The sequence below is a fragment of the Salmo salar genome, chromosome 05, assembly GCF_965601325.2.
Source record: "Salmo salar chromosome 05, fSalSal1, whole genome shotgun sequence".
NCBI classification, from domain to species: Eukaryota; Metazoa; Chordata; class Actinopteri; order Salmoniformes; family Salmonidae; genus Salmo; species Salmo salar.
Genome location: NC_138295.1, coordinates 60007444 through 60068391, shown reverse-complemented (window position 1 = coordinate 60068391; position 60948 = coordinate 60007444). Strand labels below are relative to the sequence as shown.

At 41.8% G+C, this 60948-nt stretch overlaps 3 protein-coding genes and 1 long non-coding RNA gene across 7 annotated transcripts; 1 reads left to right on the top strand and 3 right to left on the bottom strand.

Moving 5' to 3' along the window:
- Window positions 1–2758: 2758 nt before the first annotated feature.
- Window positions 2759–26266, bottom strand: rpz4 (rapunzel 4). Of its 3 annotated transcripts, XM_014200782.3 has the most exons (4): window positions 26047–26108; window positions 12781–12849; window positions 7821–7910; window positions 2759–7211 (listed from the first exon to the last, which is right to left on the bottom strand). In XM_014200782.3, exon 4 carries the CDS (start codon window positions 7159–7161, stop codon window positions 5986–5988), a length of 1176 nt encoding a protein of 391 aa, XP_014056257.3. In that variant the 5' UTR covers window positions 7162–7211; window positions 7821–7910; window positions 12781–12849; window positions 26047–26108; the 3' UTR covers window positions 2759–5985. The 3 variants fall into 3 exon arrangements, with proteins under 3 accessions (XP_014056257.3, XP_082831452.1, XP_082831453.1); XM_082975326.1 differs by lacking the exon at window positions 12781–12849 and having other exon boundaries at window positions 26047–26266; XM_082975327.1 differs by lacking the exons at window positions 7821–7910; window positions 12781–12849 and having other exon boundaries at window positions 26047–26159.
- LOC106605305 (uncharacterized) lies at window positions 10315–14154 on the top strand. Its single transcript, XR_001328823.3, has 6 exons — window positions 10315–10394; window positions 11254–11318; window positions 11544–11641; window positions 11754–12014; window positions 12260–12299; window positions 12471–14154. It is a non-coding gene; the product is annotated as an uncharacterized LOC106605305 (long non-coding RNA).
- Window positions 26267–26549: 283 nt separating the features above from the next.
- On the bottom strand, window positions 26550–30987 carry rpz5 (rapunzel 5). Of its 2 annotated transcripts, XM_045718427.2 has the most exons (3): window positions 30835–30918; window positions 30253–30290; window positions 26550–28527 (listed from the first exon to the last, which is right to left on the bottom strand). In XM_045718427.2, exon 3 carries the CDS (start codon window positions 28456–28458, stop codon window positions 27274–27276), a length of 1185 nt encoding a protein of 394 aa, XP_045574383.1. In that variant the 5' UTR covers window positions 28459–28527; window positions 30253–30290; window positions 30835–30918; the 3' UTR covers window positions 26550–27273. The 2 variants fall into 2 exon arrangements, with proteins under 2 accessions (XP_045574383.1, XP_014056254.1); XM_014200779.3 differs by lacking the exon at window positions 30253–30290 and having other exon boundaries at window positions 30835–30987.
- A 17335-nt stretch (window positions 30988–48322) lies between these two features.
- On the bottom strand, window positions 48323–52406 carry LOC106605300 (protein rapunzel). The gene is made up of 3 exons (XM_082975325.1): window positions 52205–52406; window positions 50125–50621; window positions 48323–49933 (listed from the first exon to the last, which is right to left on the bottom strand). Exons 2-3 carry the CDS (start codon window positions 50616–50618, stop codon window positions 49861–49863), a joined length of 567 nt encoding a protein of 188 aa, XP_082831451.1. The 5' UTR covers window positions 50619–50621; window positions 52205–52406; the 3' UTR covers window positions 48323–49860.
- Between the last annotated feature and the right edge of the window lie 8542 nt (window positions 52407–60948).

Sequence of the window (60948 nt, the reverse complement as noted above, 5' to 3'; positions counted from 1 at the left end):
TGTGGGCGTCATGCCTGGGACAATTTCTGGTCCCAGTCCGTCTCTGTGTGTAATCCAACATGACATAATCCAGAGCAATTTAATATCATGATGGAAATTCTGGAGCACCTCAGGCTTCTGTTGAAGGCCCAACTCTTTTCCCCTCTGAATCCTGGTTAATTTCTCTTTTACCTGTTAGACAGTAATTTGGACTCTTCTCTACTGATCTTGACTTTTTCACTTTTTGTCCTAACCGTTTTGTGTCTACCTAGACTCATTGTTCATTTCTCTTTCTCATGAACAATCTAAAATCAAGAACAGTGTTGATTAGATTGACTTAATGTCTGCCTTTTGATTTCAGTAACATATTGTGACACCATTTCTTCAACAACGTTTTGAAAAATCTGAATGGAATTGTGACACAATATTCTTAAATGCTTTAAGGTCTGGGGAGTTTCCTGGCCATGGACCCAAAAAATTTATGTTTTTTTTCCCCGAGCCACTTAGTTATCACTTTTGCCTTATGGCAAGGTGCTCCATCATGCTGGAAAAGGCATTGTTCGTCACCAAACTGTTCCTGGATGATTGGGAGAAGTTGCTCTCGGAGGATGTGTTGGTACCATTCTTTATTCATGGCTGTGTTCTTAGGCAACATTGTGAGTGAGCCCACTCCCTTGGCTGAGAAGCAACCCCACACATGAATGGTCTCAGGATGCTTTAGTGTTGGCATGACACAGGACTGATGGTAGCGCTCACCTTGTCTTCTCCGGACAAGCTTTTTTCCAGATGCCCCAAACAATCGGAAAGGGGATTCATCAGAGAAAATGACTTTACCCCAGTCCTCAGCAGTCCAATCCCTGTACCTTTTGCAGAATATCAGTCTGTCCCTGATGTTTTTCCTGGAGGGAAGTGGCTTCTTTGCTGCCCTTCTTGACACCAGGCCATCCTCCAAAAGTCTTCCCCTCACTGTGCGTGCAGATGCACTCACACCTGCCTGCTGCCATTCCTGAGCAAGCTCTGTAATGGTGGTGCCCCGATCCCGCAGCTGAATCAACTTTAGGAGATGGTCCTGGTGCTTGCTGGACTTTCTTGAGCGCCCTGAAGCCTTCTTCACAACAATTGAACCGCTCTCCTTGAAGTTCTTGATGATCCGAATGGTTGATTTAGGTGCAATCTTACTGGCAGCAATATCCTTGCCTGTGAAGTCCTTTTTGTGCAAAGCAATGATGACGGCACATGTTTCCTTGCAGGTAACCATGGCTGACAGAGGAAGAACAATGATTCCAAGCACCACCCTCCTTTTGAAGCTTCCAGTCTGTTATTCGAACTCAATCAGCATGACAGAGCGACCTCCAGCCTTGTCCTCGTCAACACTCACACCTGTGTTAAGAAAATAATCACTGACATGATGTCAGCTGGTCCTTTTGTGGCAGGGCTGAAATGCAGTGGAAATGTTTTTTTTTTAGGATTCAGTTCATTTGTACGGCAAAGAGGGACTTTGCAATTAATTGCAATTCATCTGATCACGCTTCATAACATTCTGGAGTATATGCAAATTGCCATCATACAAACTGAGGCAGCAGACTTTGTGAAAATTTGTGTCATTCTCAAAACTTTTGGCCATGACTGTAGGCCTATAGCTTCTGTTTTTTGGGGATGTCAGTTCTTGCTACTGGGGGTCAGTAATTCATAAGGTGAGTAATACATAGGTTTGATTATGTTTAAATTATAAATCAATCTTAATATGACGTGGATTTAAAATGATAATCGTCGGTGTCCCACTCAGATTCAGACATCTCTGCCTCGCTGTTCAAAGCTATTGCTAGCTCTGGTTGATGTTGGTCATGGATATTATCTTGCCTGTTCTGTAATAGCTTAATAGAATTGACTATGTTCGTCCCGTTGTCAGTTACTACGAGTAGGATTTTCTCTTCTGGTATGTCCCATGTGTCCAATGTGCGGTCAATTACCTCTCCGGTGTGTGGATGCTAAATCTGATAGAGGTTGAGCAATGCATACTGTGCCTTGTTGGAAGAGGGGTGATAGAAGTAGGCTAATATGCCCATAAACCAACCAGTCAGTCCTTTCTTGCTCCATCCGTCTACACACAGGGTTATGCCTCTTTCAGAATCTCCTTAACTTTCTATGTTACTGTATCCATTTGCAAAGCAAACTCTAGCAACGCCAGGAGTTTTACATTTGGGATCAAGTGTTTGGTTGAATTTTCTGAAGGCTAGTTCATCGCACAGTATCGTGGACTTGCCAGACTGGATGAATAAATTAACCGGTGCTGCTTCTCTCTTTTTTTTTAACTCATTTGAATTTGGTTACCATGTTTCTGCTCTTTTCATGCAACCCGTTAAAGTTGGTTGTCCAGCGATGCCCTTGACGTGCAGCTACTAATAGCTGGTGTCTATCTCACCTTGTCTTTATCCTGACATTTGTTTTATGATTCCTTGTGGGCGCTGTTCAGATGAACTTTGAGGTTGGTTGGATTTTCCCATTTATCTCTGTTCCACACATGCTGCTGACACTACAACACATTTGCTTTTGTATTTTCCAGCAATGTACTCAAAACAATCCCATACAGGGCTTTATCTTTTGCTGCCGCCATTGTTCACACTCACCGTCAGCGATCACCCTCTGATTTCTTCCCTGTTAGCTAGATAGCTAGTGATAGTGATGCACAAGCTAGTGTTACTGGCAGCAACATACTATACTGTGGTGACCAAAGGCAAACAGCAAACCAAATAAATCAAGATAAAATAAATGAACATAGTAATATCCATCCTTAATTTTATTTGATACAGTAATTGTGTGATACAAGTAAGGCATATTGATAGAGATACTAGAATAAAATAATAATTCCTTTGAGGTGACGTATTGCTATTATAAACTGGTTACCAACGTAATTAGATCAGTAAAAATAAAATGTTTTGTCATACAGGTGGTATACTGTCTGAGAAACCAAGCTGTCAGTCAATCAGCATTCAGGGCTCAAACCAGCCAGTTTATAATGTTGAATACGGAGTCCTTATTACTTAGTTTAAGAGGGTGCAATGACTTGTGTTCTTAATGCGTTTGAGACAATCAGTTGTGTTGTAACAAGGTAGGCGTGGTATACAGAAGATAGCCCTATTTGGTAAAAGACCAAGTGCATTATGGCAAGAACAGCTCAAATAAGCAAAGAGAAACGGCAGTCCATCATTACTTTAAGACATGAAGATCAATCAAACTGGACAATTTCAAGAACTTTGAAAGTTTCAAGTGCAGACGCAAAAACCATCAAGCGCTACAGTATGATGAAACTGGCTGTCATGAGGAACCCCACAGGAAAGGATGCCCCAGAGCTACCTCTGCTGCAGAGGATAAGGGCTAAGCTGTCACCAAGGCAAAGGGTGGCTACTTTGAAGAATCTAAAATCTAAACTATATTTTGATTTGTTTAACACTTTTTTGGTTACTACATGATTCCATATGTGTTATTTCATAGTTTTGATGTCTTTACGATTATTCTACTATGTAGAAAATAGTAAAAAATTTGTAAAAACCCTTGAATGAGTAGGTGTTCTAAAACTTTGACTGGTAGTGTATATAGCACCTTTCCAGATGTCATCTACCACCAACGTGAAGCACCCACTTCAGATCAAAATGTTTTGTAAAAGAAAATATATAAAACTAGTAAAATTCCTCAGAAAATAAAGGTGCAAAATAGAATGAATGCATGGAAAGTGGAATGGGTTAAACATTATGATACTAAATGTAAGTACTTCATAGGGTTGTGGAACTATGGACTGAGTCGGGATGACCTGTGATACCACAATTTCTGTTGCACATCACAACAGGTAAAGATGTGACGAGCATATTTATGCTAGGCATTCATGAGTAAAGAAGCAGATCTTCCTCCACCTTCACAGCAATAATATGTCTTAGCATGACTGTGTAGTGGGTTGGTTGATCAAATCACATGGAATGGGAGCAGGTTCAGTGAAGCAGTGTGTGCTAAAATAACAGTGTGTGCTAAAATAACAGAGACAGGAATGATAAAATGTCAGTTGAGTTGTCATCATATCACAGGAGGTTGGTGGCACCTTAATTGGGGAGGAAGGGGCACATGGGAACGGCTAGAAAGGAATGAGTAGAATAGTGTCAAATACATAGTTTGATACCATTCCTTTTGCTCCGTTACAGCCCTTATTATGAGCCGTCCTCCCTCAGCAGCCTCCACTGTGCCATATGAATGTAAATTGCAGCAGTTGAAATTGAATTTGCAAGTGAAAGTTCACTCTAAGGTGCTGTTTTATACAGTTGAAGTCGGAAGTTTACATACACCTTAGCCAAATACATTTGGGTGAATTTTGGCCCATTCCTCCTGACATAGCTGGTGTAACTTAGTCAGGCTTGTAGGCCTCCTTGCTCGCACAAGCTTTTTCAGTTCTGACCACAAATGTTCTATGGGATTGAGGTCAGGGCTTTGTGATGGTCACTCCAATACCTCGACTTTGTTGCCACAACTTTAGAAGTATGCTTGGGGTCATTGTCCATTTGGAAGACCCATTTGCAACCAAGCTTTAACTTCCTGACTGATGTCTTGAGATGTTGCTTCAATATATCCACATAATTTTCCTATCTCATGATGTCATCTATTTTGTGAAGTGCACCAGTCCCTCCTGCAGCAAAGCACCCCCACAACATGATGCCGCCACCCCCGTGCTTCACGGTTGGGATGGTGTTCTTCAGCTTGCAAGCCTCCCCCTTTTTCCTCCAAACATAATGATGGTCATTATGGCCAAACAGTTCTATTTTTGTTTCATCAGACGAGAGGACATTTTTCCAAAAAGTACAGTATTTGTCCCCATGTGCAGTTGCAAACCGTGGTCTGGCTTTTTATGGCGGTTTTGGACCAGGGGCTTCTTCCTTGCTGAGCGGCCTTTCAATTTATGTCGATACAGGACTCGTTTTACTGTGGATATAGATACTTTTGTACCTGTTTCCTCCAGCATCTTCACAAGGTCCTTTGCTGTTGTTCTGGGATTGATTTGCACTTTTCGTACCAAAGTACGTTCATCTCTATGAGACAGAACGTGTATTCTTCCTGAGCGGTGTGACGGCTGCTTGGTCAGGCGTTTGGAAATTGCTCCCAAGGATGAACCAGACTTGTGGAGGCTGATTTCTTTTGATTTTCCTATGATGTCAAGCAAAGAGGCATTGAGTTTGAAGGTAGGCCTTGAAATACATCCACAGGTACACCTCCAATTGACTCAAATGATGTCAATTAGCCTATCAGAAGCTTCTAAAGTCATGACATAATTTTCTGGAACTTTCTAAGCTGTTTAAAGGCACAGTCAACTTAGTGTATGTAGACTTCTGACCCACTGGAAATATGATACAGTGAATTATGTGAAAGTGAAATAATCTGTCTGTAAACAATTGTTGGAAAAATTACTTGTGTCATGCACAAAGTAGATATCCTAACTGACTTGCCAAAACAATATTATTTTAACAAGAAATTTGTGGAGTGGTTGAAAAACAAGTTTTTATGACTCCAACCTAAGTGTATGTAAACTTCCGACTTCAACTGTATATAAAGAGGGAAAATGCAGTTCTAGTTATGCAAAATGTTGAGGGATTTCTTACAGACAATACAAACATTAGGCTTTTATATTTACACACTTCATAAAAAATCTATGATTTGATCAATTTAGCATATGTATCAAGACCCAAAGTTTAATTGACATTATCAGAGGCAACACAGAGTAGGGGGGATACATAAAAGAAAAACATTACAAAGAATAGATTAACAGGTAAAACAGTCTTTGGTAAGTATCATGCTTTATAATAAGTGTTACCCTGTGTTCCTTCTCATTAGTATGGCTGGGGATCAGAACTCAACGGAGAAAGAGAGAAAGTACTTGGGAATGTCAGTCTTAGTGCAAAGACCAAATTGGAATGAATATAATGTTGGTATCTATGGCTAATTATTAATTCATTTTTAAGTGAGAAAACGTCAATTATAGTGAACGCAAACATAGAAGTTCTTGTGCTCCTCCCAGTAGTGTAGCTCTTCGGCAAAGCTCCAGGCACAGGCCAGATCTTTGCAAGTCTTTACCGTGTGGACTGCACATGCACCTGGCAACTGCTCAAACAGGAGCTCAGCTGTACCCACTACGGTGAGTTTCTTCTGACTCTGGATCAGCTGCTGGATGTGGGCCTTGTTCAGAGGCTCGGGCGAGGCACTGTAGGACACCATGACGTTCAGCTTCTCGTCTGTTGCTGGCACCTGAAAGCGACTTTTTCCTGTGGGGCACTGGATGTCTTTTTTGTTCGAGAACAGGCCTGAAGGGGAGCTGAATATACGGACAGACCAGCACACCCAGTCATACTTTTTTTTCAGCTTCTCCAAAATGGAGTCAGCCAGCTGCTGGTTGCTCAGGTCAGAATGGTCCCTAACCAACCTCCGGGAATCCAGTTCAGCCTGCTTGGAGAAGCTGGTGATGCAGTCCTCGATGACAGCATTCATTTTCACCTGTACCTCCTTCATCTTTTCACCCCAGTCTTGAAGAAGCTTCTCTTCGTCATCGCAGTCCTTTAGTGCGGTGTAACCCATCAGAGCGATGAGGCCTATGCAAAAGAGTTTCTTCAACCTGGCACAGAAGTCTTCCATGGCGCGTCGACTTTTCTCCTCATAGTTAAGAGTAATCTCCAACACTGACTCTCCAGAGAAGTTGTCTCCTGTCACGGCACTGTAGAGGGTATGAAGGTTTTTGTCGCCACCTGTTTTGACAAAATGCTCCATGAAAAGCTTCTTTTTGACCTCACGAAACTTGGGTTTGGCATTGAGGATGTCCATGTACTTGCGGAACTGGTTGGATATGTTCTCCTCTACAGAAAAGTAGGCAGCGTCCGCGCCGCTCTTCTTGATTTCCTCGTTAATCCGCTGCATCTCCTCTGAAACCACCTCCAGGTGTTCACGAACCTTCTGGAACTGCTCCTTCATAAACGCAGCTTCCTTACTCTCCACATTGTCCAGTGCCAATTTCAAGATGGGAGCAGCGATGGCAAAAACAGGGAAGAGGTCACCTGCGATACTGGCCACCACCTCAGCTCCCTGTTCAAACACTTCCATTATAGTCTCTACCATGTTCTTCTTCTCTGATACAAACTTCTGTAGCTGGCTGGCCATCTTTGCTGGTATTGTTATTATTCAGTGCACAACAAATACCAGTATAACATCTGAAAAAAGAGCATAAGGGCATGGTCAGAAGGATGATTGGAACTGTTATACATTTTTTTTACCCCTTTTTCTCCCCTAATTTCGTGATATCCAATTGGTAGTTACAGTCTTGTCCCATCGCTGCAACTCCCATATGGACTCGGGAGAAGCGAAGGTCAAGAGCCATGCGTCCCCTGAAACACGACCCCGCCAAGCCGTACTGCTTCTTAACACAATGCTCGTTTAACCCGGAAGCCAGCTGCACCAATGTGTCAGAGGAAACATCGTCCACCTGGTGACTGTGTCAGCGTGCATTGCGCCCAGCTATTACAGCGATGCAGTACCTTAGACTGCTGCGCCACTCGTGAGGCCGAAAGTGTTTATTTACATTGGACATGATAAAGTCTATGGTCTATAGAAGGGTTTCCCAAAGTCGGACCTGCCCCCAACTTTGAATATCCATTTAAAACATTTAAAATATAGACAACAAATCATCCCCCAGTTCAAGGCCTTAGTTGAAATGAAGGAAACGTTCAACAGCAATACCAAAGTCTAAAAAGCTAGGCCCATATAGTTGATTGCCTCCGTCCCTCCCTCCCTCCGTACAGTATATTATTTTCTGAACTTACGTAGAGCTGTTCTGCTATTGTTGGACTGTAGCCTGCTTCCTTGCTCAAACTCTTAACTAGAGTGAATCCCTGCTGGCCTCACAGTGAGAACTGATAAAGAAAGAGAGAGAGGGATCAGTGTAAATTTCAGTAACCAAGCCTGCTGGGATTACAGCTGGACACACCCAGTGAGCAATAAGGCAACAATGCAAAGAGAATTCACCAGTGAAGGATGACACATAGGGGTAGATACTCTATGGAGTTTCAAATGTGTATTTCAAGGTAGTGTTTTAATGGTTTTATGTTATAGAAATGTTTTAAGTATTTACCATTTATTGTCTGCATTACACACTCAATTCAAGTGTGTTGTATAACACATCAACAAAGTGCCAAATGGGGAAAAAACAACCAACCAATGAAGATCTGAAATACAGTATGAAGTATGCACAGCAAGCAGAAAGCCAATTAGTAACTTCAAACACTATGATGTACTAGTGTAGACTGTGACTGAAGGGGTGGTGCTAAGTGCATTGTAACAGTGTACATTTGAGAAAATCACATACAGTATCTACCATTGGAATAACATAATACAAGCAGGAATTAAGACTAATTTCAGCCTGGAGGCCATTTTAGATTTAATACTATCCTTATATGTTACAGAAGAAGTTACAGAACATTTATTATACAGTTTAACGTATACACCGCTGCTGAAATAAATCATGGTAAATTATACTTGACAATTGGCATGAAATTACTTCCAGGTCAAAGTACAATGTTATAAGCTCACAGTTTATTAATAAAAACCTAATCCATTCTCCTTTGGCCCTTCAACTACCACCACCATCCCCACCACGCTCGCTCAGCCAGTCCAGTCAATGCCACAGAGGGTGTGGGAGTGATAAACTGTCTGTTGGAGATTAAACTTGCTGAGCAGGAGTGCATTTTCCACAGTAATGCCAGTAACCACAGCAACAAGACAATGGAAACTATTCTGTCAGCGTCTCAGTCTGCCTTTGTCTGCTGCTGAGGTCTGTCCCAAGGGGGTTTACACTGCAGAAGATCAGTGAAGATGTCACCCTCATTTCTCAACCTGATCTATCACCTACAGCTGTCAGGGGAGGCACAGTCTTTATGCCCATAGAGAACAGAGACTACTGAAAGAGAATTGTCTAAGAAAATCCAAGAACTCTAGAACAATCTCAATACAGCCAAACTCAATACAGCCACTAGGCTACCTGGGGCGGCAGGTAGCCTAGTGATTAGAGTGTTGGTCCAGTAAGCGAAAGGTTGCTAGATCGAATCCCCGACCTGACAAGGTAAAACATCTGTCGTTCTGCCCCTGAATAAGGCAGTTAACCCACTGTTCCTAGGCTGTCATTGTAAATAAGAATTAGTTCTTAACTGACTTGCCTAGTTAAATAAAAAAAAAAGATTTTAACTCTGTATTAAATCATCATCAATGATTCAAAGCTGACAACGCCTTGGATGTGAGACACACGCATTTGACAATTTTCTCACGCCACACCTCATATGGCAAACATTAGATGAATATAAAATGTTAATAATATAAAATAAATGTAAAAAATAAAACAGCCTCAGCAACAATTATTTTAATAATTAAATGGATGTTTTGTGCAAAGGTCCCTTCAGTCGAATAGAGCAGTTCATAGACTTTCCCAGAGGGTCTGTGCTATTCGGGCTCCTTGGGATGTCCACACCTCTATCAAGTATACATGTACATTTGTTAAGTTTAGTGTTAGTTTAGGGTAAGGACGTCCCAAGGAATCTGGATTGCAGTGACCGTTCATAGAGTGAGAGACTGGCACGGTATTTGAGAGCTCGGCGGCGACACAGACATTATTATTTTTATTTTTTTTACAAGCGGCAGAAGTGATTTGAGTGGCTGTCTAACTTGCACCGTTATGCAATTATTAGGAGACTGGATACGCTGCTGCTATATTGAACTCCCCTCCATTTGTTTTGTACACTGCTGCTACTCGCTGTTTATTATCTATGCATAGTCACTTCACCCCTACCTACATGTACAAATGACCTCAACTAACCTGTACCCCCACACATTGACTCAGTACCGGTACCCCTGTATATAGCCTCGTTATTATGTTATTGTTTTACTTTTTATTATTTGTTATTTTATGTTTAACTTGAGTTTATTTGGTAAATATTTTCATAAACTCTTCTTGAACTGCACTGTAGGTTAAGGGCTTGTAAGTAAGCATTTCAAGGTAAGGTCTACACTTGTTGTAGTCGGCGCATGTGACAAAGTTTGATTTGATTTGAAATAGCTAATCCTGGCTACCAATGTTCTAGTATTAATTTATTGAGGCAAGCAGATCAGAGATGTCAAGGTGATACTCAAGCATATGCCATGTGTATGTGACACACATATGTATGGTCATATTTTTTATGTTTTATTTTGTTTATTTTGCCTCCCAGGTATTTGCATTTAATGTATGTATATAATTACTGCCGCTAGGGGAGCTGTGACGTCAATGAAGTGAGTGAGTGAGATATTTAACATTTCTTCTTCATTATGTAGAATGACTAGTTCTGAAAACGAACGTTTCTCCGTCTCCGGTATGTAATGTGCAAAAATGCAATAATGACTCAAAATTTTGAGGTAACATGGTTAATTACATATTCCTTGAGTTTGGTGATATTTGAAGGCAGTTTTTGGTGATGTTTGAAGGCAGAAAAACTGGTTGGTATTGTCCCCATTGTAAGTTAATGGAGTTAGGCAAGGTTGCTAATGGTTTACATGAACGAGAAGGGATTCACTTGGCGTCCAAAGTACAGAAAGTTTTTTTTCAACGTTTTAAATCCAATTTGTTTTATTTTCTATGAATAAAAGCTCCGTTTACTTTAGGTAATATATGTAAATATGTGATGGCATGATAAAATGTGTTAGTGTTAATATTTGTACGAAAATAGCATTTAACAGTTCGCTAGCTTGATGCTAACCAAATTTTGCTTGGCTAAGCGCTATAGTAGTTAGCTCTCGTCTAGTTGGTTTTAGTCAATGTCAGTTTAATGTAATGTTTGTAGTGTAATGGTGTAATTAAGTTGTTAAATTCCTGCATAAAATGGGTATTATGCCACCTCCTGGTGGATTAGTGTGTTTACATTGTCTAATACACTCAGTGATAAAGGTATGGGATTCTGGGTAATCCACAGCAGATCTATGGAGAATTGCTGTGGATGAGTTGAAAATTGAATGGTCCCGGGATAGAAATGTGTAAAGTTGACATTACATCATAAAATCCACCTTTTACATCGTACATTAGCAATTTATGTTATTAGTAACTAATGCTGTTGGTTTGGCGTCAAATAAGCCAATCTTTATATGTTTGCCGAATCTCAGTTTTCCATGTGGGTTTTATGCTAGCTAAAGTTCCCTCTGAAGTTGGTAGCTAACTTTAAAATGCATATTTTTTAGGAGTGCTATTTATATCCGGTCACTACTCATCATTCATCCATACTGTGTGTCCCCCATGATTGCAGGTAATTTGACACATTTATAAAGTATGTTTTATACATTTATGAGCACCAGCTAGCAGCGTATTAGCCTGGTTTTGTTAGTTTAGGAAAATATGTGGTACATTCTAGGTGTATTCAATTTCTTCGCCACAATGCAATTGTATATAACATTATTGCATATACAGTAGTATATATTTTTTGACTGACTTAGTGTTTTTCTTTTGCTGTTTTCGTATAACGTACTTTGAGGTCACTGATACTCGCACCTGATGTGGAAGTTGTCGAACCAGATTAGAACGCCTTCGAAGAAAGACCACCTTCAGGCACGGACTGAGGTTTTTGACCAGGTAAAAATTATTGTCCGCTGTTAATTTATTTTCTGGACTTCCAAGAGCTATATAAGAGATGTATTTGTAATAATATGAAATATAATTGCATTTATTTCTATTCTCAATCAAGGTGAGACTGAACATGGACAGGGCGCATGAGAAGGAGAGCCACCTGAGAAGGAGAGCCACCTGAGAAGGAGAGCCACCTGAGAAGGAGAGCCACCTGAGAAGGAGAGCCACCTGAGAAGGAGAGCCACCTGAGAAGAATCAAGGCGATCAAGTGCTTCGACATCTGGGTGAATGACTTGGCTTGGAAGAAGCACGAAAGGAAGGCGAGACCTGGGAAAGCTTGGTGCTCTTTCGCTCCTAGCTGGGGTCAACATCCGTTAAGGTGAATATAAAAATCTGAGATGATAACTATTTGCATTTGCTGCCTTGTGGTGGGTGACATCGTCATGCTGTCAGCTGTACCAACACTGGCCCAGGGGTTTCTCCAAATAGTCAATCTCAAGGTTAACCACTGGGTCACGTTAAGTAACCTCCACTTCCACAAAGGTAGTGTTAAGGTGTATGACTCCAGTGGTCATGACACCATCCTGGAGTTTCTCTCACAACTCATCTCTCTATCTTTTCTAGGGACCATCCCTTATAACCCCACTGACATCAAATTAGACAGGTATCCTTTCTTTTCTGTCTGCCATTAACATTATTGCATGTCTAATCAAACATTTAAATTAAATCATTCAATAACTGTATTTTTACATACCTGACAATAATTTAACCTGTCTGTTTGCTTGTTTACGTCTGTCTCCTACCCTGTTCCCTTTACTCTGCTCCTGTTCTCCAGGAGCTACGGATTCTGCCTAGAACACCCAGACATGGATCCACCTGATGTTCTCCATTATCAACCACCCTCCAACTTTTCATTACATCAGCTACTGTTATTGTCAAGTTGTCATTATCTGCTAATAAATAGCAAGAACACTAAAGTACTAGACACATAATGTGAGATGCACAGATTAGCTAAAAACACTAGCACTGCAAATACTCAGAACAAAGAGGGCAGCAGCGCCTGGACTTTGCAGTTTCCCTCTTCGAGTCCACTACCTGTTGAAAAACAAGTGACAGGCAGAACCTTCCATCCACACAATACCCACCTCCTCTCTAGTCCACAAACCAGAATTCTGTATTTCAGTCTGATTGCCATGTGAGTATACGAAACAGATCTGAAAGTAAATTGTCAAACATGTACCAAAAAATATCAATAGTTATATATCTAAATCTAAAATATTGCTAGATATTTTACAGCAGCTTCATAACGTGTTCGGTACTGTAAATTGTAACGTATCTCTTGATGGTATTTGTTAGTTCAACATTATTAATTGGCTCATAAGACATACAATATATATTCAACCACAAGGGTGTACTAATTTTTTTGTTTTCGTAATTGAAGACTGAAATTATTTCAGTGTAGATCAGGGAATGCCTGATTAAAATGAAAACATACCAGCCAGACAACCCAGTGTATGAATCAAATGTATTTGCATATGTATGGAGTGGAAATTAGCTCACTTTGTGATCTGTAAGGTAAGTATCATTAATTAATGTGTGCGTGTGGGGGGCATTGCAATGACATGTTTACCCTGATGCCTGTTCATTCATAAAAAGCAGAAGATGGTAAATAACATTAATCACAATGGTTAGCCTATGCAAATTAATAGGAATACTTATATCCTAATTCGTAATACATTTGTCTTGGGGGAAATTCGGGATCCTAGTCAGGTTTTTGTTTGTCAATTCCAGATTAAATATAGGTGTTCATGTGTATCAAAGCTGTAGGCAATTCTGGGCTAAATCAATGACAAACAGACTAAATGTTCAGGCTTCATCATGATCTGTGATCAAAACAGGCTGGGGTGTTTTCGGTTCCGTTTTGTCTAAGGATATGCGTAAGAATGCAACTGCACTGAAATGAATAGCCTGATTCAATAGGATTCTCCTGAATAATTCATGTTATCTGTTAAGCTCTTTGGTCAATGCATAGACCCATACCGATTCTAACATTTTGGTATTTTGCATTAGGCATAGCTCACATTGCAGAGCATTTAATAAGCCAACCACATTTTCCTGTGATGTTTAGGCTGCGCAAGACCTTCGATAGGCTAGTAGACTGCAGAAATAATCGTGGAGTTTATCATTGTTATAGCCTAGATCGCTTTATAAAATCTGGACCGTCATTGCTTTTCCTATGGCTAAGCAAACAAGTGGTAGCATATGCTTTTTGCACGTCTATAACAAGGCCTATATCCTCACATACCCCCTCAATTCAAACCCTGCTTTTAACCATTAAAACATCTCAACAGAAATGTATAGACGAAGGATTGCATGGTGACAGTGATTGTGTCTGTTAATCCGGTAAACTGGGAAGTGGGGGGGAACAAGGTCAAATCATGACATCAGTGATTTTCAGGTCAGAAAGATGTCCAGAGATTCCGAGTTCGATGACTGTTCAAAATAAAACAAAAATCCTAGTCAGCTTGTTTTTTCCCCAGAGTTCCCAGTTGTCTTGAACGCACTGAAGTCGGATGTCAGTGATTGCCGACTTCTGAGTTGTTTTGAATGTGCTACTAGAGACCTAGGCTACCTCCAACAAAGAAAATTAAAGTAGGATACCTAGTCAGTTGTACAACTGAATGCATTCAACTGAAATGTGTCTTCTGCATTTAACCCAACCGCTCTGAATCAGAGAGGTTAGGGAGGCTGCCTTAATCGAAATACACGTATTCAGTTGCCCGGGGTACAGTGGGTTAACTGCCTTGCTCGGGAAAAAAGTTAATCTTGTCAGTTTTGGGATTCGATCCAGCAACCTTTCGGTTACTGGCCCAAAACTGTAACCACTAGGCTACTTAGAAGCCATTGAGTTCGTATTGATGCAAGAAATGGGCATATCTACACAGTAATAGTGTCTGCGATATCAGCTAGCCTAATAATTTTTGCATTGAGGTGATAGGCCTATTTTAGCTAAATCGACAACTGAAGTTGAAGTAAACAGACACTTTAACACGTAACACGTAGACGTTAAGGTGTTCATGGTAAGATCATTATTAATAAACGTACACGCAAACTGACACGTTACGTGACGAACACTATGTTCGTCTACATGTCACGTGACGTGAATGCGTTGGCAGTTTGACGCCTTAGAAACAAACTTGTCTCCATTGACAGTCCATGTTAATTCATGGTGTTATTTTACGGCACGGCGCTAGGAAGACGTTAGGTGACTTGGTGAGAGGTATCATTAGCTTCACTACGCTTAATTCTGGCATGAATCACCCCCCATATAGGTGTGTTTTGCATCGGCTCAGTGTTGATTGCATTCGACAAGAGAACTGGCCTGCCTCCACGACGTGAGCCAGGTTCAACGGTTAAATTGGTTCAAAACAAAAGTGACATCATTATGCATGTGTAGTAATTAGTAGGATTGTGTGTTCCCGTGCAAAAGTGATTTACTTTTGATAAAAACGCGTTATCTGCCTTCCCAATGAAAAATAATTAGCATTTTCTAACATGGCTTTTATGGAAAAGAGATATGTATGTTTCTGGAAGATGCACCATGCTGCCTTGTTGACAAAATGACCGAGTGGCACATATTACTGTTCTATTTGAGAATTGCGCTCTTCCCTTCCTGCTTTCGGCCATTGACATGACGGGCCTTTGCCCGGTGCCCCGCGGCTCAGCATAATCGAATCCACCCATTGTCTTGCCACAGCACTGTGAACTGCGGCACATTGAAGCATATGATTGGTCTAGTTATATAAGGGTTCAAGGGGATTGGATTCGCGTTTTAAAGAAATTTCCCCTCAAGATTAGAGCGGAGTTCAATGGAGAGAGAGAGCGTTCTCCGCGGAGTTTATAAAAGTTTAAAAAGAGCAGCATGATAGCTCTGTTTTATGTACAACGTCCACAAAATGATGTTGCTGTTATTCCCGTCCCTATAGGGGGAAATAGTAATGCTGTCTTTTTTTAGGCACTAACTCCCCCATGGTTGGTCGGACAACGCCTATGGGAAAGATTAATGGCGTTTTTGTAGGGTTTTGGGATAAATGCCGAAAATAAGGTCTGTGGTAAACAAAGTTTGTTTGTTCTATGAGATAACATTCATCAGCCAACGTCACTTTTTGTGATGTTTTTAATCGTTTTGAATGAATTCATAAAGGTGATGTTAACTGACTGCTATTTTCTCATAGAACAAAACGTATAAGATCTCATAAGCCTGTGTTAACCTCAGACCTTATTTTGGGCGTTTATTCCAAAACTCTTTCACCATTCATTTTTTTTCCAATAGGGATGGCTGAACGAACCAGAGGTAACTCATTTCTATGTTTTAGGGCTACAAGCTGGCGAGCTCTATTGAGGAATGCAGCCTTTTGACAGCACGTACTAAAGTCGATTTAATCCACACTTGTTTTAGCAGGGAAGTTTAGTAGGGTGACCTGATTTGTAACTATGAAAATAATTTTGTCAAACAGATTGTGAACTCGTAAATATACAAATGATTTGGTAAGGGGCAGATTTATGTAATCTTGTCTTCAGGAGATTGTATTATCTATTTACTTTACTTTGTTCTGATCAGTGGAACAATTCTCATTCTTAATAATGGGGTAAAATATAGGGTAATTAGTGTGCTTGTCAGCAAGAAGACTGTTTTCCCCCATACTTATTTTATTATTCCACGTCTTCCAATTTTGCCAGTGTAATCACATATATGAAATCTGATATGCCTAGTTGTGTCTTTGAAAATGAATTGTATGAGACTATGTATTTTTGCAGCCATTCATGGACAGTTTGGAATAAGTCACACAGGCCTCAAATATAATTTAATTTTAGTATTATGCACATATTTTGTCTAGCTATAGTAAGATGATGGCAAGGATCTTCAACTAGTAGGCATGAACCACCCGAATATTGATATTCATTAGAAATGTATTGAAGGTTGGGTGATTGTGAAATTAATTGTTATAACAACATTTTCAAAAATCCAGCACTTAGGAAGCATAGATCAGGAGTGGCCTACCCTCCTGCAGAGCAAGCAGCATTTTCTTCCATCCCTAATTACAAAATACAAAATGTTTGTGTCCTTAACTTGAAAGCAGTCTATGGACAAGTACAGTTGAAGTCGGAAGTTTACATACACCTTAGCCAAATACATTTAAACTCAGTTTCACAATTCCTGACATCTAATTTTAAAGTAAAAATTACCTGTTTTAGGTCAGGATCACAACTTTATTTTAAGAATGTGAAATGTAAGAATAATAGTAGAGTGATTTATTTCAGCTTTTATTTATTTCATCACATTCCCAGTGGGTCAGAAGTTTACATACACTCAATTAGTATTTGGTAGCATTGCCTTTAACTTATTTAACTTGGGTCAAATGTTTCAGGTAGCCTTCCACAAGCTTCACACAATAAGTTGGGTGAATTTTGGCCCATTCCTCCTGACAGAGCTGGTGCAACTGAGTCAGGTTTGTAGGCCTCCTTGCTCGCACACGCTTTTCCAGTTCTGCCCACACATTTTCTATAGGATTGAGTTCAGGGCGTTGTGATTAGAGGTCGAACGATTATGATTTTTCAACGCCGATACCGATTATTGGATGACCCCAAAAAAAAGCCGATACCGATTAATCGGCCGATTATTTATTTATTTGTAATAATGACAATTACAAGAATACTGAATGAACACTTATTTTAACTTAATATAATACATCAATAAAATCAATTTAGCCTCAAATAAATAATGAAACATGTTCAATTTGGTTTAAATAATGCAAAAAGTGTTTGAGAAGAAAGTAAAAGTGCAATATGTGCCATGTAAGAAAGCTAATGTTTAAGTGCCTTGCTCAGAACATGGGAACATATGAAAGCTGGTGGTTCCTTCTAACATGAGTCTTCAATATTCTCAGGTAAGAAGTTTTAGGTTGTAGTTATTATAGGAATTATAGGACTATTTCTCTCTATACGATTTGTATTTCATATACCTTTGACTATTGGATGTTCTTATAGGCACTTTAGTATTGCCAGTGTAACAGTATAGCTTCCGTCCCTCTCCTCGCTCCTACCTGGGCTTGAACCAGGAACACATCGACAACAGCCACCCTTGAAGCAGTGTTACCCATGCAGAGCAAGGGAAACAACCACTCCAAGTCTCAGAGCGAGTGCCGTTTCAAACACTATTAGCGCACACCCCGCTAACTAGCTAGCCATTTCACATCGGTTACACCAGCCTAATCTTGGGGGTTGATAGGCTTGAAGGGGTGGGTATAATTTGTGGAACATTACAACATGAATCTGTTCCAAAAAACGTAAAGTAAAAGGTTGCCAACCAACAACGCATACAAAGTAGGAACGCATACAAACCTAGCTAACTAGCTGCCGAATTGGCATCAACTCACCACGTAGCTTATTCTTAATGTTTGTCAATAGGCAAACAGACATGTGAGGACAGACATTTTTCGGAATAAACGTGATGAGTGAAAAACGCAATGAAATAGACCACTCCCTAAATAGACCACTCCTTATTCTGCCGCTATACAACTTTGTATGCGTTGTTTTTTGGCAACCTTGTTATTTACGAAGTTTTTGGAATAGACTCCTGTTGGAACGTTCCACAAATTATACCCACCCGGCTTGAAGTCATAAACAGCGCAATGCTTGAAGCACAGCGAAGGGCTGTTTGAATGAATGCTTACGAGCCTGCTGCTGCCTACCACCGCTCAATCAGACTGCTCTATCAAATCATAGACTTAATTATAATATAATAAACACACAGAAATACGAGCCTTAGGTCATTAATATGGTCGAATCCGGAAACTATCATCTAGAAATGTCTCTGGACCTACTCACTGCCACAGTCATTCTCTGGACCTAGTTTTGTCCCATGGAATAAATGTTGTGGATCTTAATGTTTTTCCTCATAATCCTGGATTATCGGACCACCATTTTATTGCGTTTGCAACAAATAATCTGCTCAGACCCCAACCAAGAAGCATTAAAAGTCGTGCTATAAATTCTCAGACAACCCAAAGATTCCTTGATGCCCTTCCAGACTCCCTCTGCCTACCCAAGGACGTCAGAGGACAAAAATCAGTTAACCACCTAACCGAGGAACTCAATTTAACCTTGCGCAATACCCTAGATGCAGTTGCACCCCTAAAAACTAAAAACATCTGTCATAAGAAACTAGCTCCCTGGTATACAGAAAATACACGAGCTCTGAAGCAAGCTTCCAGAAAATTGGAACGGAAATGGCGCCACACCAAACTGGAAGTCTTCCGACAAGCTTGGAAAGACAGTACCGTGCAGTATCGAAGAGCCCTCACTGCTGCTCGATCATCCTATTTTTCCAACTTAATTGAGGAAAATAAGAACAATCCGAAATTTCTTTTGATACTGTCGCAAAGCTAACTAAAGAGCAGCATTCGCAAATGGAGGATGGCTTTCACTTCAGCTGTAATACATTTATGAACTTCTTTGAGGAAAAGATCATGATCATTAGAAAGCAAATTACGGACTCCTCTTTAAATCTGCGTATTCCTCCAAAGCTCCATTGTCCTGAGTCTGCACAACTCTGCCAGGACCTAGGATCAAGGGAGATACTAAAGTGTTTTAGTACTATATCTCTTGACACAATGATGAAAATAATCATGGCCTCTAAACCCTCAAGCTGCATACTGGACCCTATTCCAACTAAACTACTGAAAGAGCTGCTTCCTGTGCTTGGCCCTCCTATGTTGAACATAATAAACGGCTCTCTATCCACCGGATGTGTACCAAGCTCACTAAAAGTGGCAGTAATAAAGCCCCTCTTGAAAAAGCCGAATCTTGACCCAGAAATTATTTAAAAAAACTATCGGCCTATATCGAATCTTCCATTCCTCTCAAAAATTTTAGAAAAAGCTGTTGCGCAGCAACTCACTGCCTTCCTGAAGACAAACAATGTATACAAAACACTTCAGTCTGGTTTTAGACCCCATCATAGCACTGAGACTGCACTTGTGAAGGTCGTAAATGACCTTTTAATGACGTCAGACCGAGGCTCTGCATCTGTCCTCGTGCGCCTAGATCTTAGTGCTGCTTTTGATACCATCGATCACCACATTCTTTTGGAGAGATTGGATACCCAAATTGGTCTACATGGACAAGTTCTGGCCTGGCTTAGATCTTATCTGTCGGAAAGATATCAGTTTGTCTCTGTGAATGGTTTGTCCTCTGACAAATCAATTGTAAATTTCGGTGTTCCTCAAGGTTCCGTTTTAGGACCACTATTGTTTTCACTATATATTTTACCTCTTGGGGATGTCATTCGAAAACATAATGTTAAATTTCACTGCTATGCGGACGACACACAGCTGTACATTTCAATGAAACATGGTGAAGCCCCAAAATTGCCCTCGCTAGAAGCCTGTGTTTCAGACATAAAGAAGTGGATGGCTGCAAACTTTCTACTTTTAAACTCGGACAAAACAGAGATGCTTGTTCTAGGTCCCAAGAAACAAAGATATCTTCTGTTGAATCTGACAATTAATCTGGATGGTTGTACAGTCGTCTCAAATAAAACTGTGAAGGACCTCGGCGTTACTCTGGACCCTGATCTCTCTTTTGAAGAACATATCAAGACTGTTTCAAGGACAGCTTTTTTCCATCTACGTAACATTACAAAAATCAGAAACTTTCTGTCCAAAAATGATGCAGAAAAATTAATCCATGCTTTTGTTACTTCTAGGCTGGACTACTGCAATGCTCTACTTTCCGGCTACCTGGATAAAGCACTAAACAAACTTCAGTTAGTGCTAAATACGGCTGCTAGAATCCTGACTAGAACCAAAAAATTTGATCATATTACTCCAGTGCTAGCCTCCCTACACTGGCTTCCTGTTAAGGCAAGGGCTGATTTCAAGGTTTTACTGCTAACCTACAAAGCATTACATGGGCTTGCTCCTACCTATCTTTCTGATTTGGTCCTGCCGTACATACCTACACGTACGCTACGGTCACAAGACGCAGGCCTCCTAATTGTCCCTAGAATTTCTAAGCAAACGGCTGGAGGTAGGGCTTTCTCCTATAGAGCTCCATTTTTATGGAATGGTCTGCCTACCCATGTGAGAGATGCAGACTCGGTCTCAACCTTTAAGTCTTTACTGAAGACTTATCTCTTCAGTAGATCCTATGATTAAGTATAGTCTGGCCCAGGGGTGTGAAGGTGAACGGAAAGGCTGGAGCAACGAACCGCCCTTGCTGTCTCTGCCTTGCCGGTTCCCCTCTCTCCACTGGGATTCTCTGCCTCTAACCCTATTACAGGGGCTGAGTCACTGGCTTACTGGTGTTCTTCCATGCCGTCCATGGGAGGGGTGCGTCACTTGAGTGGGTTGAGTCACTGACGTGGTCTTCCTGTCTGGGTTGGCGCCCCCCCCTCCTTGGGTTGTGCCGTGGCGGAGATCTTTGTGGGCTATACTCGGCCTTGTCTTAGGATGGTAAGTTGGTGGTTGGAGACATCCCTCTAGTGGTGTGGGGGCTGTGCTTTGGCAAAGTGGGTGGGGTTATATCCTGCCTGTTTGGCCCTGTCTGGGGGTATCATCGGATGGGGCCACAGTGTCTTCTGATCCCTCCTGTCTCAGCCTCCAGTATTTATGCTGCAGTAGTTTATGTGTCGGGGGGCTAGGGTCAGTCTGTTACATCTGGAGTATTTCTCTTGTCTTATCCGGTGTCCTGTGTGAATTTAAATATGCTCTCTCTAATTCTCTCTTTCTTTCTCTCGGAGGACCTGAGCCCTAGGACCATGCCTCAGGACTACCTGGCATGATGACTCCTTGCTGTCCCCAGTCCACCTGGCCGTGCAGCTGCTCCAGTCTCAAATGTTCTGCCTGCGGCTATGGAACCCTGACCTGTTCACCGGACGTGCTTGTTGCACCCTCGACAACTACTATGATTATTATTATTTGACCATGCTGGTCATTTATTAACATTTTTACATCTTGACCATGTTCTGTTATAATATCCACCCGGCACAGCCAGAAGAGGACTGGCCACCCCTCATAGCCTGGTTCCTCTCTAGGTTTCTTCGTAGGTTTTTGGCCTTTCTAGGGAGTTTTTCCTAGGGAGTTTTTCCTAGCCACCGTGCTTCTTTCACATGCATTGCTTGCTGTTTGGGGTTTTAGGCTGGGTTTCTGTACAGCACTTTGAGATATCAGCTGATGTACGAAGGGCTATATAAATACATTTGATTTGATTTTAGAAAACAAACGTTTTTTTCTTTCAGTGACATACGGAACTGTTCCGTATTTTATCTAATGGGTGGCTAAGTCTAAATATTCCTGTTAGGCATTGATGTTTATGGTTAGGTACATTGGTGCAACGACAGTACATTTTTCGCAAATGCGCTTGTTAAATCAACACCCGTTTGTCGAAGTAGGCTGTGATTCAATGAAAATTAACAGGCACCGCATCGATTATATGCAACACAGGACACGTTAGATAAACTAGTAATATCATCAACCATGTGTATTTAACTAGTGATTATGTTAAGATTGATAGTTTTTTATAAGTCTAATGCTAGCTAGCAATTTACCTTTGCTTCTTGCTGCCCTCGCGTAACAGCAGCCTGTTAATCCTTGTGGAGTGCAATGTAAGGCAGGTGGTTAGAGCGTTGGACTGGTAACCGAAGGTTGCAAAAACGAATCCCCCCTGAACAAGGCAGTTAACCCCCGTTTCTAGGCCGTCATTGAAAATAAGAATGTGTTCTTAATCTGACTTGCCTAGTTAAAAAAAAAAAATAAATAAATAAATAGGCAAATTGGTGGCCAAAAATACCGATTACCGATTGTTATGAAAACTTGAAATCGGCCCTAATTAAATCGGCCATTCCGATTAATCGGTCGACCTCTAGTTGTGATGGCCACTCCAATACCTTGACTTTGTTGTCCTTAAGCTATTTTGCCACAACTTTGGGAGTATGCTTGGGGTCATTGTCCATTTGGAAGACCCATTTGCGACCAAGCTTTAACTTCCTGACTGATGTCTTGAGATGTTGCTTCAATATATCCACATAATTTTCCTACCTCATGATGCCATCTATTTTGTGAAGTGCACCAGTCCCTCCTGCAGCAAAGCACCTGCATAACATGATGCTGCCACCCCCGTGCTTCACGGTTGGAATGGTGTTCTTTCACTTGGAAGCCTCTCCCTTTTTCCTCCAAACATAACGATGGTCATTATGGCCAAACAGTTCTATTTTTGTTTCATCAGACCAGAGAACATTTCTCCAAAAACTACGATATTTGTCCCCATGTGCAGTTGCAAACTGTAGTCTGGCTTTTTTATGGCAGTTTTGGAGCAGTGGCTTCTTCCTTGCTGAGCGGCTTTTCAGGTTATGTTGATATAGGACTCGTTTTACTGTGGATATAGGTACTTTTGTACCTGTTTCCTCCAGCGTCTTTGCTGTTGTTCTGGGATTGATTTGCAATTTTCGTACCAAAGTACGTTCATCTCTAGGAGACAGAACGCGTCTCCTTCCTGAGCGGTATGACGGCTGTGTGGTCCCATGGTGTTTATACTTGTGCACTATTGTTTGTACAGATGAACGTGGTACCTTCAGGCATTTGGAAATTGCTCCCAAGGATGAACCAGACTTGTGGAGGTCTACAATTTATTTTCTGAGGTCTTGGCTGATTTCTTTTGATTTTCCCATGATGTCAAGCAAAGAGGCACTGAGTTTGAAGGTAGGCCTTGAAATACATCCACAGGTACACCTCAAATGTACTCTAATGATGTCAATTAGCCTATCAGAAGCTTCTAAAGCCATTACATCATTTTCGGGAATTTTCCAAGCTGTTTAAAGGCACAGTCAACTTAGTGTATGTAAACTTCTGACCCACTGGAATTGTGATAGAGTGAAATAATATGTCTGTAAACAATTGTTGGAAAAATTACTTGTGTAATGCACAAAGCAGATGTCCTAACTGACTTGCCAAAACTATAGTTCGTTTACAAGAAATTTGTGGAGTGGTTGAAAAATGAGTTTTAATTACTCCAACCTAAGTGTATGTAAACTTCCGACTTCAAATGTATACCGCAATCTATGATTTGGTTATCCACAGCCATCAACCATTAATATAAGTATTTCTTGTGCAGAGCATTTGAAAAGTGGTAACACTCCACGACACGTGTCACATACAACTTTCCACCTGAGAACAGGGATCAATCCCTGCTTCCAACCTTCCCACTGTTTCCCATGTGCCTGTCTTCCCATCTCATTTCACTACTGTCTGAATAAAGTGTCAAACCACCTAAAAAAATATGTTTACAATTTCAGCCCCCAAAAAGTGTTTTTTTGAGTGTTCATTTCATGTTCAAAGCATCCTGAATACACCTGACCTGTGGTTTTAATTTTGCACTCTGGTCATAGGCCTAACGACCCACAGACCCCTCATCTAGGGGTTGTGCCAGGGGAAAATAAAATTTGCATTGAAAATCTCACTCCAAGCTTTCTTCAAAAGTTGACAGCCCTGCCAATGTAATTGATTAGAATTTATAATCCAGCATACTAAATAAAAGCAGATGGTCTGATACTATTAGATCAGCAGCTATCATAAAAATGATGGTGCAAATGGCTTTGAAAAAGACACAGCTCTCATTGATACAACATCTGCATTAGAAGCTAGTTCAATGTTGGATGGAAGTGAAATGGCATGCATTAGGATAGAAAAACATCCATCTCATTTGATTTAGCCATCCACACTGCCATGCTAAAAAAAACATGAGACATTTCAGCTCTCCACTAAAACCCTAACTCCCAGGGGTTGTCTCATGGTCTGAGTGTATGTGAAGTATCTCTACCGCACTAAAGCAGACAAATTATCCAGGGTAAAGTGATGGTTATTGTACATTTTCAGATGTGAAAGAATTATGCCAACACACAGGTTGAATCAAAGTTGTTTCCACATCATTTCAATGAAACTACGTTGAATTTACATCTGTGCCCAGTGGGTAGAGTCAAAAGTGCTATAATCTGTAGCTCTACAAAGGAGGCATATCTCAGGCCCAACAATTCACCAAATAACAAGCAGGACAGTCAACCTTAAAATGTACATTAACTGATGTCCACTGAAGAGCAGTTAAGCCTACTGAAGTAATAATGTCAACATCATAACTGATCCATTTGTATATCAATATCTGGCCATCAAGATAGACATTTGGTAGTTTCTTCTTCTCATGGTTTGAGTCCTAAATTAAATAAAAATAATTTCAAGCTGCAAGAATAAATGGTAACATTTGAGTGGCCCAAACAAGTAGTAAGCTACAGTATCTATGTCGATTGAGGACTAGTTGAGGGAGGTGGCCAAATCATCCTGTGAAGTTTGCCCACATAAACACTGACCGGCCATGACTGGCTGCATTTAACAAATGGACATAGATCTTTGCAAGCTGAGAAGTGCAATCATATTACAGTTGTTGTTGTTAAAATCTGTTCACGTGGCCTCTTAATGGGAAATGTATCGATTAGCTCGTTCAACAAGGGCTCTAATTGCTTTATTTCAGTATCTTGTTTAACTCCCTATACAGCCAGCATACCTCGTGGATTAATATGATAAGGCCTTGCAACAATATGTCAATTGATTAAATTCAGCACTGTTGCCACTGCAGTACTTTAATCATGACAATATATAATTATGGCCACGAGAAACACTTCCTGGAAAAAGCCAGTACATTATGTCACCTATTCTAGGCTACCAACGCCCATCGACTGTATTGACAGAAGTTCACATTGTGCACATAGTTACGTTGTGTTTTGTTGTTAAAAGCTGTTCACGTGGCCTCTTAATGGGAAATGTATCGATTAGCTCGTTCAACAAGGGCTCTAATTGCTTTATTTCAGTATCTTGTTTAACTCCCTATACAGCCAGCATACCTCGTGGATTAATATGATAAGGCCTTGCAACAATATGTCAATTGATTAAATTCAGCACTGTTGCCACTGCAGTACTTTAATCATGACAATATATAATTATGGCCACGAGAAACACTTCCTGGAAAAAGCCAGTACATTATGTCACCTATTCTAGGCTACCAACGCCCATCGACTGTATTGACAGAAGTTCACATTGTGCACATAGTTACGTTGTGTTTTGCGCAACTTACAGTAAAACATTGGATATTATTTAAAAGCGCACATGACATTATAAAGTAACGTATTCAAAGATGTCGTAGGATCTCAAAAAGTCATGACCAAGTTTACCAGACGACTCGTTAAATAACTGCTTAACTAATGAAAACAGCTGCGATAACTTTTGGAAAACATCCCAATAACTGTATAAGCCTATTGAAGAAACATTGAAATGTTCATATGCAATAATGTTTGTCTAAAAACTCACCTTTTCATTCGCTGTAGTTTGAGGAAGAAAACCTAATAATTTGTCCGATCTGTTTTTATCTTCCTATTGGTCATATGGTTATCATATTACAGTTAAAGTGACACACCCATAGGGAGAGAGCTAAACTTGGGTGGTGGTTAAACAAGTTGTAGAACAAATGATAGCATATTTTCCTGGTCAACATGGAAACTATACTAACTTACTCTCCTTTGACAAATAACTGACAAAAGTATTTTACCATGGCTATTAAAACATTTGCTGATGGTAATTGTGTTTATATTGCTGGGGCTGATGATTGTTTAGGGAGTAATGTAAATAAACTGTCACAAATTATCACTATCGATGTTTATGACTAAGTGTACCTCTGCTTAAACGTTTTTACATAAAGTACCCTCTAAAATTATGTTATCATGCCAATTAGGCACATTTCCTCAGCTGCAGGTAGAGATAGAATATACAAGTCATAATTTACTATTGCACAATGATGACCAGTGATAACAATGTCCTTTAAATTGTGGTTTATTATGAATAAAGAAGACCATAAACATTTTATAGCTATATGAAGGATATCAAATGTGTGAATACAGACAGAGATGTAATGTGGTAAGGCTATAGATTTGGACCGTGTGGTGCGTCTATCAACAGCATTTTTCAAAGGAGCTTGAGTAAGTCCTCAGTACATTGATGAGGAGAAATAGTTGTTTGCGGTAAGCTTACATAACACATTATTACGCTGGCTGGTGTGCTAATTTACAGTATGATCATCATGAAATACTGGAATGCAGGTAGAATAAGGTATCTTACTATTCTCTTTGGTAAGAGGAAGTACTACATTCTCATGCGTTGTCACTGTTGTTGAGTAGATAGCCACAGCCTGACATAAAATGTCTCATATATGTCCATTAATACACATGTACAAATCCTGATAGTTTAAACCAGATGTGTGAAATAAATTTTGCCCAGAGGGCCGCATTCAGTCTTCAAAGAGATCGAGGCGCCGTACTGAAAATTGGTTATATTTCTTCGCCTTGAAATTTTGCATAAGACAGTTCACTATCCATTGTTTTTCCCCCCAAAATCTAAAGCATCAAACCTAGCTAAAGCATCAGCTAGGTTTGAGATATCAATAAAAACATCTCTAAACTCAGTTATAAACATTCATGAATTGTATTTGTAGTTTTCCCCATTATATCTACTCTATTTTCCATTGCACTGTTTTAAAAAAAGCTACTCAGGATGAATGCATAAGTACGCTTTTTTGTGTTTTCCATAGTAGTAACAATCCTCTTGGAAGTTGTTGGTCTCCACCACTTCCTTATAGTGGCTGACAGCATGCACCAAGCAGTTGGGGAGACTTCTGCTGAGGACCTGAGCCACATCCATCATGTTCCCCTTCAGTTTCTGCCCCTCAATTTCTTGCTGAATCTGACCCTTGTTGATAGGCTTAGGCTGAACACTGAAAGAGATCACCACTTTGATGTTGTTCTTGGTCAACACATCAAAGTAATTAGCTCCTCCTCCACTGCCATGGTACTTCTTTCCAGCTAGCCAGTTGAAAAAGACAATGCGCTCCTTGTCATTGAAGACCCTGATAGACCAGCTAACCCAGTCATATTTCTTAATAAGTGTGTCCAATAGGGATTTGGTGAAGTCAAGGTCAACACTGCCAGGTTTCTCCTGAAGCTGGTGTTCCATGTCCAATTTGGCTTGATCGGCGAAGTTTTCAGTGCAATCATCCACCGCTGCTTTCATGCGGTTCTCAACATCTTCCATACGCTCCTGCCACTTCTTCACCATCTCATCCCCCACAACCCCTTCCTTGAGGCTGGCATAACCCATGACAGCAATGATGCCCACCACAAAGAGCTTCTTAAGCCTGGCACAGAAATCTTCTACCGCCCTTCTACTCCTTTGTTCTGTGGAAACCACTGTCTCCAGCATGGGGTCACCTGAGGTATTGTCCCCGGTAACGGCATTATAGAGCGCGTCCAGGTTCAAGTCCGTGTCCGTGTTCTCATAATGGCTGAGGAACTTCTCCATCTTCTTCTCTTTGAACTTGGGCTTGGCGTTGACAAAGTCCTGGAACTTTTCGTATTGGCTGAGCATTTGTGCCTCACGGTCAAAGTTCTGCTTATTCAAGGAGGTCCTCTGCAGCTCCAGGGCGATTTGTTCAATCTCAGCCTGGATGCCTTCCAGTTTTTGGTTGACCATGCTGAACTGCTCAGTCAGGTAACGGGCATCCTGCCCTTCCGGGTTGCTGAGGATCTCAGAGGAGGCTACAAACACGGCCTCCAGGACGGGATGGAGCTGACCCACAGTGGCTGCCAGGACTGCGGAGGCCTGTCCCATGATCTCCACCCCCTTCTCGATCTTGCCCCTGTTCTGCACGAGCCATTCTGCCACACTGGTCATTTTGAGGGCTTTGTCACAAAGTAACAATGGCCAACTAGGTCTTCAAAGAATCTTTGACTATGTTGATGTCTGAAAGAGAAAGAGGAACAAACGATAAAACTCTTGTGAAGGTTTGTTGAGGTGAAATAATACATGTGTTAAGGCAGCAACATCAGATTTGGTCTTTTTTTATTTGTAAGGATTAGCTGGTTATTAGTTTGAAGAAGTTTGTGTTGGAGATGACTCGATCATCATCGTCTTCAGTGGTGTAAAGTACTTAAGTAAAAATACTTGAAAGTACTACTTAAGTAATTTTCTTGGATATTTGTACTTTACTATTTATATTTTTGACAACTTTTACTTTAACTTTTACTACATTCCTAAAGAAAATAATATACTTTTTACTCCATACATTTCCCCTGACACCCAAAAGTATTTGTTACATTTTGAATGCAGGGCAGGAAAATGGTCAGAGAACATCCCTGGTCATCCCTACTGCCTCTGATCTTGCGGACTCACTAAACACACATGCTTCGTTTGTAAATTATGTCTGAGTGTTGGAGTGTGTCTCTGGCTATCTGTAAATATAAAAAAAACAGATAATGGTGCCATCTGGATTGCTTAATATAAGGAATCTGAAATGATTTATACTTTTACTTTTGATACTTAAGTATATTTTACAAATTACATTTACTTTTGATACTTAAGTATTTTAAAAACCAAATAGTTGTATTTTACTGGGTGACTTTCACTTTTACTTGAGTCATTTTCTATTAAGATATCTTTACTTTAACTCAAGTATGACAATTTGATACTTTTTCCACCACTGATCGTATCTAGCACAGAAAACACGAACAGCATCTAACACAGACAGTTGGAGTCAAATAGAACAAGCTACTCTCAGCAATAAAACAAATGGAGAACATGTTGGGACATGCAAGAGTCTAGTTTCATGCCACACCCAGAGTCTCAGGTTTATGACAGGTTTATGACAGGACTCGATCACAGCTTCGGTGGCACTGACTCACTTCAAACCATGATTTAAAATTAACATACTGAATGTTTATGGGGACTCAGAGCAAATATCAAAAGCAGTGTGTGTACTCTCACTTTATGACGTGGAGAGTTGCGCAACACTGCAGTGCTGGCTTTTTGGAGTTGAATTGACAAGCCTAACAATAGCCAAGACCCAAATCAAACACAGATGTCCACAACCTGGGAAAAAAGGGTATTTACTTTGTGAACATATTATTTTCAATGTAAAATACACAGAAGAGATTAACTCAAACATATCTCATTCCCCTGAGACAATATCCACTACAGAAAAAAGGCACACCCAGATCCAAGGAAAAAAAATCCACCACTGCACTTGTTCTGTACTGAATTTTTTTTTCTTCTCCCACACACTAAAATGTCAGTTAATTGAAATGCAATTGGGTCATTGAATTCACAGCAACTCTATGTACAATGTAGCATCAGGCATTTACATTTACAGGAAAAACACAAAATACAGATTCATATGTACACCCATAGACCATGGGCTTACCAGGTATTGCTGCATGGCAAGATGAATGGTGTCATTTTACATGCTTTCCCAAGGACTACCACTGTACTAATTACGTTAGTCCTATTAAATAAGCTAACATCACCAGTTATTGCTATCCCATTTTTAAGTTATAACATGTTAAAAAAAAATGTTAAGAGTACATGAAATAATTTGAATTTTGAAATATTTTGTAGAATTCACTTGTGACTCATCACCACATTGAACTGAAGGCATTCTAATAAAAAATAATAGTGAAGGAAAATACTTACTGAGCAATTGTCCTGGTTTAGGATATGTCAAGTCTTCACTAGTGAAACAAAAATTGTTGACTGTGAGACTGGTAGTCCAAGGGTACAATTAAGAGGAAGAAAAAGGCGAGCCCCAAACTATTTTTGTAACCAACAGGAGGCATTTTGCCTTCTTTTCAATATCACTCAACTTCTCTCAAATTCTTTGAACATAGGAGTGCTGAGTAAAATTGTATTGCTACCCATTATTTTCCTTGCCACTTGGGAAAGAAACCAGCCTATAGAGCTCTTATGGAGACCACATCCTTGAGTCATGAGATCCCAGCAAGACCACATCCGTTAACAATGCTTTCCCAACATCTCAAATTGCACTTCAATTTCACCTGTTTGTCTTGTCAGTGCACAAAAAAGAATTGTCTTTCAAAACCAGTTCCTCACTTTTTCATATAGGTCTCAGAGGTACTCTATACTTCTCAAACAAGATCAGGTCATCAAAGAATAGAAAATCTGGGTAAACAAAACTTAACACCCTTGATGGAAATTCAAACTTCCCGGAGAGAGAGACAAAATGGAGGTTGATAAAGAAAAGAGGAAGAAACTCACCAATAAAGTATACAGAGGGGTGAAGTCCAGTTATCCAACAGTCCAGCTGTGCCTATGAACACCAGCCTCCTAGTGTTGGGATGTATATGTAGTCTCTCTCTCTCTCTCTCTCTCTCTCTCTCTCTCTCTCTCTCTCTCTCTCTCTCTCTCTCTCTCTCTCTCTCTCTCTCTCTCTCTCCCGTCACTCCCCCTTTGGAACTCCTCCATCCCCTCTCTGCATTCCAACGGGAACCCACTCAGAGGGATGAGGGGCAGGCACCGAGACAGATAACATCCTGTAAACATTGCCCATGCAAGGACACCACCCTGCCATTCACACAGGGTCTGGAGGACTATGTGTGTGCGTGTGCATGTGTGCGTCCAACCGTGCAAGTGCGCAGGAGAGCAGAAACAGGGAAAGCCAAGCAGTCCTTTGTCACAAATACAAAACACTGCTTGTTCTGTCTCCACTGAGGTTGCTATGGCCACTGCTTCTTGCCTCTTTTAACAGTGTGCCTGCTAAACAAGGCCACTGAGTTCTGTAAAGTAAGCAAGGATTTTTACCGATAAGCAATTGCAGTTCCCTAAACAGAGGCAGTTTTTGGTATTTTCAAAATAGCACACATAAGGGACATCAGAGCTAAATCGTGTGACATTTTGTTACTCTTTGAACCTTGGAAATGCATTGTCATTGAAGGCAAGTTATTGGACATTTGGATTGAGGCGTAGTAATGGAGTTGAAATACACCCTGGAGCTGCAGTGCTCTCAGAGTCACTCCGTCACAGTGAGCAGAACACTGAACAGAGCAGTGAAAGGACCTCTGTGTCTCTGTATCCACACCATGGGAGACAGCGCTCACCCACTGTCTTTGTGCTTCAGCTCTGACCGTCACACACTGCCTGATATGACCAATCAGTCCAGTTAACATTGAAGAGGAGGAGATAGAGGAAGAGGAGGGATATCTGTCGTGAAGTCAGGATGGTCAGTCATATTGAGGAGGAGTTGGCGAGCACGCCGGCTACCCCCAGTGTTTTTTTGGGTCTCCCTGTATTGTCCCGCTGTCAGATGTCACACTATGCTAAGTCATTACCATCGGAAAGGGGAGGATATGTTTCGCAGGGGCTCAACGGTAGGTGGCGTGATGGGTGGTATTGACAGACGCTGGGAGACACGCTGACTAGGAGGCATCAGTGTGATGAAGCAAAGCTTACTTCCTGAATCCTACTTCCCAAATATTCCACATTACGTAATTTGAGATGTCCCCTATCCTGTTAAAAATGTATTCACTATCCAGTGTGTGAAAATCCTAAATCATTCATTCATTACCCATTTGGCAACAGGTTTTGTAGTTCATTTTTGAAGTAAAGAGAACTGGAAACAACAGACTGGAAACTTCAGAAAGATTCCATCTCACATAAAGTGTTATCAATGGAAAATAGGGCCTCATTTAAAAATCATGGCCTTTGTAGGGGATTTAAGCAGACAAGGTGGAACAATGGTAAAGTCATTAAAATAATGACAACCAGGTGAACAAGGTGTGCCAGACAGGTCAGTGTATTTTTAGCTGATGTTTCGTCTGGTTTTACTCAGCTAATAGCCATATCAACTTAACCTTCCTGTTCAACAGCTTTAATGTTAATAAACAGGTGGAATAAACATTATTTCTCTCAGTACTTTATGTGCATAGTGAATCTGCAGACATTATGGTACACTTTGAACTTCTTTGTCTTCTCTTTGATGATCATTCTATGCTGGTTTAGTCTATATAACTAAAAGCTCAACAGAATCTCATGATTGACGGTGAGGCACAGAGGCACATGTCCAATGCTTTACCTGCTATCCCTAATAATTCCAGACTTGATTAGGATGTACAGTATATTTCCTCAAATGAAAGTGTAAGGGAAATGTTTATGTTTGTGCTATTCTTATAACACATTTCTGTGTTCTATTCATGTGCTGTTCTAAATAACGAATGTCTGTGTTCATGCAAGTGGCTGACTGTACAAATCCTCACTATCGGTAGCTGCAATTTGGCAGTACGCCCAGATCTTGTTTTGAGAACGAACGAAAGATATCTCAGTTTCAAGGTCTCAGCTTAGAGAGAATGAAGTCTCGTGAGGTATTGGTCTGTCACGTGTCATGAACCAGTATTGGTCGGTCACATGGATGAAACAAAACGGTAATGATTCATTCATTATGCTAAATCATACAAATATAACTTGTCTGTGTATAGCCATATATACGACAACTGCTGGGACTTCCCAGGCAGAGTTCCTGAATGACGTGTACTATGGTGCATTGAGTTGGTTGGAGCCTCTCCAGCACGCTGGCAATAAACAACGATTCATTAAGATTGACTTTGAGTGTCCCTGTGTAAGAATTTCCACAACAAAAGGTAATCAAAAACGGTTGTGTCTTATCATGTTGAATGGCTGTTGAAATAGAAGAGTACCTCAATACTATTGACCACACTTTCTGACCTTGGTCTCTAGCTATGGGGGGGGGGGGGGGGGGGGCTCTGTTTAGGCAATAAATATACATATTTGTGCATAATGGAGATAGACAGGATGTCCTTGGGCTATCATTTGTTAATGTTAAGAGAGGACTTAGCACCCGTCATTCCTGGATTTGAGCAACTCCCATGGGAAAACAAATGTGGGTTGGATTGACAGTTTACTAGAAACAGGGTTGAGCAAAAACAAAAAAAATGAAATTGCTTCTCAGGCATAGTGGGTGCTACATTATAAGACGTGAGATACAGCTGGAGGCTCCAAGGTTTGGTCACAGCCAGATACTTTAGGTGCATCAACATCATATGTCTGTATCATCAACATATGTGAGTGCTAACATGAGCATAAACTGTAATATCACAACATAATTTCATTTCATGGCATGGTATACTGCTTAGTTATTAGGTCACTTATGTCATGTACAGGTGTGGTATCTTAATTTGATCACTCTGTTGTCGCTGAGAATATTCCTTCACCGCATTCAAATGAGTCTCGGGATTTACATAAATTCACTGAAAACCCACAGTTTTCTTTCTCTCTCGCTCGATCAAACGCTAAAGCACCAGACAGAATAAATGTCCTACTACTGTAGATCCTACAACTGCTACATTCAAATGTACAAAAATGTATCCGAAACGCAGCCATACACATTAACAACCATTATTTTATATAACTTAATAAGACAAGATATATATTGGTCTCCACTACATACAAGTGAATCTGAAATGCATCCGTAGGCTACACCTAAACTATAGCCTACTGAAGCAGATCAAAACAAATTTCCAGTTAGAAATCATCCCTTTTGTTTTAAAATAATCAAATCCTCCTGCTGCAGGATTATTTTATTCTTGAGAAGGAACTGGTCAAATTAAGATCCTACACCCCACTAGGCACAACTTTGTTTCAAGGTCATTTGTCAAGGTATTGTGACATGGAAATTTCAACTACAGGATTATGTCATCATGGTAAGCAATTTCCAACATAGACAAATATGTTGAATATGTACCTTCAAAACAATGTTCAGATCTTCAACGTTACTGTATATCGACTATCAGAAAATAAAAACAATAGGCTGGGCAACACCTACTGGAGAAATGATCTACGTACATATATTAATTTGGTCTCCCATCCAAGATTATATCCAAGCCCTGCTTATATTTGTCACTGACTATTACCAATGTGCTATCGTGAGAATGATAATTAAATAGCTTCCCTGTTTAATGACAAAATAGATTCCCTGTTGCTATCAAAGTAATTTCAAAGGGTAGGTTTAACAGAGCAAATGAAATGTAACCGTACTTTCTAAGTCATATATCATCAATATTTAGGCCTATATAACATTTGTGAAGACATCAATAGCTATTGTTTCAATTCAACCCAGGGTTCAACTAAAAATAGACAATAGGCACAGCACGGCCTTGGCCCTCCAATATTGAGAGGTGTGTGGACTTGATTAGCATGTACATTATATTTCCTCAAATGAAAGGTTATCAAAAACGGTTGTGTCTTATCATGTTGAATGGCTGTTGAAATAGAAGATTAGCTCAATGCTATTGACCACACTTGATCTTTCTGACCTTGGTCTCTAGCTATAGTGTTTCCTCCTTACCACAAGATGTCACTTTAGTTCACTGGAAAGCCCCCCAGTGTCTCTTCTAAGACAGAAGGTGCCACTTTGCCAGAGAAGGGATAAAATGTATGCTTGTCGGTGTTTGGGCAATAAATAGACACAGTTTTGCATAATAGGGATAAACATGATGTACTTGTTCTATAAATAGTTGTCTTGAATATGGTTGGATGAGGGTAAACTGGAAGAGCCTTTCATGACATGAATTGTCTGGTTTGTGGATTATTGTTGCCCCTGACTTCACTGGTATTTAATTTGCAGGCAATTTAGAAAGATTGTACAGTTATTTACTATGACTAAGCAGCCTATAGTAACAACAAAACTGGCCTTTGAGAAACACATGAAAATACAGTTATAGGTCAAAATTGTTTGCTGTTTATATAAAAAGAAACCGTCCTTTATTCCACATGATCACAGTGTATTGTTGTGTTACTTGGAATGAGGGATTGCTATGCAAACAAAAAGTTGTTACTTTTAAGAGAGGATTTAGCACCCATCATCCCGGATTTGAGCAACTCCCATGGGAAAACAAATGTGGGTTGGAATGACAGTCCATTAGAAAAAGGGTTGATCAACAGCCATGAAAGTGCTTCTCAGGCATAGTGAGTGCTATGAGACGTGAGATAAAGCCGGAGGCTCCAAGGTTGGATCACAGCCAGATACTGTAGGTGCCTCAACATATGCCTGTGTCAACAACATACAGTGCCTTCAGAAAGTTTTCACACCTGTCACGTTCTGACCTGTAAAGGTGTGATTTGTTAGTGTTTAGTTTGGTCAGGACGTGGCAGGGGGTATTTGTTTTATGTGGTTCAGGGTGGTTGTGTGTATGTGTCCATGTAGAGAGGGGTATTTGATTTATTAGCCCAGGGTTTTGGTTATTGTTCTATGTTAGTTTATTTCTATGTTCTGTCTAGTCATTTGTATTTCTATGTTTAGTTAATTGGTGTTGGGGCCTTCAGTTGGAGGCAGCTGTCTATCGTTGCCTCTGATTGAAGGTCCTATAATTAGGGGTGTGTTTGTATTGTGGTTTGTGGGTAGTTGTATTCTGTTTTGTGTTCTTCACATGACAGCACTGTTAGTGTCGTTTTCGTAATTGTATACGGGTTTCATTTTGTTTCACCTTCTTCAATATTAAAAAGAAGATGAGTATACACTTCCCTGTTGTGTCTTGGTCCTCCACACACAACAAACGTTACAACACCCCTTGACGTTGTCCACATTTTGTTGTGTTACAGCCTGAATTTAAAATTGACTACATTTAGATTTTTTGTTACTGGCCTACACAAAATATCCCATAATGTCAAAGTGAAATTATGTTTTTAGAACTTTTTTACATATTAATAAAAAATGAAAAGCTGAAATGTCTTGAGTCAATCTGTCACACCCTGACCATAGAGAGCCTTTTTATTCTCTATTTTGGTTAGGTCGGGGTGTGACTAGGGTGGGTAATCTAGGTTGTTTATTTCTATGTTGGCCTGGTATGGTTCCCAATCAGAGGCAGCTGTTTTTCGTTGTCTCTGATTGGGGATCATATTTAGGCAGCCATTTCCCCGCTGTGTTTTGTGGGATCTTGTTTATGTGTAGCTGCCTGTGAGCACTTAATTTGTTTCACGTTTCGTTCGTTCTTTATTGTTTTTGTGCGTTTCATTCAATAAACATGTGGAACCCATATCACCCTGCGCTTTGGTCCGAATGTTATTACGACGATCGTGACACAATCAGTATTCAACTCCTCTGTTATGGCAAGCCTGGATAAGTTCAGGAGTAAAAATGTGCTTAACAAATCACATACTAACTTGCATGGACTTACTCTGTGTGCAATAATAGTGATTAACATGCTTTTTGAAAGACTACCTCATCTCTGTACCCCACACATAAAATTATCTGTAAGGTCCCTCATCAGCAGTGAATTTCTAACACAGATTCAACCATAAAGACCAGGGAGGTTTTCCAATGCCTCACAAAGAAAGGAACCTATTGGTAGATGGTAAAAAAGGCAGCATTGAATATCCATTTGAGCATGGTGAAGTTATTAATTACACTTGGATGGAGTATCAATACATGCAGTCACTACAAAGATATAGGCATCCTTCCTAACTCAGTTTCCGGAGTGGAAGGAAACCGCTCAGGAATTTCACAATGATGACAAGTCACCATTGTCATCATTGTGAAATAGTTACAGAGTTTAATGGCTGTGATAGAAGAAAACTGAGGATGGGTCAACAACATTGTAGTTACTCCACAATACTAACCTAACTGACAGAGTGAAAAGAAGGAAGCCTGTACAGAATAAAAAATATTCCAAACATGTATCCTATTTGCAACAAGGCACTAAAGTAATACAGCAAAAAATGTGCCAAATCAATTAACTTTTTGTCCTGAAAACAAAGTGTTATGTTTGGGGCAAATCCAATACAACACATCACTGACTACCACTCTCCATATTTTCAATCATAGTGGTGGCTGCATCATGTTATGGGTATGCTTGTAATCGTTAAGGACTGGGGAGTTTTTCAGGATAAAAAATAAACGGAATGGAGCTAAGCACAGGCAAAATCCTGGAGGAAAACCTGGTTTTGTCTGCTTTCCACCAGACACTGGGAGATTAATTCACCTTTCAGCAGGACAATAACTTAAAACGCAAGTCCAAATTTACACTGGAGTTGCTTACCAAGAAGAGTGTAAATGATCCTGAGTATACAAGTTATAGTTTTGACTTAAATCTACTTGAAAATCTATTGCAAGACCTGCATCTGGCTGTCTAGCAATGATCAACAACCAGTTTGACAGAGCTTGAATATTTTTTTTAAGAATAATGGGCATTTGTTGAACAATCCAGTTGTGGAAAGCTCTTAGAGACTTACCCAGAAAGACTCACAGCTGCAATCGCTGCCAAAGCTGCTTCTACCAAGTATTGAGTAAGCGGTGTGAATACTTATGTAAATGTGATATTTCTTCATTTCATTTTAATAAATGTAAGAAAAAACACTGTCATTATAGGGTATTTTGTATGGATGGGTGAGATTTCTTAAAATATTTTATCGATTTTGAATTCAGGCTGTAACACAACACATTGTGGAATAAGTCAAGGGGTATGAATACTTTCTGAAGGCACTGTATGTGAGTTCTAATATGAGCATAAACTGTGATATCTCAATGTAACAAAAAAAGTATAGGTTAAAGTTGAAGTGTACTGCTCTGTCTTCAGCTGCAAGGATAGCTTCTCACTGTCCTCTGTCCTGCAGATGTTTCCAGGTCACAGAACATATAACATGACGACAGACAACTTGGATTCAGGAGATTCAGCACCACTTGGTTGATTTAAGGCTTCCCCTGGTGAATGAGGGAGGTCCCACAGGAAATTAAATGAAAGTGACAAACAAATGAGGACCACTCCTTTGTGCCAATACTTCCCTGCACTACGGCTGAGCAATGGTGTTGAACAAACTGTACTCACAGTGAGGCAACATTATTAAAATAATTATAGGCTACAATACATTAAAGTTATGTGTGTTACAGAAAACATTGCTTTTACTTTTTACATTTTTCAGTTTAAATATGTTCTGTGGACACCAGGTAAACAATGCTGCTATGGCAATGAACTATTTGATAATGATTAACGCCACTAACAAATACAATTTCTCACTCTCCCATTCCCTCTGTCATGTGTTGTTAAGTACAGTAGGTTAATCATCCATAAATGCTGCGCTCTAACAGAACTTTGACCAATCTGAGTCATAACCCTCTGGGCCACACTGTTGAGTCAACGTTGTTTCCACGCCATTTCAATGTAATTACATTGAACCAATGTGGAATAGACGTTGAATTGATGTCTGTGCCCAGTGGGAAGCCACTGATCTGTATGCACACAGCCGCTCTGGTGGTGAGGGACGCTAGTCTGTCTCTCAACCACACAAACAGGGCTAAGCCATCAGCCACTCCCACGGATTGATACAAACTCAGGCTAGATCAGAGGAAACAGATAAAGGTTCATAGGGCTGCTTATTGATTGCAGACAAATTAATCCGAAAGGTCATTCTTGCCCTTACAAACCAAGTGAACCACCTTCATACAAATTGAAAATTAAATTACTCTGACTGTTGTAAATCTTGTTTAAGCATATGTTTTTACCCCCCCAATTTCAGGATTGCATTTTACTGCAAGTTTCAGCAGAGCGGCTCATACATTAAAATGTCTCTAATTCACGCAGGTAGGAGCAATGTTAGAAAATGTGGACAACAGCTACATTCCAATAATCTGTTTCATTGTAACCAGATTGTACATTCTATTGTGTCTCAAAACATATTCTGAGGTCTATTTGCTTGATTGAATTGCACACAACTCAGTGGGCAGTGTAGCTCTCTTTAGAATCTGGCCTCATCAGTATTTGAGAAGGGGAGGTGGTCAGCCAAACAGTGATGTGATTCCTTCACATGCCTAATTGTTCCAGTGTCATTGGCCATGGCCTCCTGCTGTGGACCCCAGTCTTCCACACACAGGCCCATTCTGTCAGCCAAACAACTAATACCATTCATAGGAAGAGAGGACTGCCACAGCGTTTAAAATTAATGTTTTTTTGGTAGTTTTTTTCCCCTTTTATTTAACCAGGTAGGCTAGTTGAGAACAAGTTCTCATTTACAACTGCGACCTGGCCAGGATAAAGCAAAGCAGTTCGACACATACAACACAGAGTTACACATGGAATAAACAAACATACAGTCAATAAATACAGTAGAAAAATAAGTCTATATACAGTGTGTGCAAATGAGGTAAGATAAGGGAAGTAAGGCCATGGTGGCGAAGTAATTAAAATATATGTGAGCGGACCAAGTAATTTGGTGTTACTCTAAAGCGGAAAGGTGGATAAACGAGTCAGGAGTAGGTTTTCTTAATTGAACAAAGTTCTCTATTGAGGGGTTTCTTTCAACTCAAACACTCCAACACAATCAATGAGGATCTCTAAATCTTCTTCTTTACACGAAAAAGGAACACAAGACGAGTATCTTTAAACTATAACATAAATCTCGGATTTGTCACCATCTTAAATGGTTCATTTGTGGATAGTTCCCCTCTCCTGGTGGCCATTCCCCAGAGGTAGTTTGTCTTCCTCTTCTTTTCGCCTTCCAAAAGGTACGTCTTCTCCTCTGGAGGAGCAAACACTCTTTCCTTTCTTTTTCCCCTCTCTCTCTGCCGGTTCCCTCCTCTCTCTTGTAGGGGAAAGAGAATAGGTCATTAGTACCGTCAGCTGTGCTTAATTGCCTCTGGTCACCTTGACTCACATGCCTGGCTGGGCTACTATCCGTGAGCCCAGCCTGCCCTCTGGTGGTCCTTCAACATACCTCCCCCCTCAGGCGCTAGACGCGCTGTCTTGGTCGCGTCGGGATAGAGCGTCCGCATTCCCGTTCCAGAAGGCGAAGTAAGGCAATAAACAGGCCATAGCGGCAAAATAATTACAATTTAGCAATTAAACACTGGAATGGTAGATGTGCAGAAGATGAATGTGCAAGTGAGGTGCAAAGGAGCAAGATAAAAAAATAAATACAGTATGGGGATGAGGTAGTTGGATGGGCTATTTACAGATGGGCTATGTACAGGTGCAGTGATCTGTGAGCTGCTCTGACAGCTGGTGCTTAAAGCTAGTGAGGTAGATATCCTTCAACATACCTCCCCCCTCAGGACCGGACCGGAGGGCCGGGTCCCGTTCCTTGATCCAGCCCTGTGGATGACATGGAAAGAGAACGGTTGTAAAGATAGAAACCATCTGGCTATTCTGTTATTGTTTCTCTTACCGGCCATTCATGTAAGGGGAGCATGGTCGGTAACGAGGGCAAACCCACGTCCAAGTAGGTAGGACCAGAGATAATCGAGGGCCCACTTAATGGCTAGGGCCTCTTTCTCTACAGTAGCATATCTCTGTTCCCGATCACTGAGCTTCCTACTTATGAAGAGAATAGGCCTCTCTGCTTCGCCTTCACCCTGAGCTAGGATGGCGCTGAGCTCCGTATCTGAGGCGTCTACCTGCACAATGAACTCTTGGGAGAAGTCAGGAGCCTGCAAGACGGGATCAGAGCACAGGCTATCTTTTAGCAACTGAAAGACGTCTTCCGTCTTGTCCTTCCATGCTACACGGTTTGGCCGATTTTTCTTGATGAGGTTTGTGAGGGGGTGACAATGGTTGCATATCCAGGGATGAAACGGCGATAATATCCCGTTATCCCTAAGACGGCCAGAACGTCCCACTTTGTCTGGGGTCGAGGCCGGTCCCGAATTGCCCTGGTCTTCTCTGCATGGGGGCGTATCTTTCCATTCCCCACGGTGTATCTCAGGTATTCCGCTTTGGACAGACCCAGGCAGCATTTTTTTGGATTGGCCATCAACCCTGTAGCTTCCAGGCTCACGAGCACCGCCCGTAGTCGCAGGAGGTGACTATCCCAGTCCTCGCTGTGGATAACCACATCGTCTATGTACGCCACTGCGCACTCTTGATGGGGCCAGAGAATGGCATCCATGAAGCATTGGAAAGTTGCCGAAGCACCATGCAGTCCGAAGGGTATCCTCACATATTGAAAAAGCCCCTTCGGTGTGGCAAAGGCAGTCTTTGGGCGATCCTCCGGAGCCACCGGCACTTGCCAATATCCCTTCGTCAAATCCAGGGTGGTGATGAACTTGGCCTTTCCTAAGCGCTCCAAGAGTTCATCCACGCGAGGCATGGGATACGCGTCGAATGTAGAGATGGTGTTCACCATCCTAAAGTCATTGCAGAGTCTCATACTACCATCGGGTTTGGGGACCAGGACTATGGGACTGGACCACTCACTCGTAGATGGCTCAATCACCCTCATCCTCAGCATCTCCCTTACCTTGTTCTTAGCGATGACTCGGCGACCTTAGGAATCCTGTAAGGCCGGATAGGCACCTTCTTGCCGGGTTCAGTGTGGATATGGAGAAACAGGACATCTGTTTGTCCTGGGAAGGGAGAGAATACCCGGCCGAATTGCATAATCAGCTTGTCTAGCTGTCTCGACTGCTCTGGCAGGAGAGTTTGGCCACGGTGCACCTGTGGTAGGGCCTCCTCTTTTCCTTTTCCCTCCAGGGCCATCAAAGCTTCCCCCTCCTCTCTTCCATGGTACTTCTTCAACAGGTTTATATGATAGAGTTGGACCTTCTTCCTCCTGTCAGGTTGCTTGATGAGGTAATTGACCGGTGAGACCCTTTTCGTTACTTCGTAGGGCCCCCTCCACTGCGCCAGCAAGCGGTGTTCGGACGTTTTGGTGGCGGACGTGCCGGGGTTAGTCGGGGTACGGGATTTGCAGAATCCTTCCGTTCCTCCTTGTCCCCTGTAGATCGGTATGTTTCCACAGCCTGGGCTATGTCGTCGGCTGACAACAGGTTTGCTTGCGCCATGACCCTTTTTAAGTCCCTGGGTAATTCCCTCAAAATGTTGTCCACTACTAGGGTCTCTACGACATGTCCTACTCCCTTCCGGGTTCCAGCCACTGTTTCGTTAGTCGTATTAGTGCGAAGATCTGGGCACGGACGGGTTGGTTGGCCGCATAGGTCCATTGATGGAACTTTACGACTCTATCTCGGGCGGTCAGCTGGTACCGGGGCAGGATCTCGGTTTTTAGTCGCCCATAGTCAGCAGCTTCACGGGTTCTTCTCGCCGGCTCAGCTGTTGTTGCATGAGTTCTATGGTTGTCTGCTGTGCCGTGATCAACTGTTGTAGTAGAGCATTATCCATCTTTCTTGAATGGTTCCTCTGTGTCTACTGGTAGATTTTTGTTTTCCTCACTTATCCTTGTGTCACTCGTCCACTTATTGCTTGCATTCCCCACCAATGTGAGCGGACCAAGTAATTTGGTGTTACTCTAAAGCGGAAAGGTGGAATAAACAAGTCAGGAGTAGGTTTTCTTAATTGAACAAAGTTCTCTATTGAGGGATTTCTTTCAACTCAAACACTCCAACACAATCAATGATGATCTCCCAAGGAAAACATAAATCTTCTTCTTTACACGAAAAAGGAACACAAGACGAGTATCTTTAAACTATAACATAAATCTCGGATTTGTCACCGTCTTAATGGTTCGTTCGTGGATAGTTCCCCTCTCCTGGTGGCCATTCCCCAGAGGTAGTTTGTCTTCCTCTTCTTTTCGCCTTCCAAAAGGTATGTCTTCTCCTCTGGAGGAGCAAACACTCTTTCCTTTCTTTTTCCCCTCTCTCTGCCAGTTCCCTCCTCTCTCTTGTAGGGGAAAGAGAATAGGTCATTAGTACCGTCAGCTGTGCTTAATTGCCTCTGGTCACCTTGACTCACATGCCTGGCTGGGCTACTATCCGTGAGCCCAGCCTGCCCTCTGGTGGTCCTTCAACATACCTCCCCCCTCAGGCGCTAGACGCGCTGTCTTGGTCGCGTCGGGATAGAGCGTCCGCATTCCCATTCCAGAAGGCGAAGTAAGGCAATAAACAGGCCATAGCGGCAAAATAATTGCAATTTAGCAATTAAACACTGGAATGGTAGATGTGCAGAAGATGAATGTGCAAGTAGAGATACTGGGGAGCAAAGGTGCAAGATAAAAAAATGAATATAGTATGGGGATGAGGTAGTTGGATGGGCTATTTACAGATGGGCTATGTACAGGTGCAGTGATCTGTGAGCTGCTCTGACAGCTGGTGCTTAAAGCTAGTGAGGGAGATATGAGTCTCCAGCTTCAGTGATTTTTGCAGTTCGTTCCAGTCATTGGCAGCAGAGTACTGTAAGGAAAGGCGGCCAAATGAGGAATTGGCTTTGGGGGTGACCAGTGAGATATACCTGCTGGAGCGAGTGCTCCGGGTGGGTGCTGCTATGGTAACCAGTGAGCTGAGATAAGGCGGGGCTTTACCTAGCAAAGACTTGTAGATGACCTGGAGCCAGTTGGTTTGGCGACGAGTATGAAGCGAGGGCCAGCCAACAAGAGCGTACAGGTCGCAGTGGTGGGTAGTATATGGTGCTTTGGTGACAAAATGGATGGCACTATGATAGACTGCATCCAATTCATTGAGTAGAGTGTTGGAGCCTATTTTGTAAATGACATCGCCAAAGTCAAGGATCGGTAGGATGGTCAGCTTTACGAGGGTATGTTTGGCAGCATGAGTGAAGGATGCTTTGTTGCGAAATAGGAAGCCAATTCTAGATTTAATTTTGGATTGGAGATGCTTAATGTGAGTCTGGAAGGAGAGTTTACAGTCTAACCAGACACCTAGGTATTTGAAGTTGTCCACATATTCTAAATCAGAACCGTCCAGAGTAGTGATGCTGGACGGGCGGGCAGGTGCGGGCAGCGATCGGTTGAAGAGCATGCATTTCGTTTTACTTGCATTTAAGAGCAGTTGGAGGCCACGAAAGGAATTGTATTGCATTGAAGCTCGTCTTGAGGTTAGTTAACACAGTGTCCAAAGAAGGGCCAGAAGTATGCAGAATGGTGTCGTCTGCGTAGAGGTGGATCAGAGAATTACCAACAGCAAGAGCGACATCATTGATGTATACAGAGAAGAGAGTCAGCCCGAGAATTGAACCCTGTGGCACCCCCATAGAGACTGCCAGAGGTCCGGGACAACAGGCCCTCCAATTTGACACACTGAACTCTATCAGAGAAGTAGTTGCTAAACCAGGCGAGGCAGTCATTTCAGAAACCAAGGCTGTTGAGTCTGCCGATAAGAATGTTGTGAATGACAGAGTCAAAAGCCTTGGCCAGGCCGATGAATACAGCTGCACAGTATTGTCTCTTATCGATGGCGGTTATGATATCATTTAGGACCTTGAGCGTGGCTGAGGTGCACCCATGACCAGCTCGGAAACCAGATTGCATACTGGAGAAGCTACGGTGGGATTCTAAATGGTCAGTAATCTGTTTGTTAACTTGGCTTTCGAAGACCTTAGAAAGGCAGGGTACGATAGATATAGGTCTGTAGCAGTTTGGGTTTAATAGAGAGGTCACATAGGGTAACCATGAATGCCCATCAAAGTCTGCTAAATAGGTATATATAGCTATACTTGTACCAGTGTTGTGTTCCAGAATGTTAATTTGTTTTACAGACAGACAATTCTATACCATACAAGTTGCAAACATGGAACTTGCAATGGTATCATTCTCAAAGGACAAGGTAAGATATTGAATCAATTTTAAGAGTATATATTGTATTTTATCCATGCTGAAGTTCTGGAGTGACTGGTTGTACAGTATATGTGCATGTAAGAGAGTGAGAGGTGGGTGCGTGTAGGGGTGAGGGAGAGTAAAGAGAGAGAGAGAGAGAGCTAAAGAGAGAGAAAAGAGAAAAAGACAGAAGAGAGAGAGAACAGAGAGAGCACATGTTTCACAGCACAGATCAATAGACAGATTACAGTACAACGTTAATTCGCTAATGGTTGTATGGACAGAAAAATAAAAGGAAGCCTGGAGGGCTATTTATAGTCCTGCTACAGGAAACCACCCAGACTGAGGTTGAAGCTGGTTCTCTTCTGTACATGTGACATTTTCCCTGAAAGTCTACTGTCTAATTATGAAGCCACACAGCCAGTTATGACGTGGATTGTTTAGATGGGGATTCTATGTAGATTCCAAACTATTACTTCCTGTGCGTTGACAATCATAGATCGCTGCTGTGTGGTTTCCTGATTTCCCTTCCTCCATTTCCTCTTTCTCACGCTTTCGCTCACACTCCTTATACTCCCCAGGGGGAAGGCCTCTTAGCCCCCTCCCCACACACACTCCATAGCCCTTAACACCCAGCTCATACAAGGCTACAGTAGATGAGTCCTCTAACTGAATTGGTTGATATACTGAACAGTATAAAAGAGGAACTACTCTGTTTGCAGTTTGGGGAGGAGGGTAAGTGTGGGGGAGGAGAGCAAACAAGAAGTTCTGGCTCTTATCTCCTAGAGAGAGAGAGAGAGAGAGAGAGAGAGAGAGAGAGAGAGAGAGAGAGAGAGAGAGAGAGAGAGAGAAGAGAAAGAGAAAGAGAAAGAGAAAGAGAAAGAGAAAGAGAAAGAGAAAGAGAGAGCGATTATCTACTTCACTTGCTTTGGCAATGTTATGTGTTTCCCATGCCAATAAAGCCCTTGAATTAAATTGAATTGGGAGAGGGCAGAGAGAGAGAAGGGGGAGAGAGAGAGAGAGAGAGAGAGAGAGAGAGAGAGAGAGAGAGAGAGAGAGAGAGAGAGAGAGAGAGAGAGAGAGAGAGAGAGGGCATAGAGAAAGAGAGAGAGGGCATAGAGAAAGAGAGAGAGCGAGACAGAGCGATGACAGACAAATCTGCTGAGATTCTGATGTGATGTATGAACAGCTATGAGGAGAGGAATTTGGCTGGGGGAAATCCAGTCTATACTGCGAACACAAACTTCATGGGGCCTTAAAGGGAGGCCACTGAGGGCTCGAGGGGAGACCGGATGTGCCCAACATGAGGGAACTGTTTGAGGCAGTACATATGGCAAAAACACATGTTTTGTATTCACTGGAAACACTTTCCCCATGGCTTTTCACCATAAAGATGTGTTCTACAAACATTCCATACTGTATTTCAGAGTCCCATATACCACTACTCCTAGAGAAGTGCGTAGCTGACTACAGCCCCAACCTCTAAATGCAGAACCTCCAGCCAGGAGAGAGACCTTTTACAGAGTCGATCCTGAGTGCTGGGCTGGACTTGCTGCTGTTGGTCACTGAACAAATGTTTTAATGCTTTTTATCAGATTAGCCCTCTAAAAGAGCAGTGGGCTGGTCGATGGTCCACTCGGACTGATTGGTAATAACATTATCCTGGGCTGGGATTGGCAAAGACAGCCAGGCAGAACCATCCTGCCATTGATCCAGACACTGCAGGGCCACTCTGATGCTGCCCTCCATCAAATCACTCATTTGTTTATGAAATATTGATATTGGCTGCTATCTCTTCCTGGAGAATGTGGCTGGTAGGAGAACATGTCTTTAAACAGGACTTTGGATCTACTAGATAGGGTTTATTAGAATTCCTGAGCAGGTTAAAATATTAAATCCAACAAACCTGTTGCTGATTGTTCGTTAATGTCCCCTAACATTAGGGGGCTCAGCCATTCTGTGCAAACAACATGATGGATTTCGTGTCCTGTCTCCTCATTCCTGATTGTCACAGAGTGGAAGTATATAGGCATAGATTCCAATGGAAATGTCAGCCGTCGCTTCTTTTCTATTTCATCCGTATCTAGGGGCAATTTGGAGATGGAAGACAGGGATCAATACTCTGACATTTAGCAGTGCCACTGCTTAGCTACATGTGGTCCTGTTGAATTATGGGAATCTTTGAACACTTTATGAAAGTGAAAGTAAAAATCACAGAGAAAGCTCTTTATGCAGGAGTAGAGCTCCATGGATCAATAGACGTTACCCAGGAAAAGCCCACAGAACCACTAATGAATACAAGCGGTTCCATGGGTTTATGCTGTATGGTTTCTGCAATAAGAGCTGAACTAACCACTAACCTACAGTGATAAACAGACCATGGAGAGGGACAACATGGCTTCACTCCTGTATTAAAAAACAACAACCAAAAAACACATGAACTCAAATAGCCTATGAAAAGAGACATTGCAATTGGGGAGATTTTGGCAATGGAATTCAATTTTGTGGCATTGTTTATCCTGTTGTGATGATGCATTTCACCAGTGGTCTGCAGGACAGGTTTTATGGGGTGTTTGAAGAGAAGTGATCTTTCATGGTGAATATTTGACACACCCATCGGTCTGCAGCATTCAATCTCTTCAAACACCACCTGTTTTTCAATGGTGGTAAATGTATGATCAATGAGACCCTTCGTATGGAACTCATACCCTTGACTATGAAACTCAACCTTCAGAGAGGAGAAATGTTACCCTATTATATCACCCTAGTAAACAACAAGAAATCTCCTAAACCCTGTTTTCCTCACACATCCCATAGACACATTAAGAGAGGGTGCATGGAAGACAAGAGGATGATTAAAAAAGGTCTATGACTGCGCTCAATCAATTTTGACAGGCTGGATTGACAATAGCGTACCACTGAGGCTAAAACCCTGGCAGAACCGTATAGCTACTCCACCGGCCAAGAAATGATGGCCGTTTCCACCGCTCTCCACCTCAAACACGGCTAATGAGTGATTCCATCATGCTGATCCAAGCACTTTGGAGCTCGTCTACAGGATATTAGCGCAGCCAAAGGTTATTCATAGACTATCTAACCAAAGCTGTGGACAGGAAACGCTGTAGGGGCCCCAGTGAGTGCGGGTGCACTAGCTTGTGTTAATGGCAATAGACGTCAACATGTCCACACAAGACAGGCAAGACACATACACAGTATACATCCAATAACAGCTGATTGCAAAGTATAACGCCAAATGTTGTTTTTATTATGACTGAATTAGTAGGAATTAGAAAGATTAGTCAATTAAACATCACTTCACATCCATGCTGTAACAACTGCCATGAATAATCTGTTCACAAATAGGCACAGCTAGGGAGGTAATACCATTAAAGTTCTGCTACTGCAGCATGCCTGCTATGGGTTCAGAAGCAAGGGTTTGAGTGTATTGTGAAGACAAGGCACAGTAGAGAACACTGCCAAGTTGTTTTCACGGATGGCAAAATAGCTTCCATTGTCTCTTTCACTGTAATGTAGGCCAGCCTCTGTCGTAGAGAGACAAAATGAGAGCATAGCTCAGCAGTTGCAATCTCATCAAAATCATCTCTTTGGAATTGTGGACAGTAAGGTTATTCCTATCTGGCAGTAGGGTAAGATGCATTGAGTTAAGCTATTTAACTACGAGAGAGTATTGAGTAAAATTTGGTCATAAGCTATGGTAGGGGTTAGTCACTTATAATAAAATGCATATACAGTTCATTAAATACTCTGCAAACACTGGACTATTGTAACACTGCCTCCAATTAGCAATACATTCAGATTTCTATACAGTGAATCTAACTGCCACCAAAGCTACTTGCTATACACAGTGCATAGTATTATGTAATGGGTAGGACAAACTGCATGGCGTATTCACAAAACCTCATCACCATTTACCATCATTTCCCACACGTCCTCTTTGAGTCGGTCAATTCAGAATTTAGAATAACCCTTTAGGTTGATTACATAATGATCACTATTTGTCTGACTTGTTGCACCTCTATCAGCATCACACTGAATGTACGCACAGGGCCACGTTCTTGTGCCTCTCCCAGTAGTGACAGTCCTCAGGGAAGCTCCAGGTGGCCTCGCTCTCCATGTGGTGACTGACAGCATGCACCACGAACCCTGCCAGCTGCTTCTCCAGGACCTCCACCACGGCCTGGGCACCGCCCTTCTTCCCTGGCCCCTCCATCAGTTGACAGATGCAGTCGCGGGGCACCGGTTGGGGACTGGTGCTGTAGGAAACCACCAGGTTGGTATCATTCACCTGCAGCACTACTAGTGGTTAGAGCATTGGGCTAGGAACTGAAAGATTGCAAGTTCAAATCCCCGAGCTGACAAGGTACAAATCTGTCGTTCTGCCCCTGAACGGGCAGTTAACCCACTGTTCCTAGGCCGTCATTGAAAATAAGAATTTGTTCTTAACTGACTTTCCTAGCTAAATAAAGTTAAAAAGAATATTAAAAAAATAAAGAAAGTTCTGACCGGCCATGTGTTGGAAGTGATCCCTGGCACACCAGTTCCAACAGCTGCTGCCAGAGTGGTTGACCACTCGGACTGACCAGCTCACCCAGTCGTACTTCCTGAGCCGTGTCCTGAAGATTCCGTTTGTATTTTTCCTGGAGAAGACGCTGGGCGTCAAGGTAGGCCTGTTCAGGGAAGGCTGCTACGCAGGCCTCGATGCATGCCTTCATCTTTAATTCCATTTCCTCGATTTTGCTTCTGCAGTTGCGGATGGTTTCCTCACATGGGCCCTTGGTCAGGGCACAGTGGCCCAGCAGGGCAATCAGGCCCAGTCAGAAGATCTCCTTCATACCTGAGACAGATGAAGAACCAACCACTCAGTTGTTATGAATAACAATAAAAGTAATCATCCTATTTACCATAATAGCAAGTTAATTAACAGTTCAAATTCATGCCACAAGTGTTCTCAAACTAAAACACTCAACAAATGCCATGCTCCCCAGGTGGGTAAAGGCCCATTAAGCATGTTTAAGAACACTTTACCTCTCCACCACCTCCAAGATGGACTCCACAAAGCTGTTGGTGCCCATCAGAGCATCATACAGCACATACAGGTTCTTCTCCCCTTCGGTCATGGAGAAGTGCTCCAGAAACAGCCTCCTCTTGACTTCCTGAAACTGTAGCTTGGCCTCCAGAATGCCCATATATTTCCAGAACTGGTTCCTGATGTTCTCCTCCACCGAGAAGTACTGGGAATCCAGCCTGCCCTTCTTAATCTCACAATCAATGTCCTCCAGCTGGGTGGACAGTATGTCCAACTTGTTCCTCACGGCCAGGAACTGCTCTTTGACATAGAAGACCTCTTTGCTCTGCACGTTGTCCAGGACTAGTCGTAGAACAGGGCCGGCTGCCACACAGAGAGGGAAGAGCTCCCCTACTGCGCTGGCCAACACCTCAGCCCCTCGCTCAAAACTCTCCATCACAGCCTCGATGGCCTCTGTCTTCTGGGCCACCACCTTCTCCAGAGGACTTGCCATGCTCTGGAGGGAGAATCAATAGGAAAGTTAAACTATGTGTCAACTCTTGTTTAGGTTTGCCGGTCTTCAAAAAGCATGCTCAAAAGCAGGACGGAAAAGCTGCATATTGCTCTCAAATAAAGTGGTTGAATGCCCTATAATAACAATTGACATTCAACCCCTTATGGGGGTGCAGTCTGAGAGTTTTCCCTGCAGAGTAACACAGATAAATTATAAATTCAGATATCGCTATTGGACATTTACAAATAGGATTGATAACCTTGTTAAAGACCAAAACACACATTTATGGGCCACATCACTATTACATCTTAAAGGGGCAATCAGCAGTTCCTACATACATTTTTTTGTACTAAATTAATGATATGTACACATTGATTCTTAAAGAATATAACTTATAAATGCCTCATAAGCTAAGTTCAACTGTTGTACACCATCAGAACCTAAAAAATAAGCTTGTTTTACTTCAATGTTTTCAACAAAGTAAATGAAACGAACACTATAAAGCCTCAAAACATGTTTAAAATGATAATGATTGTATCATGGATGGTCAGTCCTTGCATCCATAGCTCGGTTTATGATTATATTATTTTTATGTTACGTTTCTCTAGCCCCATATCTAGCCCCATATCTCAGCTTTTTACCAAAACAGCTATGGGGAGTGTGCTTTGTTGTAGTTTCTACTGCTGATCTTCCCTTTAATGATTGACAGTCAGTAAAAAGAAATACATAGAATGTCATAATTAAATCAATAAAGTGCTCTAGACAGGCAGCAAGTGTAATCACTGGCCATGAATGTCACTATGCCACTATTTATAGACACGTTTTATAGACACGTTGTACACAAGAGCTACATTTTTATATGTCTGATATTGTCAAGGTCACTGGTAAAAATCTGTATAATATTGAATGAGATGCAACATTTGCATGTAAAACAAATGACAATCTAAAGCCAAAAGGGATGATACATTTATCATGTCATAAAATGACTGAAATAGACAGAGGTGTGAGCAGCCCTTCACTGGGTCTGTTTATGCCTCATTTGGTTTCTGAAACGACCAAACTCAAGCAATATATATATAAAAAGATCAAATTTCATCCCTTGTCTGCAACCTCTAATAGGCTAAATTATTACACCACAATCCGTAGAGGATGGACCGTCATACAGACACTGCATTTTCAAGTACATGATGTCCAATTAACCAAGCCTTAATAAATAAACACCAATTAGATGTGTTTTATTGGAATATTTTGGATTATATTTTTACCAACCGTTGTAATTTCCAATGTTTGAAAAAATATATATATTAACAATTTATAGCAAATTTTGACACTGACTTTATTTTACTTTTACATTTGCATTACTCCAACTGTAATTAATAACTATTGCAGTTGGGTAGGTAGAATAATACAATAATTCAGTGTTTTCACTCATGCCCATGTATGATGGAGACGCACTGTATGGGTACATTTACGCACACATTTAGCTAAGTCTCATGAGTAACACTGGGCACACCTTGCAGTCCTTACCCCTGTCTTGTTGTTCGAGAAACCCATTCCTCTCTTACAACAGCACAGAATTTCTTTACCTGGTAGTGGCTCGACTTGTCCTTCACGCCCGATCAGCCCCAACAGCTGCAGTTAAGATTTTCTTCTCACGTTTTCTCAAATTTGACCACAGCTCTCTCTTCGCTGTGATGTTGAGGAGAGGTCCGGAAAGAGAGGAGGAATCACGGCCACACATTTAATATCTGCAGTTTGGCATGTGGAGAGAGAGAGCGAGAGCGAGAGAGAGAGAGCGTGAGAGAGAAAGAGAGAGAGAGAGACAGAGAGAGAGAGACAGAGAGAGAGAGAGAGAGAGAGAGAGAGAGAGAGAGAGGGAGAGATGCACTACCCATATTTATTTTCATTTATTTTCCTATTTATACTTTAACTATTTGCACATCGTTACAACACTGTATATAGCCATAATATGACATTTGATATGGCTCTATTACTTTGGATCTTTTGTGAGAGTAATGTTAACTGTTCATTTTATTTTGTTTATTTCACTTTAGCTTATTATCTATTTCACTTGATTTGTTAATGTACAATAAAACCCATTGAATTTAATTTAATTTAATTGAGAGCGAGAGAGAGAGAGGGAGAGGGAGAGGGAGAGAGAGAGAGAGAGAGAGGAGCGCACGCTGTGCGGTGGAATATTTTTGGATTCCCTCTCCCCTGTCTCAACCATCAGTGCTTACATGAAGAGGATTTTGGTAAGATCCTATGAGAGAGGGAAAGATGGATGTGACTGTGACTGTAATTTTCACTGATTTTCGGGCACAGGCATTTGGCTGAAGATCTTGGAAGAGACTATTTGTCAATGGTGTGCGTACTGGGAGCGGAGTCAGGTGCAGGAGAGCAGAGAGTTGTGAACAGGCGCACACTTTATTGAGGCAGGAGAAACCAACAGACGGACGCCACTGCGTCAAAACCTCCAGCCAATACGCAAAAGTGCAAACGCGCAAACAGTAATTATGTTCAAACAAATAAACATACATCGTGAATAAAACACGGAACAAACGAACACCAGTCTATCGCGTCAAAATTGACACGTAACACAAAACAATTTCACACAAAGACATGAGGGGGAACAGAGGAATAAATACATGTAGTGTGATTGGGGAATGAAAACCAGGTGTGCAGGGAACAAGACAAAACAAATGGATAAATGAAAAATGGAGCGGCGATGGCTAGAAAGCCGGTGACGTCGACCGCCGAATGCCGCCCGAACAAGGAGAGGAGCCGACTTCGGCGGAAGTCGTGACACTATTGCACACTTTGTGTGAAAGAGTCAACTCTTGAAAATGGGTGCCTGGATGTGCACACATTGTGTATTCTGAAATAATTTTGTAAAAACTCGGCAAGTACAACACGTTTGTGTAAATGTGTGATAGTGTAACATGTTTTAGCGGTGAAGACATTGATCAATGGGTGAGACGTCGATACCTTTTACCGTGCACATCTCCCCTACAGGGAAAGCTTTTATCTGCTACCTATAGCACATACATTATTTTCTAGCCTAGACCTTTTGTACAACCAGCATTGTACAAAATAAATTAAAAAATGAATTGAAAAAACATCCTTGTGTCTAAAACTATTAATTGCATCATTTTTAATATCTCTCTCTCTCTCTCTCTCTCTCTCTCTCTCTCTCTCTCTCTCTCGCTACTCCCCATCCCCGCATGATGAGAGACCATTACGCAAATCATTATTTATAAATCCTCATAATCTGATTATAGATTTGGTGAATGAACAATTACACCTTTTTTTATTAATTTAAATGTTATGAAACCGATTACACAAATCAATAGAATTTAATGGCATTTATTTGCAGTTTAGTAAAACAAATATCCTATTTTTCGATGTCTTTGAAGCATGCAGCGGCCAGTCTCAAAAGATGACTTCTGACTGTTACATAAAGGTGTGGGATCTGCACATATAGGCCAATGTCATATTAAATAAGTGCTTCCAACACGTTATGAAGTTATGCAGGTAAGACAATATCCTATTTCTCAGACAGTTGGCCTACTTGTCTTAATACATCTCAGTTTTGGTCCACCGACTCAGGGGAGGGGAGTGTGGGGGGAAACCTGTTTTTCTGGCTGGCATGGGGACATACCACAGACGAGTAGCCTATATCTGTGTGCGCTGTCTAGATGTATCTTCTTTAACAGTGCAGTGGCCTAAAAACAAAAGCAGACGTTTAAGTAAGCCTACTCTCATAGTAACATATTTGACCAAATAATGTATTTTTCATTTAGGCCACCATGAGGCTTATCAAAACGGCCCATAGACCTATACATTGAATTCCTAATACAGTGAGGTAAACATAATGCCATCTGGTGGAAATACACTCTTAGAAAAAAGGGTTCCAAAAGGATTCTGCAGTTGTCCCCATGGGAGAACCCTTTTTGGTTCCATGTGGCACCCTCTGTAGAAACGGTTTTACCTGGAAAAAAGTGTTCTTCAAACGGTTATCCTACTGTATGGGGACAGCCAAAGATTCTAGATAGCACCTTTTTTTTTTTAAAGTGTAGGCACAGCATCTTTACAGTATTACATTCACTTATATGGCATCATGTGTGGGTGCCTACAGTAGCAGTGTTAGCAAATGTTTACTTATCAGGATTCCACGTCTATTCTGACACCTACTGGTATGAAATAATACCACGGCAGGGGTCTCCAACCCTGTTCCTGGAGAGCTACCCTCCTGTAGGTTTTCCGCCAATCCCAGTTGTAACTAATCTGGTTCAGCTTATCAACCAGCTAATTATTAGAATCAGGTGTGCTAGATTAGGGTTGGAGTGAAAACCTGCTGGTAGGTAGCTCTCCAGGTACAGAGATGGAGAGCCATGTACTACAGCCACTACCTGATTGGCTTTTTGCAACACATGGACCCAATCCCAAAAGGACCCCTAGACCCTATAACCTATGCACTTGTGGAGATCTGATCATATTAGACATCAATATGGTAATAGCTCCACCTTGCCCTCTGATAGGCTAAGTGGAAGTTTCACCATATTGCTTATACGAATCAAATCATCTCAGATCCTCGCAAGTGCATGAGGTCTAGGGGTCCATTTGGGAAATATGAAAGGAGCAAAGCCCAGGTAAAAATTTAGATGAAAACCTGCCTCAGCCTTCTGAAAACCTAACCCTGGGTGGGATACAGTTTTATTTTTCAGAGAGACAATTACACACATTTTAATTCCAAATGCACAGCAGAATGGCTAGCCAAGAGGTGCTGCTGAGTGGTCTAGTCTCAGTCTCAGAACTTGAGCAATTTTGATAAAAACAATGGATATATGTTGCCCTAAGAGTTGTGCAAAGTTGGTGGAATGTTATACCAAATGATTCACAGCTGTAATGGCTGCCAAAGGTGCTTCCACCAAGTATTAACTAAGGGGGGTAGAGACTTATCCAATTATGATATTTCAGTTATTTTGTATTAGTATAGAAACATTTCATTAACCTTCTTTCACTTTGAAAATGTGGAGTAGGTTGTGTAGATCTGTAGAAAAAAAATCAGGTGTGTTTCTAGATACGAAAGAAATACCTTTTTAGATTTAATTTTAAGGCAGCAAAATGTGACCTTCCTATTGCATGTTTCAAAAATTGGTAAATTATATTATTTTATACTAATACAATTGCTCAGAGAAAGAGATTTTGTTGAACAAGTCTCAAAAGATAGGGAAAGAAATATTGGTATTATTTCAATACTCTAGCAGCCTCCCTTTGTGAGGATAACTACACTGATCATTTTTCTAATGATATTATTGATTGTATAGTCTTTTTTTAATCAAGGGTACAAATATGTATTGCCCCTCATCCTCATTTTGAGATAAACCAAGTTAAAATGATGATACTATTGTGAATTCCTCAAGATATTTTAATGCATAAAATCAACCTAATACAAGTGATATTTAACTTTCAATCTTTATTGATAATGCTGCATAGTACAACCAGGCAACAAAGAACAACATAACAAAAAACAGGCTATGAAGTTTAGATGAGGAGCATATATTTTTCAGAAAGCCCTAAAGAGGTAAATATATTCCCATCTATTCATTTTAACAGTACAGAATTATAACTATTTAACAGTCATACATCTCGGTTGTAACAATATGAAAGACAGGGACTGGTACCACAGAATAGCCATTCCATTGAATATAGGGTCATGAAACATAGATATGGAGAGCTCTCTTGGATCTGTGAGCATAGCAATGGCATCATTAACACTGGAAATCTGAGTAGTGGGGTTAATAGCACAGAAGAGATCAAATCAAACAGCAGTGCTTTAGAGCACAAGAACAAATTAAGTAAAGAACAGAAAACATAACTATGTGAACCCTTTCTTAGGCAAGACACAGTAGGGGACACGGAACGTGGACCACAGTGTAAGATGAAACAATATTGGTTAGTCAGAAGCAAATAATGATCAAAATCAAAACTACTATGGCAAATTAAGATATATAAAATCCCCAAAACATCTAGAAAACACGCCCATAATGTCTTTTAGAGTGATTCTTTTGTCTCTTACGTTACTTTTGGTGTAAATTGTTTCAAAATATGTCAAATATATAATAGATTACGTAAAAGAAAGATATGTGCCGAGCAAAGACAATTCCCCAGAAATTGAATTATTTTGTTATAAGAAACACAAATAATTGTTATAATACTTAATCTCTGAGATACAATAAAACACTTAAGAGATACATTCATAGATAACTTTGGATATTTGTTTTAAGTACAATTTTGGTTAAATTAGATTTTACAGTTGTCACGTCCTGACCAGTATAAGGGTTATTTGTTATTGTAGTTTGGTCAGGACGTGGCAGAGGGTATTTGTTTTATGTGGTTGGGGTGGTGGTTTATTTAGTAGGGCGTTTGATTTATTATTTCCGGGTTTTGGTTTATGTTCTATGTTTTGTACTTCTATGTTCTTTCTGGGTTGGTGTATTTCTGTGTAGGTTAATGGGGGGTTGGACTCTCAATTGGAGGCAGGTGCTTTCTCGTTGCCTCTGATTGAGAGTCCTATATATGGGTAATTGTTTGGTGTAGTGTTTGTGGGAGATTGTTTCTTGTTTTGCGTGTGTGAGCCTGACAAGACTGTTTTGTTGTTCGTGAGTTCTTCGTTTAGTTATCTTGGTGTTATCTTGATTTAAAATAAATACAAGATGAGCATCCACATTCCTGCTGCGTTCTGGTCCTCCATTCCCGATGACAACCGTTACAGAATCTCCCACCACAAATGGACCAAGCAGCGGAGTAAGGAGCAAGGGGAATTCGATATGGACTGGCGGGAGAAATGGACCTGGGAGGAAATTCTGGACGGGGCTGGACCTTGGCACCAGGCTGGGGAATACCGTCGCCCACGGGAGGAAATCGAGGCAGCCAAGGCGGAGAGGCGGAGGTACGAGGCCTTGTACGCGCTGAGGGAGAAGCACGAGAGGCACCCCCAATAATTTTTTTTTGGGGGGCACACGGGTAGTTTGGCTGGGCCAAGGATGAGCCATAAGCCAGCTACCCGTGTTTATATGGAGGACCGTATGGAGTGGAGGGTTCCGTGTTTTGTTGAAGAGCGCACAATCTCGCCCATACGCACGCACAGTCCGGTGCGAATTATTCCAAGCCTTCGCAGATGCCGTGCTAGAGTGGGCATCCAGCCTGGTAGGAGGATGCCTGCGCAGCACGTCTGGTCGCCGGTACGCCTCCTAGGACCAGGCTACCCTACTCCCGCTCTACGCACGGCAACCATCAGGCCCCTGCACAGCCCAGTTCGCCCTGTACCAGCACTCCGCTCGTACAGGCTACTAGTTCCATCCAGCCAGGACGGGTTGTGCTGGAGGTGAGATCAAGACCGCCTGTGCGCCTCCATGGCCCGGTGTTTCCAGTTCCTGTCTCTCGTGCTGACCCGGAAGTGCGAAACCCCAGTCTGGCAGGTCCAGTACCAGCACCACGCAGCAGACTTCCAGTGCGTCAACCCAGTCCGACTCGGCCTGTTCCCGCTCCCCGCACTATCCCTGAGGTGCGTGTTCTCAGGCTGATACCTCCAGTACCAGCATCAGGCTTCTAGTGCGTCAACCCAGTCCGACTCGGCCTGTTCCCGCTCCCCGCACTAGCCCTGAGGTGCGTGTCCCCAGACTGGCACATCCAGTACCAGTACCACGCATCAGGCTTCCAGTGCGTCAGCCCAGCCTCGAGAGTTCGGCAACGGTGTGCAGTCCAGAGTATCCGGCAACGGTGTGCAGTCCAGAGTATCCGGCAACGGTGTGCAGTCCAGAGTATCCGGCAACGGTGTGCAGTCCAGAGTATCCGGCAACGGTGTGCAGTCCAGAGTATCCGGCAACGGTGTGCAGTCCAGAGTATCCGACAACGGTGTCTAGTCCGGAACCGAGGGAGTCTATCAGCAACCCGGAACTAAGTAAGTCAGTTGACGATCCGGAACTAAAAATGATTAACTATGTATTTAATGAGTCTGCCTACAGTGTGGAAAGGAAGAGGTCTGCCTACGATCCGGAACAAGGGGAGTCTGCCTACGGCCCGAAACTAATCAAGTCTGTCTGCATTCTGGAGGACAGTAGGCCGGAGCCAGAACCACCTCCTGTATAGGTGGGTTGGGGAGGGGGGGTGTAGCACAAGTGCCGTCGGTGACGGCAGCCACCCTCCCTTCCCTCCCTTTAGTTTAGGGGGATTTTTTATTTTATTTTTTTATTTATGAGGTGCATCCGGGGTCTGCACCTTTGAGGGGGGGGGGGGGTACTGTCACGTCCTGACCAGTATAAGGGTTATTTGTTATTGTAGTTTGGTCAGGACGTGGCAGAGGGTATTTGTTTTGTGGTTCGGGGTGGTGGTTTATTTAGTAGGGCGTTTGATTTATTATTTCCAGGTTTTGGTTTATGTTCTATGTTTTGTACTTCTATGTTCTTTCTGGGTTGGTGTATTTCTGTGTAGGTTCATGGGGGGTTGGACTCTCAATTGGAGGCAGGTGCTTTCTCGTTGCCTCTGATTGAGAGTCCTATATATGGGTAATTGTTTGGTGTAGTGTTTGTGGGAGATTGTTTCTTGTTTTGCGTGTGTGAGCCTGACAAGACTGTTTTGTTGTTCGTGAGTTCTTCGTTTAGTTTGCGTGTGTGAGCCTGACAAGACTGTTTTGTTCGAGTTCTTCGTTTAGTTATCTTGATTTAAAATAAATACAAGGTGAGCATCCACATTCCTGCTGCGTTCTGGTCCTCCATTCCCGACGACAACCGTTACAACAGTGTATTATTTATCAATACATTTTTTATCCTATTTCCACTCAAATTGTAAATAATAGTTCATTTAGGTGCAGATATTTAGTTACAAATTACCTACAGTAATAAGTAAAGGAATACCCTTCTAATTAACCCACTATTGAGTCAAGTTTTTTGGTATTTAGGTAATTGGCCTGCTCTGTTAATATTTGCAGCTATATAGATAGAGATTTTTTCTTTTACTGAAAGTGCAAGTTTAAATCTTGCATGGAGTGCATATCTGTTCAAACAGATACCCATTATGGTGAATCTTACGCATAGCCGCAAGAAGTAGTTGTGTTGATGGTGCTGCAGCAACTCCTGAAAAATAGAATGAAAAAAATATAGAAATAATATATACACTGCTCAAAAAAAATAAAGGGAACACCTAAACAACACAATGTAACTCCAAGTCAATCACACTTCTGTGAAATCAAACTGTCCACTTAGGAAGCAACACTGATTGTCAATACATTTCACATGCTGTTGTGCAAATGGAATAGACAACAGGTGTAAATTATAGGCAATTAGCAAGACACCCCCAATAAAGGAGTGGTTCTGCAGGTGGGGACCACAGACCACTTCTCAGTTCCTATGCTTCCTGGCTGATGTTTTGGTCACTTTTGAATGCTGGCGGTGCTTTCACTCTAGTGGTAGCATGAGATGGAGTCTACAACCCACACAAGTGGCTCAGGTAGTGCAGCTAATACAGGATGGCACATCAATGCGAGCTGTGGCAAGAAGGTTTGCTGTGTCTGTTAGCGTAGTGTCCAGAGCATGGAGGCGCTACCAGGAGACAGGCCAGTACATCAGGAGACGTGGAGGAGGCCGTAGGAGGGCAACAACCCAGCAGCAGGACCGCTACCTCCGCCTTTGTGCAAGGAGGAGCAGGAGGAGCACTGCCAGAGCCCTGCAAAATGACCTCCAGCAGGCCACAAATGTGCATGTGTTTGCTCAAACGGTCAGAAACAGACTCCATGAGGGCCCGACGTCCACAGGTGGGGGTTGTGCTTACAGCCCAACACCGTGCAGGACGTTTGGCATTTGCCAGAGAACACCAAGATTGGCAAATTCGCCACTGGCGCCCTGTGCTCTTCACAGATGAAAGCAGGTTCACACTGAGCACGTGACAGACGTGACAGTCTGGAGACGCCGTGGAGAACGTTCTGCTGCCTGCAACATCCTCCAGCATGACCGGTTTGGCGGTGGGTCAGTCATGGTGTGGGGTGGCATTTCTTTGGGGGGCCGCACAGCCCTCCATGTGCTCGCCAGAGGTAGCCTGACTGCCATTAGGTACCGAGATGAGATACTTAGACCCCTTGTGAGACCATATGCTGGTGCGGTTGGCCCTGGGTTCCTCCTAATGCAAGACAATGCTAGACCTCATGTGGCTGGAGTGTGTCAGCAGTTCCTGCAAGAGGAAGGCATTGATGCTATGGACTGGCCCGCCCGTTCCCCAGACCTGAATCCAATTGAGCACATCTGGGACATCATGTCTCGCTCCATCCACCAAT

Excerpts from the sequence above, each read along its gene's own strand:
- rpz4 (XM_082975326.1), bottom strand. The coding sequence starts at position 7,161 with ATGGCCAGCCAGCTACAGAAGTTTGTATCAGAGAAGAAGAACATGGTA.
- LOC106605300 (XM_082975325.1), bottom strand. The coding sequence starts at position 50,618 with ATGGCAAGTCCTCTGGAGAAGGTGGTGGCCCAGAAGACAGAGGCCATC. Across the intron at positions 49,934-50,124 it reads ATCTTGGAGGTGGTGGAGAG|GTATGAAGGAGATCTTCTGA; the intron begins GTAAAGTGTTCT and ends CATCTGTCTCAG.
- rpz5 (XM_014200779.3), bottom strand. The coding sequence starts at position 28,458 with ATGACCAGTGTGGCAGAATGGCTCGTGCAGAACAGGGGCAAGATCGAG.